General features: G+C 40.5%; 1 protein-coding gene across 1 annotated transcript; it reads left to right on the forward strand.

The window, feature by feature from the left end:
- The first annotated feature begins 7,267 nt into the window (after positions 1-7,267).
- Positions 7,268-18,709, forward strand: LOC135479863 (uncharacterized). The gene is made up of 6 exons (XM_064759768.1): positions 7,268-7,925; positions 13,186-13,455; positions 14,649-14,774; positions 15,686-15,748; positions 17,921-18,058; positions 18,468-18,709. The coding sequence occupies exons 1-6, from the start codon at positions 7,268-7,270 to the stop codon at positions 18,707-18,709; spliced, it is 1,497 nt and encodes a 498-aa protein (XP_064615838.1).
- The last annotated feature ends 53,380 nt before the right edge of the window (positions 18,710-72,089 follow it).

Here is a 72,089-nt window from a genome sequence, read left to right on the forward strand (position 1 = left end):
CCAGAACACAGTGTCCTAACCTATTTATACCCCTCCATTCCTCCAACCTATCTCTCCACTCAGATCGAAATATGATCTCCCTGGAACGGAACAGGCTACCGATTTCTCTCAAATCTGTCGACTCATTTTCTCTGTTTAAGTCCAAAATAAAAAATTACTTGACGAAACAATTCTAACTTGTTTTCAAACATATAAATGTCTCATAGCCATGCACCACAGTATTTCGTTTGGCACGTTACGCCGCTTTGTTTTTCTTAAATATATAAAATATTTTATCTGCTATTATTTACCTATAATTCACCTAAAACCAGCGCCATCTTCTATACTTCCTCGGTATGGATCAAACCCTTTGTGACTTTACTCACGCCATGCTTTATTTTCTGTAAACATGTTTACTGTAAATATACTGAAGGTGAATAAATACAATACAATACCATACAATAACATTCCTGACGGTGGAGGAGAATAACAGATGTGGTCTGTGGCGCAACATTCCAGTTTGTGTCGGTTGTGCGACGATCAAATTGTAGTATATTTGGCAGCATTCCAGTTCGGATTTGTCACGCAATGTTCCAGTTGTGGTGTATTGAGCAGCATTCCAGTTCGGATTTGTCACGCAATGTTCCAGTTGTGGTATATTGAGCAGCATTCCAGTTCGGATTTGTCGCGCAATGTCCCAGTTGTGGCATATTGAGCAGCATTTCAGTCCGAATCTCTACCGCAATGTTCCAGTTCAGATATTCGACACAACCTTCCAGTACGCACCTGTGGCGCAATGTTCCAGTTGTAGTCTGTGGCGCAATGTTCCAGTTGTCGCCTGTGGCGCAACATTCCAGTTGTAGTCTGTGGTGCAACGTCCCAGTTGTAGTCTCTGGCACAACGTCCCAGTTGTAGTCTGTGGTGCAACATTCCAGTTGTGGTCTGTGGTGCAACATTTCAGTCGTGGTGTGTGGTGCAACATTCCAGTTGTGGTCTGTGGTGCAAGATTCCAGTTGTGGTCTGTGGTGCGACATTCCAGTTGTGGTCTGTGGTGTATCATTCCAGTTGTGGTCTGTGGTGCGACATTCGAGCCACACTAAACCGATGACTTAGTTAACCTGCAATTCTGAGTTTTCCAGGTAGAGTATTTGAAAGAAAAGTGTGAAGGACATTCTCTATTTTTCTATGTATGTTCACGTAAGTCGTGTAATTATGTATATATATTAATGGATAGCACTACTGACCCGATGGGTTTTTGCAGGATCTGCCAGCGCATGAGAACAAACTGACTTAGTTCAAACACAACATTGCTCTTAAAGATGGTCGACTCCATGCATCTTTCCTAAGAGCTATTGGTTCAATCCACGCCTTGGAGAGTTCTGACTTAAGTCAAATTTGCAATATCTTCACAATGCTTACTTTTTGGTAGTGGAAGTTGAAATTTTGACACGTTTGCCTTGGGATAACGTTAAAAAAATTTAATTATTAAAGTCGCAAAATATTCTTCAGTACGACGTAAAACACCAATCAAATAAATCAATCAAGAAATAGAACAGGTGCATGTAGTAAATAGATAATACATGCCAGCGTATGCATTATGTCCAAGAGACGCTTCAACTATGTCGCCGATAAATAATATGGTACATATATGCAAGGCAGTTTTCAGCCTGAAGAACCTGTTTTTATGGTTAAACTTCGTTTCTGCAGACCTCTTCTAACTTGAACAGATTGTTGTAATGAAAGTTGTGCGTGACACACGGAGCGACATGTACAGGCTGCTCATGCCATTTACACGTAAATAAAGTGGCTCTTAAACCTATTCGCAGGAAAAAAACGCGGACAAAATAACTTTTGGGCTATGCAATTTAATATAAGCGAGTTAAAAGTACTTAAAAGCAGTAGAGGTTTAATTGCGGGTGACAGAAATCTCTTTAAAGCTTACGAACACCTGCATGGAGAAAGCATTGAAGCGATTACAATCTGTGATTGGCACCATTTGCTGCCGAAACAGGTCAGATGGTTTGCTATGACAGCCATCTTTGAGGTAGCCAGTGGAAAAACACGTCAATCTCTTCTGTGACGCTGCAGTATAGAGCTCAAATCTTCCACATCACGCACCTTTATAACGACTAACTCTAACTCACCTGACCTCGAACAACTAATTAAAGCGTTTCAGTTGCGCCGTTAGGATTCCAGCATGTTGAAGTTTTGATAAATTTGGGGGGGCATAAACTACATGGATATAGAAACGTTTTAGAGCAAATATAATTAAAGATGTCCAGCACAGAGTGTAAAACCAGAACAACGACCACAGTGTGGTAGCTGGCGAATGGTCACACTTAAACGGTGAAATTCAGCCCCTTGTCAATTTGCCTCAGTCAGGGTTTTATTTTAACCGTTCATGTAAATGCGTAAATACTAGCAATTTGGCACACCCTCTTGCACCATGGTTTAAGCAGAATTAGATTAAAAATGTGGTGATATTAAATGCAGTTTTCTAGGCGTCAATGGTGTAGAATTACTCATCACATTTAACATACAGACCAAGTCTCAATGCACCATATTCCTGTCAGTATGATTGCTACATGTTATAGGCTTCCTTATCACCCTTGCTTTTACTGCGGATATAAAACTCTTCAGAAACCTACTCTTTCGACCCCCAATGGCATTGCGGCTGGCATACTTCCGCTAGGGCATTTTCATCCTCTCGTCCCTCATAAGTGTGTATTTCTTTATTTCCCAGCAAATGCACTCGCCTTTGGATCCGATTTACTTCTTGACACAACATTATACAACAGCAATAAGCGGTGCTGGGAACGGTCATCGATGCGCTCTTGTTTAAACGAACAGGCAGCGGAAAATACCGTGCTATCAGCGAAAGAGGCCAAATAGCCGATCGATGTAGCCCATGTTGTATCACCACTAATGTGTGTCAACCCTGTTTTATCTCAAAATGATCGCCTCCCCGATAATCCTCAACATTTCGAAATGCAGGCAGTTATTCGTTATTCTGTTTTTTTCGCTAGCACTTCTACGTCTAGTGTGAAGTAATTTATTCCATACACCGCTCACTTCTTACCACATCCATATATAGGTATATGTGGACCTCCATGCTACATCCCATTGTTCTGAACTAATGTCTTTGTAAATAAGGTCAAATCTGCGTGAATAATGGGGCATGCATATCTGTGAGGTAGGTTCAGGTTTGTGAAGATTGTGAAGAGTACACTGGCTGGAGCGAACACTTTCATGCAGTCGTGTGATGTGTGATGTACCCTCTTGAGCAGATCTTCCATTTGTGCAGTAGGTATATTGACCGATTATTATTTTTCTTCAAATTAAACAGTTTTCAACGTTGCCTATGACGATTATGAAGGATTCGGAGAATGTACACGAAGCGGAAACCACGGCTGATTATGTCGTCTGCTTTTCCTCATTTTTCATACTCTTCCTTTGTGAGGCCGTTTCGACATGTTACGGACTATTTATACTGGAGCTTCAAGACTACTTTGACAGCGACAGCGCCAGTTTGGCCATGGTGGGGTCCGCTTTGGTGGGTTGCTCGATGTTTGCAGGTGAATGCAGAACATTAATATATATATATCGGTTTTCAATGAACGTCATCATTTATTACTGTAAAAGTTAGTATGTAAAGGACATTCCATCAAAGCACTTCACTCTAAATTTCTTCAATTTTACAATGAGTTCTCTTATGGCCGGAGTGTGAGGCACACTTAACCCGGAGCTAGGGGCTGTAGTTTCATAGTAAGTTGATCGTGGTCACTGGGATCGCCACGTTCGGTATATGAACAGCTGTAATCAAAGGCCCACTCAGACACATATTTCGATTAACGACAACTTAAATACTGGCATGGCACACGATTTGAATACTGATATGATTTATTCGCCTAGAACATACCTTGCACCGTTTCATCATCACTAAATCCGTTCACTGTTCCTCTTTGCATACATCTGTTTTATTTCTTACCTTTTATGTGCGTTCTTAGTTATGTGGTGTTTTGCACTGAATTCTTTTTTTTTAGGTGAGGAGAGGGGGAGGGAATTGATTTTCCTATTATTGAGCTGAAACGTCAATTTTTGGACTTGAAATTCAACAGAGCACATTCATATACCAGCCGTCAACTAAGATCTATGCATCGAAACACATTCTTATACCAGTCGCCAACCAATAAGGACGTTCCGGGTCCATTATTGAAGGCCAATTTCCAAAAAGACGTTTAACACAAGCTACCAAGGAACTACGAAAGTATATAAAGTACAAAAATAGGACGGGATTTTGCGAAGAGAAGCAGTTAACACTTTTCAATGATGTAGGAAAGACGCAAGGTATATTCTAGGCGACTGAGTGAAATCAGTATTTCAAACCGTGCACCATGCTAGAATATCAGTTGTCTATAATAAAACATTTATCTCAGTTGCGGTTTCACGTATCTATTCATATATATATATATATATATATATATATATATATATATATATATATATATATATATATATATATATATACATATATATATATATGGGTAGTCTGTGGTTTCCTGGGTCACACATTATCCCGCATCAAAAATACTCCGCTTTTCATTGGATTTGTGGATCTTGTGCACGTTACATGGTTACTCAGAGATAGGATACGGGAACATGTGGTGTCAGTAACCCACATATCGATATTAGGGTTACTGACACCACATGTTCCCATATCGTATTACTGAGTAACCGTGTAACGGATCAAAACGAAATTAGGACGGAATCATGTAAACATGATGTATTAATGATGTTGGATACACGCAAGGTATGTTGCAGGTGAAGGATTGAAATCAGCATTTAAAACATATTTTCAGTGCCTAGTTTTTGTTATAGAAATCCAAGTTATGTAACCGTGTGGATATTGTTTTTTGGTCATAGCAGCTACTTCCCTCTAGCATACAGCATTGATTGAAATGTGCTACATAATAAATAAATAAATAAATAAATAAATAAATAAATAATAAAATAAATAAATAGGTGTGCTACATGTACCTGACCTGGAATTACACACAACTTACATCAGGGTCAACCATGAAGATATGCAGCGTAACTGTTGATATAACGACCGCTTCGGTAACCTAATGGTTAGGCGTCAAACCAAAGAATGTAAAAATGTTGTTTGTTGCTGCCTCGCTTGGCGATCAGCACTGAGAGGCTATGGCAAGGAAAGCGAACTGGTTGGCCCGGTGTCACATTATTTAATAATGTGACTGCATGGGGTGTCAAGTCTGGTGTCTTCGACATGATACTTCAGTGGCGGCAACATTTTAGCAACATGGACTCGCCCTGCCGCAAGAAGACACATTATGTGTACACACACCTAATGAATCCTTGTCATCACATGACTGGAAAACTGTCAAGTAGAACGTTAAACCCCAAACATTCATTCTTTCATTCATTCATTCATTCCGCAGATGTAATGGGAATACTACAGCACAGCGAAAAACCAGCACACTTAAAAGCCAAAAATACGGATGATTAGAATCAGCTCTTTTGCATAATTCCACCACTTTTGTCACGTGCGTGCACAGATATTGATGAAAATGATTGATGAGATGAGATATATTTAGTTTTCACGTCATAATTTAAGTAAAATCAATTAATACATAACAGTTCGAGTATTTTTCAGGTCCAATTGTTAGTCTGCTGCTGGAGCGTTGGTGTGTCAGAACTGTGCTGATTGGAGGGTCTGTGATAACAGCGTTGGGTTTTGCCGTCTCGTCTTTGTCCACAAGCGTGCTGATGTTAACTTTAACGTTTGGAGTTGTATCTGGTACATGCTGAATCTTCTTGTTTAAATATAAAAGTCACAACGTTTCCAAGGTTAAAAATGCTTTTCAGATGAATGATCCCTTAAAACTATAACTGAAGCTTATCTTCCTGTCCTTATTTTTGTAAAATGATGATTTCTCTGAATTATACAGTTGCGGTGAAATGCTCGTTTTAGGTTACCCATTCGAAAGACTTTATTTATTCACGAATTCGTTTGATTGGTGTTTTCGCTGTTCCTAAGAATATTTCACTCATACGACAGCGGAGAGCATTATGGTGGGAGGAAACCGGGGGAAACCCACCACCAACCGCAGGTCTCTGCCTATCTTCCCGTGTTCGACCGGAAAGGAAGCCAATATGAGCTGGACTAATTTAGAGCGACCGCATTGATGAAAGGCACCTGGGTCATCACTAACATATTGGCCCAGGGGCACCCTCAACAGTCGAGTGGATCAAAACATTTTGGGTTGTTTTTGAAAAATTCGTACTATCTAAGGGACCCATATATTTGGGATGTCCTGTGTACTGATCCCAGGAAATAGAATGACCCAGGTTTTCTAACCTGTGATTTTGGGGTAGTATACCCTATTCCCCGAAAACTTTGGAGTCAGTCCAATCGAATCCTGCCAGTGTACATTGGATATTCCATATTTCTCGGTCAGATTTGAAAATACATACGTGACCATGGAGGGCGGATTCGAAGGCTCGGATCAAGCTCTTATTGGACTGGAATGGACTTTTGGTTGTCGGACTGTTGGCATCAGCCAACTGGTAGTGGTTTACTCCGGGTGCACGAGTTTTCTTCACTCATAAACGCTAACATCATCAAAGGTGAAAAACATCAAGTATATACGGCGTTAAATACCAATCAGTTTTTTTAAAAAATTCGTAATATATCTGCGTCTGTACTTATTTTCTTCAGTCCCAGTTCTTTGATTGACATGTATAGAGTTTTATGTGGTCTATCATTGAGCTCATACCTGTTGACCATTTTTAAATAAGTCAAAAAAAATCTGTGAAAGTGAATACACATATGATTGTACAATACCACTACGTTTACTTTAGAAGTTCCTCACAAGAAGGGGTGTCATTTGTACCTCCACAATACGGTGAAAAAAGTAATCGGTAAATTAATGTCAACAAAAGTCCCAAAGCATTTTCGTCAAGTCACATGATACAGTGGGACTATTTTGTCCTTTAACAACAAATTAGATCGAATTAGATATTTCTCTATCACGTTATTGACGTACAAGCATGCACACCATACTGGTGGAAGACAAGGAACGTTAGATGGCGTAGCTTGAACATGGCAGTGAAAACTGTGAACTGAAGCTGTGGTGGACAGAACATACCTATTTAGAAAATTAAACTATAATATGCAATGCGTTCAAAGTCGAAATTCCCTCACTGACATGATATTTTCACCTTTCCAGGCCTATCCTTCGGCGTTGTGTACGTCACTGCCATTGTAATGGTAGGATTGCGTTTCGATCGTCGCCGAGCTCTCGCTACGGGAATCGCATTAAGTGGAGCAGGGGTGGGGGTCCTTGTTTTGAGCTACCCAATCGAGAGGCTTCTGACAGAGTACGGCTGGCGAGGCACAGCGCTAATAATCTCCGGCATCTTCCTGAATTGCTGCGTTTTCGCAGCCATGATCTTTCCCAAGAAAACTTCTGGGAAGCAAGAGGACCCTTCCGTTATCGCCAAAGACAACTTCGATAGAAAAGACGAACACCTGGTGTTTCCATACCGCACAAGGCACGGTGATAACAAACGGGATCAGTGTGCTGGGAATCCTTTATTACACGGTTCATTTCCAATAATATATATACACACAACACCGACAAGAGCAGAAGATGACACTAAGGGCATTGAGTTTCGTCAACAAACCAAATCAGCTGTGATTGTCTCCAGCCAGAATCCGAAGATCTGGTGCTCCGAACCTCTGCTTTCTTTCAATCCCACTGAAAAGTTGAGGTCGGTGGATACACAGCTGGATGAACAGCGGGACGCAAAGAGGATTCCACAGGGGACGGAAGGCAAACTGACCTTGTGGTTGAGGAGACACTTGTATCTGTCAACAAATGTGTCCTTTCATATGCTCCTCTTTGTGATGTGTCTGTACACTGGTAAGTAAGTACATTACTTAAAATGAGACACAACAGGTGTATCTATGCTTGGAGATGCGTTGAAAACATCGCTTGCATACTTTTAAAAGAAAAAAACTTCCTCATGAATAAATGATTATAGCTTAACGCTGCATTGACAATATTGCAGCCATACTAGAACTGGAAATGGAATTCCATTGTCTATGATCCCTGTAGCAGCAAAACTTTGTTGCTATTTTAGGTGAATCTTACGGATCAAGATAAACGTGTGAAACGGTTCATAAAGTACAGTAAAAAGACATTTGTGTCTCAAATGAAAGGCAATAGAAGAGTACTGGTATGTCCCGAAATACTTTTCCAGCATTTGTCTTACTCAGAAATGGCATAAGGGCATTTTTTTTAAAGTTGCCGTTTGAGGCCAAATTTTTCGAAAATGTTTTACGTTATTTTTGAAGCCTGAAAATCCATTAAAACTTAATAGAATGACCTTGATGTAGTTTATCACACGTCGTTTTGCGGCAATAAATTATTTTCAACAGTTTCCGTCGACTATTTTACGTGCTTTTCATAAGGCAGTAAAAGTGTATAGAATCTAGATAAAAATGGTTTTGGCGACAGTCTTGACTTTCAATTCCAGTGACATTGACGTCGTCTTAATGTTTATGGTGACCAAATGTTTCAAAGATAAAGTGAACAAAGATCCGTTTTCACGTCAGTGGTATGGTTGCACACCAAGAAACTTCCCTCGCGCTCCCTGTTAGCTGATACATTGGAGTACACACGCAACCATGAACCCCCTCGCAGAGGAGAGCCAAGTGCTCAGCTATTGGCATCAGTCAAAAAGTTAAACGGAGACGACGAGCATCTGGCTTACAGATCGCCATGAAGCAGGTCATGTGACCAGTCATATGTCCCCCCTCACATGGCTTATCGCAGAAAAAATGGGTCATTCGAGTGAAGCGGTAGAATGGAGTACTCATAATTTTATTGTTAAAACAGCGACGTCGTTGTTTGCGAGCTTCTTATCGACGAAAATGGGTGAATCGGCGAAAAGATCAGTCATTTTGAACGAACAGGCTGGGAAAAGTCACATGGTTTATTACCGCATTTCTCATGGGCTGTTTATGTATCTGGCTGCGTTGTATACATCGCAATATCAATGTATCTCTTGAAGAGCTCTTCGGCTTATTATTTATCTTTGCTTGAAAAGGCTACTTGGTTTCGAAGACAGACAAAAACAAAGATTCATTTTTGTTTCTTACATTTTTGGACCATTAAAGCTTAAGGTGACGGTGTTATCACCGGAATCGAGGCGTGTGAATACTTTTCTATCATGCAATATGGTTGCTTTCAGTTTTTATCTCGATAAACATGCTTTTTTCATCTTGGCTAGGGAGATAAAAAAACATTGGCCATCAAAACAGTACAGTGTTATTCTTAGACACTGAAGGGCTCCGAATGATCGCCGAGTAGAGTTGCCTTACATGAACAGTTAGAATAAAACCCTGACTGAGGTAAACACGTAGACACTGAGGGGCTCCGAATGATCGTCGAGTATAGTTGCCTTACATGAACAGGTAGAATAAAACCCTGACTGAGGTAAACACGTAGACACTGAAGGGCTCCGAATGATCGCCGAGTATAGTTGCCTTACATGAACAGTTGGAATAAAACTCTGACTGAGGTAAACACGTAGACACAGAAGGGCTCCGAATGATCACCGAGTATAGTTGCCTTACATGAACAGTTAGAATAAAACCCTGACTGAGGTAAACACGTAGACACTGAGGGGCTCCGAATGATCGTCGAGTATAGTTGCCTTACATGAACAGGTAGAATAAAACCCTGACTGAGGTAAACACGTAGACACTGAAGGGCTCCGAATGATCGCCGAGTATAGTTGCCTTACATGAACAGTTGGAATAAAACTCTGACTGAGGTAAACACGTAGACACTGAGGGGCTCCGAATGATCACCGAGTATAGTTGCCTTACATGAACAGTTAGAATAAAACCCTGACTGAGGTAAACACGTAGACACTGAGGGGCTCCGAATGATCGCCGAGTATAGTTGCCTTACATGAACAGTTAGAATAAAACCCTGACTGAGGTAAACACGTAGACACTGAGGGGCTCCGAATGATCGTCGAGTATAGTTGCCTTACATGAACAGTTAGAATAAAACTCTGACTGAGGTAAAAACGTAGACACAGAAGGGCTCCGAATGATCACCGAGTATAGTTGCCTTACATGAACAGTTAGAATAAAACCCTGACTAAGGCAAACAATTAGACACTGAGGGGCTCCGAATGATCACCGAGTATAGTTGCCTTACATGAACAGTTAGAATAAAACTCTGAGGTTAGCTGACAAGAGACCGTATTTCACCGGCTATGTGTGACCATTTGCCAGCTATCACACTGTCGTCGCTGCTCTGGTATTTCCCTATATGCTGTACGTCTTAATTATACTCATTTGTTGTATTTACACTGTATAACGCTTGTAAGGTGACAAAAAATTGACGTAAACTCACGTATATAGCAGAAACTTTAAAACGTGGTTTTTTTGAAAGCCACCATCGTTTGGGAGTTCTCTCCCCTTTTAACATGAGGATACTTACATGGGGTTACTTACGCACATTATTGTAACTGACCTCATCAGTCACATGTAAAGTGACGCTTTGGCTGAAAAATTGCCGATGTGGCGTTAAGCCATAATCATTCATTCATATGTAAAGGGGAGCAAATATTGCTTCTCTTGGAACAGAGCACTCTCGATTACCTAGATGTCGATCGTCTCAAGATAGAGAATATGTGACCGGTTTGATATTGCACATTTTAATGTAAACATAACTGATATAATTAAAGACGCACAGCACAGAGAATAAGACTAGAGCAGCGACGACAATGTGCTAGACGGCAAATGATCACACGTAGCCGGTGAAATATGGCCTCTTGTTAATTTTATTTATCCGATTTATTCTAAAGGAGGTTGCATGTCCGTTACACGAACCCATGGCATTTCTGGTAGTATATATTCTGGAAATGCGGTCACTGCTTCTCTTTGCATGCACCCGTCCTAGTTTCGTGCATGTGAGTTCGTAGTTCTTTGATAGTTTGTTTTGTACGTTGGTATGGCATTTAGCTGAAAATGATCTGAAACCCTCAATTTTGGTTGACGGCTGGTGTACGAATGTCTGCTTTGGTTCAGTAACATGCCACTAAATCCAGACTTATTGCATTCACCCATACATATTTACCCAGTTGTCCCCAGCTTGAAGGTTAATGCGCCTTCTCATGGAGTGTTGCCGCATGTCATTAGGTCACTGCTAGCGCACTTAAACCTGGGCTGAATGCATTCCTCTACAATTATTTACGTAGACTTACGTGCACTTCTCATATACAGTGTAATGTGATGGATAGTATGAGTTCCAAAATGGTACAGGTTACCTACCGCCAGCTCTTTCATCCAAGCAAATTACATTCTTCTATGAAGATTTATGCACTCAACACCGGCTTAATGATTGTGTCTAAATCCGCTTAAACCGGGGATAGGGGCTGTAAATTCATCGTGTTGAATTACATTACCGCTTTGGACATATGAACCGCGGTATTCGAATGTCCGTTTCTGCGCTTAGATTAAGGGGTAATTCCATGGGGGTTTCGAACGCACACTGGTATTAATTTTCATCAACTTGCTGCTGTGCGGTGCCTGCAAGAACAAAACACTGATAAAGAGTTGCTAGATTTCTAGTATTTGCAAGGCAGGAATGAAATAAAACCAGTGAACACATAGGAATTTGTTGCAGGCTATGTAAAAATAACCACCTCCTATAGATCTATCTGGCCTTATACCCAAAACTAATGTGCTTCGTGTCTCGGGGGTTATCATTTCCACCTCTCACTCGAGGTATTAAACCTTCACTGTGCAATATACTATATTTACAATAACAGATCTATGTGCGATATCTCTACATTGTTTCTGTTAAAGCACAATTGCCTCATATCGTGCCCTGAAGTCAAGTGGCCATGAGATAATAGAGCTACTGCTAAATTTTATTTATGTACTTCATTTTTAAAGTCTATCACGGTTTACGTTTCTGATGTCACGTTCCATCAAGCACTGGACTCTCCCTGTTATCCAGCATGGTGGATGTTTTGGAATAACGATGACGTCTCCCGAGACAATGTAGCCTTCGCGTCAAAAACAAGTTAACGGAGTTTGACATTTCTATAAATTGTCAAAATAAAATTAAAGTACAAAGCCCGATCGACTAGTCCTTAAAAGTAATATGGCCATTGACAGTTTCACGTGTGTATTTTTACGTGCTGTCAGTTTTCCGTTTTGAATAACGTTTGTCTTCATATGTAAAACATAAAATTTATGATGTGATCAATTATGTCATAGTTTGGCAAGTTTAAAATCCGTAATTCTGCATTAGTCCATAGTACAGTGAATTAACGAAGTTAGTATGGAAAACATGTTTTACTTCCAGGAAGAGTTCTAATCTTTGGGAGGTTTTATTTTTTTCTTTGGCAACATTTTTTTGTACGAGTAAAGATACAGCGTGTCTTGCATTAAAAAAGTATGATCATAAATTAGGGTGACTAATTCTTAAATCATGGTATTACGCAACATGGTATTACGTAACGCGTGGCCATTATAGCGAAATTATACGTGAATCCTGGTTGAGAGCACATGTGGTCGTCTGGTTGTCATTGACATGATCTACGCAGCGGAAGTACGTGTATAAGGCTGAACATTTGGTATGTATGTATTTAACTGCTTGGTGCATAAACTCGCGCTCAAGAATTTTTTAGAAAGTTACATTTGTGGTGCAGTGATTTTCACGCACTACACAGTATCTAATGCAGAAAAGATAGTTCAGCGTGACTGGAGCAGGCTATGAATTTTTCGATTTTATAGGCTATACATTAGTTAAATGCATTCTTGAAATATATCAGGAAAAGAAAAGTTAAACAAAACTGAAAAAATAGCCTTACGAGCGTGTCAATCACAGCTATAATCAGTTTCGCGTCTTGAGGTGCGCGGTTTCTTGCATTGGGGCCGCTTCCCCGACTTTCCATACCAGATCTTGGCAGTGAGTATGGATCGTTTTACAGAGAGCTGAATATTGGCGACAAGTGAAAAGAAACAGACTATAGTTTGACTTCACATGATTTCTAGTGAATATCTTGAGTACGGCGTTGAACAACGATAAAAAACGAAACAAATAAATAAATCTGAGTCACAGCTGAACTACATAAACCTTTGTAATGCAGGTATGTTCCAGGTGATCATGTACCTGCCGGACTTGGCCGTATCTCGTGGTCTCAGCCGACCAGAAGCCGCTTTGCTGCTCTCCGCGTTTGGCGTCACGAATGTGATTGGACGGATCTTGGTTGGCGCCCTCTCGAACCTCCGGCGCGTGGACAGTACTGTTTTGTACGCCGCAGGGCTTCTCCTGCTGGCTTTGAATACAACCGTTCTCCCGCACTGCTCATCTTTGCCTCACTTCGTGACAGCGTCCATTGTCTTCGGCCTGTGTTGTGGTAAGTCAGTGATGAGTGAGTGCTTGGGGTTTAACGTCGTACTTAACCATTTTTCAGTCACATGACGATGACAGAATCATTGGAGTGCATGTCATGTGCCTCCTTGTTGCAAGACCACCGCTCTTTAATCGAGCGCTGCCTCACTGAGACGCCTAACGGAAGGCAAGTAAGGTGCCCCGCCCGAGCCATTATACTGACACAGGTCAACCAGTCTTTGCACTATCCCCTTCATGGTGAACGCCAAGCGAGGAAGTTACAGCTTCGTCTTTTAAAGTCTTAAGTGTGACTCGACCAAGGATTGACCCTGGATCTACCGCTCCCGAGTCAGTGATGATGTTTACAGTACAAACGCTAGTCCCTAACGCCTTGTACAGTCTCGTGTTACCTGTAATATATTTCGCCTCTCTATTCTGACTGGCTCTCGGCCGCTTGACTTGCGCTGGGACATCTCCCTGTTTTCCGTTTTGTAACAAGGTAGAATGTACAAGGTACATGTATTTAGGAAATCTGCCTTTGTTTGGCTATAATGTGGGAAGTACGGGATCATCTTAAACCATACGTATCATCATAACATTTTCGTTTCATTCTAATCTATTGTTCTCTGTTTGCTTCTTCTCTAACCTCGAACAATCACAACATTTATGTTTTATTTCACTCAAGCGTTCTTTGCTTTTTCCCCCTTGGCTTGGTTTATTTAACTCGTTTCGTACCATTATTTGGTTTCTATATAGTTATACTTAGCTAATGACTCAGGAGCCTTTCACCAATGCGGTCGTTGTGAGGTCAAGTTCATCCCTTGTTGACGTCCATTCAGGTGCACCGTGGGAAGGTCTGGAGCAACCTGCGTCTGGCCGGGTATTCCCATCGCAAAAGTGAAATATTCTTGAGTACCGCGTAAAACACCTAGCAAAATCAAATGAAGGAAGTCAACCTTTTCTTTTTATTCCTTTTTTTAGCCTCGTGTTGGGCATTATGTACCATCCTTACTTTTTGTTTCATTTTACTGATGGTTCTTTGTTTCGTCTTTAGTTTTGTGTATTTCATTACGCACGCTTACTAGGTTTCTGTTTCGTTTTTCTGAGCGTTTTTTTGTTTCGTTTTCCATCATTCTCGTGTATTTCGTTAAGTACTATTACTTGCCTTTCCGTTTCATTTTACTGAATTATTATTTGTTTCGTCTTCCTTTCTTCTAGCCTCGTGTATTTCGTTACGTACCGTCGTTATTGCTGATGTCATGAGCAGTGATCTACTGGTTGACGCCTTCGGTGTCATATGTGTGGCTCAGGGCGTTTGTTATATGGTTCTGCCATCTCTGTGTGGTATGTATATACAACTGTCACCGGAGTCCTCGCTGTCACAGATGGTTAAAGCTTTTAAACCGACGTTAAATACGTTGGGACTATCATGCCAGTGAGGCAGCATGTTCAGCCCCATCTCTGGCTGTTTATGTTAGAGCTTTAAATCAGGATGTTTGTCGGATACCTGGCAGTGGAAACAACACTCATTTATGGCCAATAACCATTTGGATGTTGCGGAGGGAAAACTCGGTAATATACATGTAGCCCATTACTCAGAGATATAATCCATTACTCAGTGATACAGCCCATTGCTCTGTAATATAGCCCATTACTCAATAATATAGCCCACTACTCAGTGATATAACCCATTACTCAGTGATATTGCGTAGTGATATAGCCCATTACGCAGTGATATAGCCCGTTGAATGATACCTCTGAGTTATCCTTCCTGGGACAACCTCGCCAGGATAGCGCCACGCCCACCTTTGTCAAGGGCCATAGCTAAATATTGTTTCCCAGTGTCTGTGGTTTACTCACCATCCTGCGATATTCTTCACACATAAACGTGACAGCCTTCTAGTAAGTGAAAAATTTTTGACGACAGCGTTAAATGAATTTGTCGATTGACTTGTGAGAGTAGGGATGTGGCCTTATTGGTCAAGGCCCTGTCAGTCGCAGTGAGCAAGCGCTTTGGTTGTCTCAGCCAGCTTGTATATTAGTGAGAATTTCAGTTTTGGACGCTTTCGCCTTTGGAACACGAAAACATCATATATCTTACATGCAAATCGGTTAAGATAATTCAGTCGTCACCTTCAACCCACCCCGCTATGATGCTGGCTGCCGTCGTATAAGTGAAACATTCTTGAGTACGGCGTAAAACACCAATCAAATAAATAAATAAATAACATTTAACATTACCTTTATTTTTCCAGGTCGCCTCTATCAGTCATCTGGAGGGTTCGTCGGTCCGCTCTACCTAATTGCGGCCATGTGCGGTACGTCTGCTATCATGTGTGGACTACTTAAACCGCTAAAAAGATGGCAAAATGCTCATGGAACGAGCCGATGATCTGCTGCGCATGTTCAACTCTCACATGCCTGACCAGACCTCTTATAGGTTCTCTATGCGGATTGTTAAATAAGGGTTTTCACAGTGGGTATATGCATGGCAGTTAGACAAGTTATTGGACGTACATGTATACGACCAAAGGTTAAGAAGGGTTATTTGAGAGAAAACAAAAACAGTAATATGAAGATGTTGGTTTACACGTGTTTTACCTTGGGTGCTATGCTTCTGTATTCATACAGTCCTTTAACCGAAAATAAAAGCATATCTTTAAGATTTATGTAGGAACACGTCTCTTTGAAGTTCTCGATTTAAGTTATTTAAAAACTTTACTTATCACATGCGTTAGAATACATTATATACAATATGCGTCCTTTGATTTATTTATTTATTTATTTGATTGGTGTATTTGATTGGTGATATTTCATTTTTACGACGGTAGACAGCAATATGGTGGGAGGAAACCCGACAGAACCCGAAAATAAGTAACTAGTCGGCTGCTGCATCTGACTGTTACCATTTAACAGTCTTAGTCGTGCATGTATGAGATTTAACATTTCTGTGTCGATGCCGTTATCTTCAAGTGCATTTGCAGATTCCACCACCGAAGAGCAGGATGTAGCTGACTAAAGCTATGCATATACGGGAGCTTAAATGGATACAGAATTGATTCTAATTGGCTGGTGTGAGAGATAGGCAAGTTCTGGCTATGCATACGCATACGGTATGACGGATTAATCCAACCATGAACAAGGCTGCCCGGTTCACCCCAGAAACCCTGTCTGCACTATCAACCAATCAGTGTCGACTCTCCACCCTCCTTAAGACCCATTTCAGTTCAAGCCGACAGTCGCATCGGTTTCCAAGCGCTCATGTATGCAAAATAAGAACCCGACTCAACTGTAGTTGTTTTCCAGCCGTAACGTGTATGCCGATTGTCGTTATCCACCAGCGACTGTGATCAATTGTGTAAGACCAGTTGAGTTGAGTTGAGTTCAGTAGCGTCTTAAGCTTTAGTGTGTGCACAATTGTGGCCTTGGACATGGAATTTGTTGATTTTCCTCGATCTCAATATCCATGGTGACCATGATGGTAAATGGTCTAAGACCATCGTGTGGCCCATATGGGTGTCTTAAACTAAAACCCCAAGGCCTTCTAAACTGCATAGAGATAGTTTAACGTCTCCTAAATCCACTGCAATCGTTTAAAACATCGAAAATGGAAAAAAACCGGTAAAATTTGGTGATGAAACATCAGAAAATCTACCCCACTACGATCGAGTCACCCTTGACGTCACGGCGGTACATTCGCTGGCAAGCGTACAGGCTTCTCCATGTGTACACCACAGACCACAGAAGACAATCGCTATACTTTTTCAAATAATTTCTAGATTATGCCATGCCAAAGTGCGACTTGCGACTGCAGTAACACAACGCTGGATACTTACACGTTACATACATGGCCTAAAAATGTCACACACTGAGAAAATATGTACCAGATATCTCATCGTAAACACCATCTGATTACTGAGGATTTGATCAATCGAAGGAGGAGGCTCATATCCGCCCCCCCCCCCCCCCCCCCCACACACACCTAACAAAAGCCAAATGAAAAAGAAAAGAAATCGGGATTTTCACTCCCGAAATGCAGAAGTTGTTTAGGTACTCACTTGTTTTAAACATCATACTGTGAAACGCACTGTAGGAGCCGCTAGCCTTTGCTCTACATCGTTCAAATTGTCGAGAGCATTTCTCGGAGAGCAATTATGTTACAGAGAAAAGAGAGAGTAAGTACTAGCAAAACTGAACTATTTAAAATGTTTTCTTTTGTGGTGAATGTAGGCAAATGAAAACTGGAGATAATTTAATTTTAATAACCACTTTGGCCACACTATCATTGCTCAATATGACACATGTAACTACAACGTTATTTACACCCGACACGATAACACTGACATTAAAAGTATGTAACTTAAATTTTGTCACAATATGTCGCGGAAATCAGAACTAATGTGGTCTTAACTTTTTTTACTCACTGAAGAACTGCTAAACGTCGTGAACTACAGCCAAACACTGTTCCCCATATATTTTCATGGAAATAGACGCCACCCTCGCTAAGACAATTGAGGACAGAAAAAGAGTTGTAAAGAAGAGATCCAAAACTTTGAATGTTATGGACATAGGGCAGGAGACAGAGGTTGAGACGAATGGGATGAATTGTGTGGCATCAGAAAAAGAATGTAAGCCTGACCGACAGTTTGTTTCCAAGGATTTTTTGGTGTTTATGGATGTATGGATCCAATTTGCTTTGAAGTATGCATGTATTGTCAATTTGAAGTAACTTGTATTTAGTGATTTCTTGGATGTCACGTCTGTAGCCTCTTACTATCCACTGGGTCGGATTCCGCCCATGCAGGCTTTGCCAGAAGTGGCAAACCCTGCGGGTAGAAGCTTTAAAAAGAATGTAGGATTCAGTTTCAAAGCATTCGATTTCCTCTAGAACCACACATCGTCATTTAAAATAATAATTTTAAACACAGACCAATCAATCCATCGATATCCACCTGTCTTCAGAATAATATATACCATTTTTTGAAAAAGCCGGCAAATCTGCTTACAACTTGCCATGTCTGCCTTGTTCTTCATCAGCAGTTTCCATGGAGCTACGGGTCCAGAAAGTTCCTTCACAGACTGTAAGCAGTGGATTGTCCTCATCCAGGGATTTCATGTTTGACCACGGAAGGTTTCACTTCTACATTGATCTTGAGAATTATGATCCCTTGAAAACAATTGTTTACTGTGTAGGGGAGGCTCCTTTAGATTTAGGTTATTTCTGCCATGTCCCCACAAGACCAATTTTATCTGACCCTAATGAAGTTACGCTGAGTTAGAACGAATTATGAGTTTAGTGACTTGTTTAATGTTAGTGAGAAAGAAGTGTCAAATATTTGCATAACCTGGTTCTTTATTTTCAATTTAAAGACATTTATCGGTGGCCTTCGAGAGATTTGGCCAGAAGACACCAGACATGACACCTGCTAGTCTCATTATACTGACACCAGGCCAACTAGTCCTGTTTCGTTGCTCTAACCTCTCAGTGCTGAACACCAAGCGAGGCAGCAGTAAGTAGCATTAATAAAGTCTTTGGTATGACCCGACCCGGGTTTGATCCTGGGTCTCCTGACTTTGACACTGTGTTGAGCAATACATCATAATTGTAGCATGTTAGGTTTGGTGATGAAACTTTCCTTTGGGAAAATATTATCAGAATGTTCATAAGTCATGGCTGAAAAATTGAAAATAACCCCATTTGTGTACAGATTGCTTTTTATTGATACAACATTAACTGAGATGAAAAAAGCTGTAGATTTAGTCTGCATGTGTTAACTGTGCCAAGCTTTCAGTTTCAGAAAATTGTCCTCAACAGGCTTCTATGATTGTACCAGATAGTGGATGTTTTTAATATACAAAAATCTTGTACAATTTAATATTGTGTGGAAAATGTGCATGGCTTAGTCTCTGTTTTTCGAGCGTTCCCATATAATGGGAGAGTTTCAAGTTCAAACTCCTTTATCGATAGAGGTAGAAAAATATTGAACTATATTGTGTGACCTCTCGGAATATTAGGTATTTGTTTTGGATCGCATTTACAATAACATGGGTATCTGAACAAGCTTCGTAAAAAAGTATCTTAGACTAGACATGTTTGTAAACTCAAGTTCCTAAAGAAAAGAGGTGTTATTTGTGCTTCTGGAACTTCTGATTGATACATTAATGTCAACAGTGATTTTTACAGAGGTGATGTTGCACAGTAGGACTATTTTTACCTTTTTTTCTTACAAGAAAGTTCAAAGGCGAAACTCTTCTATTATTGGCATGCGTCATGTCATTAAAAGTGAAACAGTTCTTGTGATGTCCTTGACATTGATAGAAATAAATCAGAGCCACTTTGACGTCAAGATATTGCAAAATTCTAGGGTATGAAACCAGGTCTGTTTGAGCAAGTCACAGATTTGCGCGATCTATGTTTGGCCAAAGATCAGCTGCAAAGCACAATCGTGTACAAAAATCATAGAAAAATAAAATAAAACCAGCACCGTGTATTTATTCTGATGACATCCGATTTGTATCAAAACCCTGTGCAGAATGCCTTGAAATGACTACTATATACATAAGTGTTATTATTTTTTTGTTGAAATGATCATTGTAGAATGTGTCCAATTTAGGCAACATGTCGTCTGCAAAACTGCGATTATAATGAACAGCAATTACTTCAATGTATAAACAATGAATTTACAATGTGTCCTGCACAATAAATCTGCTCTTAAATGGGATAGTAATAGTCATGATTTTCTTTCAGTTTCAGTTTAGCATTATTTAAATAAGGCACACTTTGAGGGGGCATGATTTCACCTCAAAGAGAAGGACATTTTACATCCAGAATGAATTCGTGATTGATGATTCTGTCTGGTGTGGCTGCTAACACAGGCGTATCCTTAAATGCAAGGAGTCCACACTCTTGTGTCTTGGTACCAGAATTGTTCTTATGGTTTTGAACAGCAATGTTTTCATACTTGCGACCATGTGACAATGATCTTGAGCATACTTGGTATGTAGATGTCAGTATTACATAAACTTATAACAACACGCCCGCTTGTCAGCTTGCAACTGAACCAAACTCTGACGATTTTATTCTTTTAGTTCGCTCTTTTCCTCCATTTCGAACAAGATGCTTGCCTCCTGGTTTTCACTTCAATTTCCTGGATTTGTAAACTACTAATATGTGACACCTGAAGAAGACAAAGAGAGAACAGAGAGTAAAATAAGTTTCTTTCAAATAATGCCTCACACAATTTGTGACAGAAAAGGCCCTGGAATAACAGCGTGGCAATTTATCATAACGGTTAACTTTTTAGATGATTACGTAATCCCCTCCCCCCTCTAAACCAAACAGTAAGTTTGATTTCATTTGATTGGTGTTTTACGCCGTACTCAACAATATTTCACTTATACGACAGCGGCCAGCAGTATGGTGAGAGGAAACCCACGACCATCCGCAGGTTGTTGTCAGACCTTCCTACTTACGGCCGGACAGGAAGCCAGCATGAGCTGGACTTGAACTCACAGCGATCGCAATGGTGAGAGGCTTCTGAGTCATTACGCTGCGCTAACCGACTGAGCCAAGGAACAGTATCTTATGTATATGTCTGAGTCTACAGATAACTGATGCCTCACAATGTATAACTGATCATCATACTTGAGCTTTTATCAGAAAATGATCTTCCATTGTTACCGGGGCCTCCGTGGCTCAGTTGATTAGCGCGCTAGCGCAGCATAATGACCCTTGAGTCTCTCACCAATGCGGTCGCTGTGAGGCAGGTATGTGTGCTGGGGGTGTACTTCTGACTTATGGGCCGTCGGCCTTTTCCTTGCGAGAAAAAAATGAAAATTAACAGCAGATAGAAACCAAACCCGAACAACAGTGCTTATTTACTTTGATTTTTTCTATTCGTGATCTGGTTATTGATATTTTCTCATTTTTTTTGTTTCTTATCGTATATGTGTGTTTAAAATTACATTCCGCAACTTTTCTTTGATGTTTTTGTGGATTCCACATTTTCTCTGATCATGGATTGTACATATATAGTCGAGTTTTGCCCCCTGATTTGTGCCACTAGCTTGTCTACGTGTTACTCCCTTTGTGTGGCTTAGCACGATTGAACTTCTACAGAACCTGCAAAGATATAGAGGATTTTGCACAGTGACGGTTGATTACCATAAATATGGTAGCGTCGCGTGGGTTATCATTTCTACCTTTCACGAGAACAATATTTATGGTATTCAACCTTCACTGTGTAATATTATATTTATTATTTATATCCTGACATTTTCTCTACATGTATATCAATGTGTATTAATTTATCTGTTGCAATCCGCGAAAGAAAGAAAAATTTGCCATCTTCGTCATATTTCTGATTCTATTCATATGTGCTGCAATTTCGTTCACGTCCACCCTAACAAAACCATTTTACAGTTTTAAACGCTATCTGTCAGTAATTATACATTCTACAAAGGTTATTTATGCTAATGCAATATAGGTATTTACGTAATTTAAGAACATGAAGAATTTCTACCTCTTTTTTGGCGAACTGTATATTGCGCGCAAGTGCACGGTCTTGTGATGCGGTCCACGAAGATTTCGCGGCTGTGGGTCACTGGACAAGGTCTCCAGCAGTGTAATAGCAAAATGTGATAACAAAAGTGATATCTAACTAGTGAAGATATCATTTTTATCAGTCAATGAAATACTGGGATTTTACTGATGTATAAATAATAAATGTTAGGATATCATTATAAACTAGTTAAGTATGATAACCTTACTAAATCATTACATCGTTGGGTACAAATGACGTTTTTTATGTCTGTATGTGCAGTGAAAACATAATTTTAATCTACAGCGGTAACTTAGGCTGAATTTGAATGGGCAACCTCTTGAGAGAGGCTTCACAGGTTTTAATCATTTCTTGTGCATTACACCCTTTAGTCATCGAAGAACCTGATGTGTTCAGATGCCTACCTAATTGCATGCGACCTATGTCAAAACTTCACCAGCTGCGTAAAAAGGGTGAAGAGCACACGTCACGTGTCTACAACGGGTAGATGGACTTTGGCCATTTGAACATTCACACATCCCCATCTGAATTCAGGCCTCAGTTCGATTTGGCACGAGGTATTTTTTTTTCACTTCTGTACATCAGATCTGCTTATGTACATCAGATCTGCTGATCTGAAGTACATGGAAAATGTCTCCACCAACGGAAGCAGAAATATAACGATTACTTGGTTTGATACCTTGGATTGGAAAGTAAATCGAAAAAGAATACAAAAAAATACATTTCGTGGCATTAAGATTATTAACTTGTTTTGACCTGTGTAGACCTGTCTTTACTGCACGACAGGTCTACATTATATGCAGATCACAAACATGATCGTTTTTACGATTACCTGTGCAAGTACAGTTGTTTTTTCACAAGTAGACAAACCCCCCTCCATTCGCTGCTGTGTTATTGGAGGGAACCCGGGAGATGGCCATTGTGAATATCCCTATATGATCTTGAGTCTGGCAATACCATGTTGAACTCCGCGTTCTGTTGATCAAACGATAGCCTAGAAAATTAAAATAACATAACTGGATCTAGTTGTAACATCTCATCTATCCATCGAGTAGCGTAGCCACAAGAGTTACAATGCGAAAGCCTTCCTAAAATGTCGACTTTCTGATTGAGGACATTTGTCGGTAAATATCTTCAAAACTAAGCCACGCTACAAAGCAAAAGTCCATAAAGTGAATATATGGTATACATTTGTACTGTATTTCAAAACATGTTGTTGTTGTTGTCTTTGGTCTGAGCTATACGGTAAAAAAAAATCATAGGAAACGAAAAGAAGCGCCTATCACTTGGGATTTTTGGCCTTGGTAAGTCCGTATGTGCAATTTGGACTGTCAGTACAAGTTTTGCTTTGCAGCGTGGCTTGTTTTTGAAGATGTTTACCAATACATGTCCTCAATCATAAAGTCGACATTTTAGGAAGGCTTTCGCATTGTAACTCTCTTGGCTCTGCACTCGATAGATAAATTAGTCCTATATATATATATATATATATGGCAACTAAGCTGGGTCATACAGACTAACTACCCAAAATCATCTCAAGTTTTGTGTATATCTATAAACTATTTTATATTACCGTAAAAGACGAACATGTATACGACGAGGATATTAACTGAGTTGGTTATAACTTTATAAGAAGACGTGGGAGATGATAGTCAGTTACAGTAAACAAAACCATCCAACGCTCCCCCCCCAAATATATATAAAAAAAACAAACAAACTAACAAAAACAAATCAACAACAAAAAACAGACCTACCTATCAATCAAATCCTTTTTCTTCCCGATAACTACAGCCTCCTTCATCGTAAAATTTCTTTCAATTCATGCAGACTTTTATCAACGTACTTTTCGTCACTTTGATCAAACATTCTGTAGCACGTATTGTTAAAACACGTGTAGTCTGAAATAAGGTCGTTGGGCATCTCATTTGAGTTCTTTGAAGATCATGTGCCTTCCAGCCAGTTTAAAATACATTTCTATTAAGTCAGACGTACAAAGTATCAGAAACCTTGTCATACTGTTCACCGGTGTCTTAATTATTAGATAAGGATTTAAGGTTGCATTTATTATTTGTTGGTGACAAAGCTTAAATTTAGTATGTGAAATCATCACTAACCGCCGCGACTGACAAAGAGCTGACGAATCATCCTGACGTAATGCCACGGTAAAATGCACGGGATAAGGATTCCATCTCGTTATCGCATTGATCAATAGCTGCAGCCAGTCCTACGTAGACACGATTTGACGGAAGTAATATATTACGGCAAAAACGTGTCTAATTACGGAGGAGGGGAAACCCCTAGATATACTATACCACACCACACCACACAATACCACACCAACTATTGTATACTATACTGTAAGAGCGCGGACTCTGAACGACACATGGATTAAGGGATGGGTGGAACAAGTCGGCTTGTAGATTGTAAGGTGACTGGCCCATCCCCCCCAAAACGGACCAGAGGTGGAGGTGTATGTTTTCGCGCGATTTTGGCCGAGGTTCGCGTTGGTGGGAAGACCAAAGCGATCGGTTTGTAGAGTTGAGTGTTGAGCTGTGTCGAAGGAAAAAGACGAATCAATGGGAGAGTTGGATTTTCACGCTTGGATTTCGTTGACGACGCCATCGCTCCCTCCAGTGAGCGACGAGATGGACGGACCAATCATCGCCGTGTGAGCGAAACGTTGGCTTGTAAACTTGGGTTGAGCTGCATCGTCACGCCAAAACTGACCAATGGGTAACGAGCAGACCAAGAAATACAAGTCTTAGGGAAAAACCATCCTGGACGCGGTGGTGGCGCTCAAATTTCGTACATCCGCGCGGATGGGATAAATAAAGGTGTGGGGAGCCGTAAAGTGGGAAGCTACTATAGCTGTAATGCCTGCCTGCACAACGCCAGCCCACGCTCACCAAGACGCTTTTTCTAGATTGACACTGTCATTATGAAACATCCGCTTCTGCCAAACCTCTGCTGCCATTGCAAAGCGAGACCGTGACCAAACTTTTTCAGCTTGCTTCGTAGCTGTGAGTGGTGGTGCGTGATGACAACATGACTGAGATTTTACAATGTTCGACTGGCCCCGATTACCCACTAATCCATGCCATTCTCGAAGATCAGGGCTGGGCGAGATTGAAGGAATCTCTCCGAGGTCGGCTTGCTCTACTCGGTCTGCTCTACCCGATCAAAGACGCTGTCACCATCCACAACCTAACCAACTGTAAGGCTGTAGCCATTTAGATGCTGCTGCTGGCAACCGAGGGAAGCGTCCGGCACTGACAACGACACAACGTGATCACGTGACATTCAGCCTGGAGCAGCCGAAACCGGCCTCACTTGAGTTAGAGCGTGAGGTGGCCCTGACTAACTTGCTGTGGAATGCAAGTTCGACGTGGCTCTCTAGCCCCACATCCTACAGTTGCAGCGCTAAACGTACGCTCCACGCCTCAACAAACAACGCCCAAGCACGACCGACCAGAGCTGCCAGAGTTGGAAAAAACCGCCTTACGTACATGTTAAGTACGGATATGTTAAGTTAATGCCATGGCTCTCCCCTACTCCCAGTGTTGTTCGATGGTGACCAGTGACTTTGATTTGTGAACGTTACCTCCTGCGTTCGACAAGGTCGCCTCGAGACCGAGAATTTCGTCAGAACTTACATGAACCTCTTCACCAAGAAAGTGTTCCACGACGAGGTAACGATGCTCGTTTTTTTCAGGTAGTCGTGCATGTCTTTGTCTTTCTCACCGATGAACGTGGGCACGGAGCGCAAATCGTGAAACAAGTAGCGGATGCTGGTATAGTTTTTGAGCACGTCGACGTTCATGGTTTGATAGAACGCCACCATTGTCTCCGCCATGGCTCTCCCCTACTCCCAGTGTTGTTCTATGGTGACCAGTGACTTTGATTTGTGAACGTTACCTCCTGCGTTCGACAAGGTCGCCTCGAGACCGAGAATTTCGTCAGAACTTACATGAACCTCTTCACCAAGAAAGTGTTCCACGACGAGGTAACAATGCTCGTTTTTTTTCAGGTAGTCGTGCATGTCTTTGTCTTTCTCACCGATGAGCGTGGGCACGGAGCGCAGATCGTGAAACAAGTAGCGGATGCTGGTGTAGTCTTTGAGCACGTCGGCGTTCATGGTTTGATAGAACGCCACCATCGTGTCCGCCAGCTCCGTGAAGGGTATCACGTCCGGGTTGTTGTTCCGCTGCAGCAAGTCGTTTACGGTGCACATGCCGTGTTGCGTTCATGTCTCCTGCTGGGTCTTGTACTCGGCGTCATTGTATGGTTCGTGGGTAAGTTCGTTATCGAAAGCGTGTTCGGGTGGAGGGAGCCGGGCGAGGGAATCTATTTAGCTAGAACAAAACTTGTCTTTGGTGAGGCGGCTTTAACTCATTTGTCGTAACTGTACTTAGGGGCCAAGTGATTTCGAATGTCTAGAACTTTCAACTGCGGCGTGCTGAGGGACATGTGATTGTTGTTGCGCTTGATAACACTCCAAATCACCGGACTCGTCCAAGTGGGGGTAAAGCTGTTGCTTGATCAAGTTCTGGTTGATTTAGGCGATGAATTTGTCCCGAACTCACCGAGTGAAAGGCTATTTGGTGTCGATGCGCTCTTCTAACTGGTCCAGGATGTAGACGTTTTATAGATGTGATGACTTGAGTTATAGCACTCGTGCTATATATAAACTACCGGGCAAAAGAAACGTATAACCTTGTTCAGCACCACAAGAAAGAGAAAGAAAGACAGACAGTATTAACATGATAAGCATTATATTGCAATAAACCATTTTCCAAGTTCTGTTCAAAAATTCACAGCCATATGTATATTACACTTGCTGTCAGGCCGAGTAAAGAAGGCATGGGGTAAATCTGAAAAATTACACAAGTGCAAGTAAAGGGACTCCTTTAAAAAGGTGTACCTAATGTCCTATCATGTCATAAGACAGATCGTTAGTAGCGTGTGTGAGCACCCATTGCATCAATTAAAGCCAAAATACGTCTCTCATGGAAGTCGTCAGCCGCCGGATGACGTCATCAGGAATTCTGTCCCACTCCTCAAATAAAGCCTGTTCGAGCTGTTGCCTGTTTTGTGGGGGAGGGACGCGTTGTCTCAGACGTCGATCAAGATGATCCCACAGATGCTCTAAGGGATTCATGTCTGGCGATCGTGCTGACCAAGGCAGTACGTTGACATCAACGGTGTCCAGATAATTTAGTACAACTCTGGCGGTATTGTCCTGCTGCAAAAGGATACCTTTGCTGTTGATGCACGAATGGCACCACAACAGGTTCCAATATTTCATCTCGGTATCTTTGGCCAGTCAGATTTCCCTGGATGATGATGACCAATCTCGTTCTCACCTGTCCACAAATTCCGCCCCATACAAGCACCCCACCAGCACCAAAAGGGTGGACATTCTGAATGCAGTTTTGTGCCAATCGCTCTCCCCTGCGCCGATACACACGAATTCGACCATCATTTCTGAAGAGGTTATATCGGCTTTCATCAGTGAACAGCACCCTTTCCAGTCTCGTCGCTGCCATCGACGTACAACTCTTGCCCAACGCAGCCTGTTTTGACGGTGTAGAGGAGTCAATGCCATTCCACGGAAGGGGCGATAGGCTCTGATACCACTCACGAGGAGTCGTCGTAAGACTGTGCGTCTGCTGATGGGGTGTCCCAGTGCCGTTTCCGCCGTTGACGTCCGCTGTCACAAACCGGTTACGCAGGTGGATTGTGCAGATGTACCGGTTTTCGCCAGGCGTTGTAACACTTGGCCTGCCCGATCTTGGACGATCTTGTGTCCTGCCTGTTAGGTGGTAATGACCCAACAGTCTGCTGATGGTGGCTTGACTGCAATTGAATGTTCTGGCAACGTGGTGTTGGCTGGCCCCATGTCGGCCATACCAGTGGCTCTATCACGTTCTGCTTGTGTGAGTCTCGGCATCTCTTAAATGTTTTTTTTATGGTATTGCACCCTTACCATGTGCTACATCGGTATTTATACGGCGTTCATTATCGAGAATTTTCAACAGGGTCCGAAACTCTGTTTTTCCGATTTTTCATGATGTCTTACACCAATTTCAATGAATCTTGTTAAAAAGTGACGTGTACACAGAGTGCTTATGTGCAAAACGTATTCGCACAACGTTAAAACTTATTCAATTTTTTTTTCTTAGAAAAAACTGCATTTAAAAGTGATACGTTCCTTTTGCCCGGTAGTTTATATATATATATATATATATATATATATATATATATATATATATATATATATGTGTAGTCTTTCTTATATTTTATTCTTACTCGCACATGAAGCCAACTCAACCTCCACGAGCACTCTTCATATACTCCACGCTGGTGCCGTAGTAATTCCTGCGAGCTTACTACTACAAGTTTGTATGTATTAAACATAAGATTTTTTTCTCTGTATTTTAGTGTTGCAGTCCTTACCCTATGGGAGAATAAAGCGTGGAAGTTTGGGTAATGTCGTTACGATACGACCGGTATTCCTTTCCTATATAAACAACGCTCTTTCCTTAAATTTTCTCTGTATTTAGTGGTTGAAAAAAAGTCATGACTTGTCGGCGGTCAAGACGAAGTTATTGTCATAGACAAAGTATGGTCAGTTGGAGGTCAGTTGTGTGGGTGTGTGAAGGGATGACGCCCCCACGATCAGTGCGAGCCACGAACTTAGCGTCCGTGGGCTGGCCGATGAAGTTATTTTTTTTTTGTCTAACGGGCCAGGCGGCCACTTTGACAGATCTGTCTATAGCTGTTGGTGTGGTGTGGCAAAAAGCATGGAGCTGAGAATGCCAGGCTTAGGACCTTGCGTGAAGGGTGATGCCCTGGGACGTCTTGAAAATACGGCAGAATCGCCATGGAGCTCACCAATGAAGTTTGTGATAGTGTGTTACGAACGAGGTGGCCACTTTGCCGGGTCTGTCTATAGATGGGAGAATATGTTTGTGTGGCGTGGCAAGAAACATGGGGCGGAGAAGGTCAGACCCGGGGCCGTGCGTAAAGGGTAATGCCCCAGGCTGTGTTGAAAACATGGCGGCAGTGACCGTGCAACTGTGTCGATGGAGAATTTGTTTGGTCTGAGATCCCCCGTAAAAGGTCCCTGGTCTGGCATAAAAAATAATACATCAGACCTCAAGGCAGCTTGCCGTAAAATGAGACTAAGCTAGAAAAACCCCTTTGTTAGACTAGTTAGTTAACTTGTTTGTTTGTTAAAGTTTCCGACATTCCCCTGTCGGATGTCGAGGTCAGACAAGGCGAGCACCTCAACCTTCCAGGTAGCTTGTCGTAAGAGGCGACTACCATAGAAAACCCGTCCGACTAGTTTGTCTAGGTCAGCCTTAGAGACTGGCAAGGTAGTGCCCTAACGCTGGAGGAGGTTCCATGAAATTCCCCACAACATGGGAGTGCCGAGTTAGACTGGTGTGTCTGTGAGCTTTGAGCAGGCTGTTGTATGCAATACAAAAATGCAGCGATGCCCGAGACAAGACGGCTCTCGTCGACACAAAAAGAAAACTGAAGAGAGGGTAGAGAGGTAAAGCACAAAGAACAGGCGAAATATTGTACGGCACGATATGGACGTACTGTGGGCGTATCCTACGTATGACAACGGGTGGGAGTCATACTGTCACGTGGTTAAGGTTAGTAAATATAAGCGTCAAGTCCGACATTCATATACCATTCGTAGTCCATAAAAGGCGTTCCAAGTCGATAATCGCAGGATCCATTTCCAAAAGAACGTTTAACACTAACTCCCAAAGACAAAGGTATGTAAGAAATTATACAAATAAGAAATAAAGCCGGTAACAAACAAGAGAGAAGCGGTCATCAGTTTTCCATGATGCCGGGCAGACAATGAATATTCCAGGCATGAATTCCGTATCAAAGTTCAAATTCGTAGTCCGTGAATGAGTTCAGTGTCACATAACAATTAAACAAGTGTCTCAGTCTCGCTTTAATTGCAACTGTTCATAAAGGCATCATGCTGATGTGATGAGCATGGCTACCTTTACGGCCCCTAGCCCCAGGTTAAGCGGTATTAGATACAGTTTGAAAATGACGAGCGTTACAGACCCTAACCGATCAGACTGTGATTCAAAAGTAATGGACGATTACGTCTTTCCCGTTAATGTGTAAAGATCTTATGCTACAAGAGGCGCCATCTGTGATGTTACATATGACATACAAGATAGACGGTTACACTGGGCAACCAGCGCCATCTATGTTGTTAAATACCAAGTACGTGATAGATATGTACATAGGGATAACAGCGCCATCTATGTGGTTGATCACAATGCAGATCTCCAGAGATTCTGAACGCTCTGTCCATACATGCCAACGAGAGTGTTATACTCATTGTAAAATTTGAGAAACTTAGAATGAAGGCGTTTGATGGAGTATCCTTGACAAACTGCTTTTTGAACTAGCAACTTGTGACGCAGATTAAAGTCATCACAATGAATTTCACCCAGATGTTATTAATGAGAAATTCAAGTAATTCAATAAATAATGTAACATCCCATGAGTGGTAACCTTTATAAAGAGTAGAACTAAAGAATGCCTTATTGGTTCTGACGCCTATTTCAGTAAATACCGAGACAATTAACGACGATATTCTTTCAATAAGATCTTCGTGAGGAAACGTAGTACAGAGTAGAGAAATCCCATGTGGATACGTCTTTCTACGGAGGGGCCTCCGTGGCTCAGTCGGTTAGCGCGCTAGCGCAGCGTAATGACCTAGGAGTCTCTCACCAATGCGGTCGCTGTGAGTTCAAGTCCAGTTCATGCTGGCTTCCTCTCCGGCTATACATGGGAGGGTCTTGCAGCAACCTGCGGATGGTCGTGGGTTTCCCCCGGGCTGTGCCCGTTTTCCACCCACCATAATGCTGGCTGCCGTCGTATAAGTACGGCGTAAACACCAATCAAATAAATAAATAAATAAATAAATAAATCTTTGTACGGTATATGCATATGAGCATCAAGTTCTTCTATGAAAGGTTTGGAGTTGTTAAGAATCCACATGCAGTTGACACCTGAATTTTTTGTTATGGCACAACAATACTTATTCCAAAAAGACTTTTGTAACTCTCTCGTAAGTAGGGTTGACAAGAGTGTGGTGGTACAGCTTCTCGAACCTGCAAATAAATCGAGCCTTGCATGGGGAGTTATGCATTTTAGGAATCCAGTAAAGTTGTGGTATTTCTGTATGACGGGTAGGTATATTTATGCGCCTTTCTTTAAGAAAGGTTTTGTGTTTGTTAAATAGTTCCTCCAGAGTACATACAGTAGCAGAATACGTGGATGTTGTTGTAGCTGCACATAGCTCTTGAACAAGAATTTGATAATAATAATTTTTGCAAATACAGATGACATTATTAGGAGCCTTGTCTGCTACAGTGATGACAAATTTACTGTGAAGGTCAGCGAGTGTTTCTTGCACAGTGTGATCCTTCAGAACTTGTTTAACTTTAGGTAGAGCATCAATGTCTAGACGGTGTATAGCTAAACTAACTTTCTTTTTGACAATCTCAAGCCTATGGTTAAGTACCGAAGAATCCACTTTCTCCCGTTTTGACCATTTTTAACATACTCCTCAAGTGCCGAGATGATATTTTTTTTGTTTGATCGAATGTTGACATTTTTCTTTTCCCTATACTTAGAGAATCGTCAGGCACACGGAGCTTACGCGATGACTTTCCACTGATAAAGACCTGCGCGATCGGCATACGTTTTCTTGCGCCTGTTTTGCAGTTGTCTCATGTTACGGTTATCAGCCGTAGGCGCCGAAGAACTCGATCTTGCCTGGCAGAAGTCTGGGTTATTTTCAAGGTAGGTGTGGTACCCTACGCAAGTCCGGTATACGCTTGAGTGGTAGCTCGGGGGAGCACGAGGGTGAACTTGTTACGGGAATGTTGTCGACCGTTGTGTTGTGTGTGTGGCATAGTGAGGAGCCGTGCCAGCACGGAGTGGTGATATATACATGCACACACGTTTTGCCCGGCGGGAGAAGTACGGGCTGCTGTCCTGCTGCAGGAAGTGTATACCAACCTAAGTGGTAGAAGTATACCACAGCGTAAGTCCAGGCGTTTTATGCCCGGCAGAAGGTGGTTGGTTTCACCTACTGCGCGGGACGAGCCCGACATAAAATGTAGCATGCCACGAGTGTGGGATTCACTCACAGCGCGCGCCCGCGGGCGGATCTCGGGTATACCAACCTTATCGGCATGGGTATCGGGTATACCAACTTTATCGGCGGCCAAAAAACCGCCAACTTAAAAAAATATACAAAGCTCGAATGATCAGTCCTTTGGCGATGTGTCCGCACAAGACGGGGCATTGCCGCGTAGCCGACTGGTAAAGCCCTGCGGCGTCTAGTCTAGTGCTGAACCCTTCGGATTTTGCCAGAAAGACCAGTGCGAAGAACTCGTCCTCTCGTAAGCTCCGTCTGCTTGACGTTAATGTCGCACTAAATTATCTCGGCAATCAAACTCTCACTGACATTATTTTTTTTTACGAGAGATGCCGTCTGCTAACACTTTTCAAGCCGTTTTGTACGGGCTGGTTAACCGAAACGCGCTTGGACGGATCCACTACTGTGATGGAGGTGCTCCCTTCCACGGGTTTAGCTGAAGCGACACGATACACTCTATCTCCCAACCCTCTATTTAGCCCGTCAACGCGGACGTCAACTAAAGTCGCACGCCAACACCGAGCGTGGGATGATTTTTCGCAGCATCTGTGTTTCTTGATCTTCTCGTCGCCCATTTCTCAGTTTTGGAGCAATGGAGCTGCTTTCCAACCCAACTTTTCAAGCCCACATTTCGCTCATCTATCGTTCATTAGTCCGTCTGCCCACCTCCCATTTGAGGACGCAGTGTGGACGTCAACGATATCCGAGGGCGACAATCCAACCCACCCATTGGTCCGTTTTTGCGCGCCACAGCTCAACACTCAACTCTACAAGCCGACCAGACAGTATACTGTACTCCACTCTACTCTACTATATACTGCATGCAGAGCACGGACTCAACGACTCATTGTATACCCCTGGAGGATTCCCCTTCTGCCGCCTCCGCAATTAGACATGTTTTTGACGTAATATACTACTGATGGACCTTACACGTGGATATCACAGGCAACTGAATTTATTGTTTCAAAATCGATTAATTCCCATTGGATCTGTTTGCGAGAGACAGTAATCGAAGAACACGAAGTAAACAAACCCATGTACAACTGAGTTAATGATCCCCCTTTTTTCCGCTCCTGTCTTCTATAAATCGTTAGAAGGCTTCCGAGATATAATGTCTCTGATCATTTAACTGAGAACTGGTCGAGCTGGAGTATTGTGAAACAAGGTAAACGAGAACTCAGGACTGTTTAACCCAGGAAGAATAACCAAATAATCACGCACAACTGGTGAGCTCTGGTCTCTGGTCAGTTTACCTCAGCTAAGGTTTTATTGTAACCTTAGCATAATGGCTGTACTAGTTTTATGTAAAGAAAGAAGTAATGTTCAATGCAATTTATTAAATGTCACTTTAATAAAATATCTACAGAATACACACACACACACACACACACACACACACATATATATATATAAGAACACACAAGGACCAAGTCTCTGGGGATAAATAGTTCACTAGCACCAATACTGTAAACCTACGTCAGGTACATGTACAACACATGTTTATTTGTAGATCTACGCAATTTGTCGTCGTTAAATACTTATAAGAACTTAACTGTTGCAAAATACAGCAGAGCCACATTTTAGACGGTCCGGGGCATCTATTTCATTGATATATAAGCTTGATCAAGTTCCTATTATGAAACCATTGTTTGTGTCGGCAATCCATGTATAATCAACTAAGGTCAAGATCAAGTAAGATCCTTAAGGTTAGTTCACGAGATCAACAAGTCCAGGGACCCTTGTGTTTTAAATTAGTCAAACTGCAGGACGTTATCTGTATCAGAAAAACTCCCTAAATGATTAAACTGATAACAGCTGCCTACAATAAAGACAGAACGGACTAGTCTTTTTTTCTGGTACTCTGAATTATAAGAGATATTTTTATGCATATTGACTGAAATGATTAAATGCTAGATGACGTTAAATCAATCATGTAGTATTTTGGACCTTTACATTTTTCTTACTTTATATATTTTTAAATTGTATTGGTGTTCATGTGGAAAGGTCTGTCAGCGGCCTGCGGATGGTCGTGGGTTTTCACCGGGCTGTGCCCGGATTCCTCCGATCATAATGCTGGTCGCCGTCGTATAAGTGAAATATTCTTGAGTACGGCGTAAAATACCAATCAAATAAATAAATAAACAAATAAATATTGGTGTTCATTGATTTACCCCAGGATTTTTTTTCGTCATTTCAGTGGCCAATATTATGTGTAAATGGAACCTGAGTACACTGAATAAACCACAAACTTTTGGTAAACGACCACTAAACTTTTTAACTGTCCTAAACAGTAGAACTTTCAGTCCTTGACACTTGACTGAGCTAGTAAAAGAAAAAAGTGGTGTATCCAATCCACCATATTAATACTATTAATGATGCGACAGCCAAACAAGTTCTGAATGATCCTACCGTGTGAAAGGTACTTGATGACCTTCAGAGAAAATACCTTATTATTCCTGCGAAAAAATCCCCTAATAATACATATGCCTGTAAGAGCTATAGCTGCTAAGTTCTTGTAGAAGATCTTAACGGCAATACAACAGCCGTCTCAACATTAACATATAAAACCAATACATGTACTCTGTAGAAACTATTTGAAAACACCAGTCCTCTCTCAAACAGGTGAGTATATCCGTACCTTCTCGTCACACCGATATATCACCACTCTAGCGGATTCCACAGATGCATAAATCCCCTTACAAAGCTCGCTTTTTTGCGGGATCAAAAAGGTTCCCAAACCAAACTTGTGTCTACTCACTTCACGAAGGCACTACAAGAAGCATATTTTTGAAAAATACCGTTGTACAATTGAAAAAGATACTGTCCTTAACTGTGTGTGTACCTTTAAAAACTTAAAACGTCTCACTGAAGAACTATACGCTCAAATACAGATACAGTACAACAACATCTATGCTGGGAATTTGTTTGATCGCTATACTAATCTGTCACTAATTATATCGGTGTTTAATAAAACAGTTCACTGCCACATTAACGTCAAAGGTGACAAAGTCTTTTTCAGTTCGACAGACCTTCCCATTGTTAACATCTATGTAAAATTCGTTGAAACCGTACATCAACATTTTGTACGTATTCCAATGGGTACCCAGTTTGTCCTCCTTTAGGCTAACCTGTACCAGTTCTCGTATGAATACTATTACAGGTGGGATAGTTTCAGTTTTTAGATTGTAAATTATTTTTACTTGGACAGCAGTATACCAAATGGTCTTGCATATGGCGTGTACATATCTCGCTTTGTATCATTTGATAAATCCTGCGTGTTGTGTGACGAGTTCACTCAACGTCACAAGTTATTGCTGCAAAAACTTGTGTGTGTCCATCAAACGCTTCACTCTGAGTTTTTTAATTTTTTACAGTGAGTATAATATAAGTAAATATGGACAGAGGGTCAAGAGTCTCTGACACTCTGCTTGATGATTGTATGTATTTCCGCTTAACCTGCGGTTAGGGGCTGTACATTCATCGTGTTAAATTCGATCGCCACTTTGGATAAATGAACAGCTGCAATGAAAGCGCAACTTGGAAATATATTTTATTATCGCCATATTATATCCTAGCATGGCACACGATTTGAATACTGATTTCACTCAGTCGCCTAGAACATACCTTGCGACTTTTCAACATCACTGAAAACTGTTGGCTCCTTCTCTTTGTATAATTCTGTCTTATTTTCGTACTTTATATTCTTTCTTAGTTTGTGGTTTGTATGATTCTGTCTTATTTTCGTACTTTATATTCTTTCTTAGTTTGAAGTTTGTGTTATACGTCGTATTTGGAACTGGCCTTACGATTACTGACGTGGAACGTCCATATTGCTTGACGGCTGGTAGACGTATGTCTGTTTCGACGCATAGGTACACGATCGATGTCGACTGCTTATTACCACTACAGACCATGGAATGGTGAAATCTCCATGATTTCGTATTTTTGGGGTTGAACCGTGCCCTTGTTGACAGCCAACTTAACCATTTCAAAACGGTCGTCTTCCAAGCTGAAGTTACAGACAAAATAGAATTTCAGTGAAAGTCTTATTCTATTTCATTTCACCGTCGGTACATGTACGTGAAATATGCAGAAACCTGGGTATACTTTCATGTGGAAAACCATGCAAAAAGGAAAACTATGACACTCGAACTAAGAAGAATCCAGGACCTTCACTCAAGTTTGCCATATTGCAGCATACATGTAGGCATGAGGGACCACGTGACTTGGTCTATCTGCAGTTTGACGGATTATTCGCATGGGCAATTATGCGCACGGTAATTGAAACTCCGAAAAGATTATACGGCGAGAGCTGTGCACCGTTTACATCAGACAGCTGGGAGATCGAGCCTGGCAATATTCTATGCTAAACAAAACCGGAAACTGCCATGTAAATATAATATGAGAGTATTTTATTCCAGAAGGATAAACAGTTCAGCTCTACCACGGGACCTGTCAGAAATGTTAGGTAATTTTATTCATGATATGTATAATAACATAAGCGTCCGAGAAATGTTTCACGGTAAGTTATTTTGATTAACGGTGGAGAAAACTGAGGTGAGTGTTAGTGACGTTAAAGCCAAACAAAATATTAATGTTGAATATATGTAAGATGAATAATTATTATACACTCTCTATAAAAATAGTTCGATTTATTTTTTTTTTAGAATTTTTGCAACCTAGTAAAATCGGAAACACCGTGTCTGAAAAACTGCTTCCAGTGACGCCGCATTACGTTTTTGTCACTTACATGTGACAGAAAGAGATTATTAGATTTTGGCATTCAAAGTGCATCTATCTATGGACGTACGGATGTATTCGACGAATGGTCCGTGGAAAGAACTATATCAAACTATAACGACAAAGGAATTGCTGGACGTCATTGACACTCTCTGCAAATTCTAAAAAAAGAAATCGAACTATTTCTTGAACAGGTTTTAATGGTCTGTCTTCTGATATAAACTTAATTTTAGCGTTTTATTTGCCTCAGAAGTATCTGAAAGAAAGATGGCCTGTGCCTCCTGAGCACGGTGAGACAGGTGATCGGTAAGTTGATGTCAATTCAAGTTGATTGACAGTTTTGACAAGTAGTTCTTTTACGATGATCGCCGTCAAAACTCCAATATTGTGGATGACCAAACATTTCAATATGGCGGCGCATTGAGCGTGGCTACATCAGATTCATTTTCCAACGCGGTAACAGTAAGTTTTAGAACAATCCAGCATTATGGTTGATCCGCTGGTCCTGCCAGATCGAGTGAGACGATAACAAGTTCCATTGGCTCGGGAATATCCTACCTCACAGCAGGTGTCATCAAGGAAACAGTACTTCGCACAGGTCAGGAGTGTTCTGGATCTAGAAATGAACTCAGACTCGAGGAAACCTCTTCGCAACCGAACAAGAGTAGACATCCGGTATAACGACTGGTGTGCTCTAGTACTGCGTGCAGTCTCGCACGAGTCTATAACAGAAACTGTTGACGTCATCGTTTCTGATGTGGGCGTATAAAGTGGTTGAAAACCTGTTGAAAATTACAAAGAACATTGTTTGAAAACTAGGATATTTTAAAAATTGAGGAGGGTTTCTTTCTTTACTTGGCTGGTAGGAGACGCCGTATTGAAAATTTGTTCACTGATGGAAGGGCAGTCAGGTTTATGTTTGAAAGAAAACGGAATTCCTGCTCTAAACCATCGTCCTGCACGAGGTATCTGACACACCTCCAAGCTTAAAGCCGTAACAGAGACGGAGAGATCTGTAATCCCACAAGTGACCTCATAGGTCACTGGCCTGATATTCAGGGCAAACCAGACATTTAATCATTTGAAGCAACGAGGTTCCGCATATTGTTGGGCTTACCTGAAGGTTGAAGCGCAATGCATTGAACTAATGCTCAGTAATAAAAATAATAATCTGACCTGTAACAGATATAAAAAATGTTCATTAATCCCATTCAACAATAAAAAAGTAGACATAACACTTGTCATTATATATTTACCTGCCAACATGGCAGCCCAATCATCGTCTTCTTCACACATGACGTAATGCTGCTCACTCGGATTAACCGCTCTCCACACAGAGTTGAAGTCTGCGACCAGCTGAGTTCCGGTCTCCGGCGGAGTGCCCCAGAAGATAAATGTCGTTTGTAACCCCATCATGGCGTTATAATATGTCCAGTACCAATTTCCGGCAAATCTGCTCAGGCCGAGCCAAACTTTACCTGCCAATAATGAATGTGAGTAAATGAGGAAAGTGTGTGACCAAAGTAGTAAATTACGTTATGTGGCAGTTAGTAATACTTAGATATAAATAATAATACATAAATGACGATATGACGATAAGAGTCTTCAAGTGACTGAAAGAGGCTCTGCGAAGTTCCTTCTCACCATAATACTGACTACCGGCCCTTGTATAAGTGAAATATTCTTGAGTATGGCGAACTCTCTGTGATGTTTTTGTTTTTTCTTATCCCTCGGTATGCTTGCATATTTGAAACTTGTATACGTCATAACTTGTGGTTGCATTTAGCCTTTCTCTTTAACCCTTTATTAAAAGTTTCGTTCTACGTGGCAAAGCTTTGCTTTCTGTTTTTTTTATATATATACTGTAGGTTGAAATACGTGCAACGAGAAAATAAATACCACAAAAGGTTCAATAAAATACCACTTTGAAACGGGTACCTGGTACTCGCAAGACATCGTTGTTATATGAGGGGTTGTTATACAGACATTAAGGTCGTCTTGCCACAACCGGGGTACTGCAAAACACCACAACAACAAAACAAACAATTGGTACATGTTAACGTACGTGTTGGGCACCTCGTGCTTATCTCTGCATGTTCCCCAGCTGTTTCGAAGAAGACAACGTGCATGTTCAGTTGGTTTTCACAAAAGTCCTTGGCAGCATTAAAGTCCATCTTGTCAATGCTCGTGGTATAACATGATCCTCGTCCAAATTCGGATCGATAGTGCAGCCAGTTTGTACTAGACTCGTCTGTTAAACAGTCACCTAGAATCAAAGAACGTGGACGACAAACTGAGTCTATCTATATAGTTTGTACTAGACTCGTCTGCTAAACAGTCACCTAGAATCAAAGAACGTGGACGACAAATTGAGTCTATCCATATAGTTTGTACTACACTCGTCTGCTAAACAGTCACCTAGAATCAAAGAACGTGGACGACAAATTGAGTGTATCTATATAGTTTGCACTACACTCGTCTGCTAAACAGTCACCTAGAATCAAAGAACGTGGACGACAAAATGAGTCTGTCCATATAGTTTGTACTAGACTCGTCTGTTAAACAGTCACCTAGAATCAAAGAACATTAACGACAAATTGAGTCCATCCATATAGTTTGTACTAGACTCGCCTGCTAAACAGTCACCTAGAATCAAAGAACGTGGACGACAAATTGAGTGTATCTATATAGTTTGTACTACACTCGTCTGCTAAACAGTCACCTAGAATCAAAGAACGTGGACGACAAAATGAGTCTGTCCATATAGTTTGTACTAGACTCGTCTGTTAAACAGTCACCTAGAATCAAAGAACATTAACGACAAATTGAGTCCATCCATATAGTTTGTACTAGACTCGCCTGCTAAACAGTCACCTAGAATCAAAGAACGTGGACGACAAATTGAGTGTATCTATATAGTTTGCACTACACTCGTCTGCTAAACAGTCACCTAGAATCAAAGAACGTGGACGACAAATTGAGTGTATCTTTATAGTTTGTACTACACTCGTCTGCTAAACAGTCACCTAGAATCAAAGAAAGTGGACGACAAATTGAGTCTATCCATATAGTTTGTACTAGACTCGTATGCTAAACAGTCACCTAGAATCAAGAACATTAACGACAAATTGAGTCTATATATATATACCCTAAATGCTCTGGTGTACTAAGAACATAGATTCGTTCTATGTTTGTCTGTCAATATGTATCTAGACACAGTTGATCTTGAGTCTAATTTACATTCTTTTAAGAGGCATTTAAAAGCTGTAACAAAATCAAAACTATTAAATTTACCAAGGAATACATTTTGTAGTCATCATATAAGGATTCACTCTGAAAAATCGAAACAGGCATGTTTTTCTTCTCTGGTTTTCTGATGTTAAAACCATCCCTGCTACAAGTATTTGGATCTAACCATTTTCTTTAGACGTGTTAGGCTGTAGTATGTAAATTGTATTTTCGGGATAGGAACAATTGACATATATATTTAAGATCTGTACTCTTAGAGTGGGAAAAAGATTGAGCGCGTAAGAAGGGAGAATGTTTCAATCTTTCTCAAACAACAAACAACTTATCTCATTATCCATATACACTTTATACTGATCGAAGGGCGTATGTCGGCCGGGGTTTTTGTCCGTGGGGCTTATGTCCGTCGGGCTTTTTGTCCGAGCGTCTTGTGTCTGCCGAGAGTTTTGTCCGCGGGACCTTTTTCCCCGGGACTTATGTCGTCCGGGTTTTTTTTTATCCGCGAGGCTTATGTCGGCCGGGATTTTTGTCCGCGGGGCTTATGTCGGCCGGGGTGTTTTGTCTTTTGTTTTGGGGCTTTTGTTTTTTTATTATACTATTTTAGTGTAAGTAGAAAATGAATTTCACAAAATGTCGTTTACTTATTTGGTTTCAATTTCCGTAATGCACATTTATTATTATAACCAAGAATTATCATGGAAAGGGCGGCGCTAGTTTCCTTAACTGAAGCTATGTCACCAGGGGTCGGACCTTACCAGTTACATCCGCCCACTTGCTAAATATTACAATGTCCCCCCTGCTCTAATTATACTCTCTGTGCTCTTGTCGTTTGCATTTAAATTTCTGAAGCTCTGTTCTGCAGACTGGAATATTGTAGTGTGACGTATATAGTGTTTTATGTCGGAAACGAGTTAGGTATAGTACCAAAAATTACTACAATATGCAGAGCAGATAATTTATAGCTGCAAGAAACCATCGAATATTTCATTAAATGCAAAAATGAACTGTTCTCAAAAGTATATTTTAGCAATTTTGGTGATAAAAGACTTATGCAAACGTATTTTAGAAATTAAAATTAGAGTTGACAAAACTTCTAAAACAGTGGGGGGCAGTAAAATGGATACGTCTGATATACTTACAGCGAATTGGTTGCATCTTGACGGACATCAGAACCATGGCATGTTTTAAAGCCAATAGTAAACCTGTGTTAACTTTGGGAGACTTCATCACAAAACCAAACACCAACCTGATACTACAAACGATTGCGATTTTTGCGAATTGTCAAAGACAGTTCACTGGCAAAGAGGCGTTGTTTCGTGAAACCAGATACAGTTTGAATCAGAAGACTGATGGGGCACCACTTTACGGAAAATGACGGCTTTCGCTTCATAATTAAACAAGGTGAAACCGTTACATATCGCTCTAGCCGTTGCCAGGGTGATGCAGGTATGTCAGGTGCCACGAAGAGTATACTACTTGCATGAGATTTGTACTGCATTGTGGATTTTTTCTCAGACACAGAAGCTGTATTATGAGGACAGATTAATTGATTTGTTTAAAGAGACAGGAGAATTCTGAAAATCATTGTTGGCAGTGTCATTTTTTCATTTGTCATTTGGTCATTTGTCAAATCTTGTAGATATTATTAGACATAATTGATCAAACGTCCTGGTGACATTTGTAGATGTGCTATATTGGATAGAAAATAAAAAAAAATCATTGCTTCTTCAGAACAGGAAAACATAGCTATGTCAACATATCAATTTGCAGTGGTCTAATCATAGTACAATATTGAACGCAAAGCCACTGGCAGGTACACACTTTTAAGACGTAATGACATTTAGTATTTATTATATTGCCGGGTTCTTTTTATTGATCTTACATCTATTTGCCCTCTCCACAAATAATTGCCACGAAAAACACGGATATTAGAGACATTTGACATTTATATATATGCCTCTTTAGTCTTGAATGTCGGGGCCTCCGTGGCTCAGTCGGTTAGCGCGCTAGCGCAGCGTAGTGACCCAGAAGCCTCTCACCAATGCGGTCGCTGTGAGTTCAAGACCAGCTCATGCTGGCTTCCTCTCCGGCCGTACGTGGGAAGGTCTGCCAGCAACCTGCGGATGGTCGTGGGTTTCCCCCGGGCTCTGCCCGGTTTCCACCCACCATAATGCTGGCCGCCGTCGTATAAGTGAAATATTCTTGAGTACGGCGTAAAACACCAATCAAAAAAAAAAAAAAAAAGTCTTGAATGTCATTGGGGGTGGGGGGAAGAAAGCCTCTTTAATTGAACAGACTCTGGCCTTCACAAACTAAACAACTGTGTCGGTAAATTTACGTGATGTATTTGGGTAGTGTATGGGGTAATTATAGACAGCATTGCTACATCTGTCTTTACTAATAACTTTCTGAGAAATTGTAAGAAATTTCTGACAGACCGGTGATCGATGGCGCCAGAACATATTGGCATTGTTATGACATAGGCGCTAAAATATGGCAGTGGACTTATGCGTCGAAACAGACATTCATATAATAGGTTAATAATCACAAGGCGCATTCCCGAAACGATTTTTAATACAAACTACCACCCAACTAAGAATGTATGTAAAGTGCGAAAATGGGACGGAATCATGCAGTGAAAAGCGAAGAACAGTTTCCAGTGCTGTTGGAAAGAAGCTAGGTATGTTCTATTCGACTGAGTGAAACCAGTATTCAAATCATGTACCGTGTTTGAATATCAGTTTTCTATAATAAAATATGTTGCGCTTTGATTGCAAAGGTTCATAAATGCAAAGTGGCGATCTACGTGTAACTCAGCACGATGAATATAGAGACCTTAACCCGGGTTAAGCGGAATAAGACAGTCATGGAGCAGAGCACAGGAGATTCTGGACTCCCTGTCCATATTTACTTACCAGAGAATTATACAGACCCGTTGTTGGCATTCTATCGGGAAGTCCGCCATGCCTCTGTGAAGTCACAGTGCAGTGCGCATGCCTCTAAAAACACTGTATTCCATTTCTCCTCGTTTTTTGAAAAACATACTTTCATCGACTTGTCGTATCGCATACAGCCAAAGTTATGGACATTGTGTGCTATTCTGTCAAAAAGCAGCAACCTGCAGATGGTCGTGGGTTTCCTCCAGGCTCTGCCCGGTTTTCACCCACCATAATGCTGGCCGCCGTCGTGTAAGTGAAATATTCTTGAGTACGGCGTAAAACACCAATCAAATAAAAAAATAAATATTATCAAAAACAACTTACCATTGGACAAGTTTGATTCATTGGTTGATCTGTATACGAAAACTGGTTCTTTTTAAGTGTCATCTGCTGGCAAAACTACAGTGCTTCATACACGAGCCCTGAAGCTGTTCATGAGTTGCTGTAAGAAGTTTCGAACTGTACTCAAAGTACATTTTGTCACAGTGGAAATCAAGCAGAACTATTTCATTAATGTTGGGTGAGGTGTGATTCGGCTGTGCACAAAAACAATCGGTGTTGTTGGAAAGAACACTGACCCTCCTGGAGAGCTGGCACAATCGATGTTGTTGTAAAGAATACTGACCCTCCTGGAGAGCTGGCACAATCGATGTTGTTGTAAAGAATACTGACCCTCCTGGAGAGCTGGCACAATCGATGTTGTTGTAAAGAACACTGACCCTCCTGGAGAGCTGGCACAATCGGTGTTGTTGTAAAGAACACTGACCCCTACTGAAGAGCTGGCACAATCGGTGTTGTTGTAAAGAACACTGACCCTCCTAGAGAGCTGGCAATGAACTTTCTTGGTTTAGGTGAGATAACCAGATCAACTGGAGAGGGCTTTAAGGTGGCAACGTTGAAACTACTTCAGGACAAACAACTGGACCTAAAACTGTACAAACCTGACCAGTGATGGTGCCTCTTCATTCTCTGCTATAACTATTTATTTATTTGGTGTTTTACGCCGTGCACAAGAATATTTTACTTATACGACGGTGTCCAGCATTAAGGCGGGAGAAAACCGAGCAGAGCCTAACGGAAACCCATGACCATCCACAGGTTGTTGACAGACCTTCCCACGTACGGCCGGAGAGGAAGGGTAAAACAGTGTTGAGAGGATTAATTAAACTGGTTCTAATAAAAGGTCAATATAAATAGTAAACTTTTAAATAAGTGTTGTTAAGTTAATACATTATAAATGTTACACAGGGCGTATAAAACAAGATAAGTTAACATACGTATATCAGTTGCCAGAAAAATAAACGTGAATTTTTTTTATTATTAGGTTTAAAAATATCAGTTTAACAATTTTTTCTTGTAACTATATTTATTGCTAACATCTGGTGGTGTCCCCTTTTTGGAAATTTATGAATAGATGAAAAGTTGATTGGAAAGTTAGGGGGTTTCATAAGCGAATTTAAAGCCAAAATTTTAAACATGATACAAAATAGCAAGGCAATGCCGAAGACATATTATATATAAGTAAGAGTTGGTTAAATGCAAGTAGCATATACATGTACTCAGTCCACTATGTATTATGTACTGTAAAATTTTGTACTATAAAATAAAATATTAACAGTACACACAATGAATGCGTTGGTTTAATTTCTTTATTATGCGCAAAATCTGACGGAGTGTTTTAGGTAAGCACAAGGGTGTTGCGACATTGTTGAAAGAGTCCATGCCTTTCGCCGTCACCATGCATAGCCACGATCACAGCCTGGCCTTGGCTTGCCGTGACGCCTTCAACTGCATGGGCGATCTGGATGTGGTCTATGATAGAATTAACTCCCTCTACAAGTTCTACAAATATAGCTCAGTTAGCTCAGCCACCCTCAGACACTTGCAGGACATTCATGAACAGGCTCACTGGCGTATTCAGAAGACCAAACACCACAGGTGACCCTCATACGACAAGGCAGTAACCTGTGAGTTTCGTTGACATGACGCGGTCAGAGAGCACCTTGAAGATACATCAAATTATCAAAACAAGGAACTATTCACAGCAAACCATAAGTATGTATGTAGTCCTCACGTGACCGCTTCTTATCTTGAATGCATTGTTCCACTCGTGCCCTTGTATTGTTTGTGGCGCACATAATTCAACTGAATGGAGGCTGAAACTAGTCAAGAAAATGGATTTTATCTTTTTGGAATTTTTGAGAATTAACATTTGATTCTAATGGCATGAATTTTACATTTGACTTAAATGATTGACTTTTAAAAGTGACGTCAGTTTTGTTTCAAATGGCGTACCCAATACTACTATATAGTAATAATTTCCTAACAAATAACATTCATGCCCATCATTCTAATTTACTTGCACACTGACAACGCTCTTAAGCAAAGCAAAGTGACGCTCACAAAGTGCATGTAATATCCCGTGTTCACAAGGCAACGTGTAATATTCCGCGGACACAAGGAAACAGTCAAGGATGTTACGTTAATATCCAGCGATTTCGAACGATTATTTCACAGCAAAGCCTTCTGGCGTCTGAACATTTGTCAAGGATGTTGCGTTAATATCCAGCGATTTCAAACGATTATTTCACTGCAAAGCCTTCTGGCGTCTGCACATTTGTCAAGGATGTTACCTTAATATCCAGCGATTTCGAACGATTATTTCACTGCAGAGCCTTCTGGCGTCTGCACATTTGTCAAGGATGTTACGTTAATATCCAGCGATTTCGAACGATTATTTCACAGCAAAGCCTTTTGGCGTCTGCACATTTGTCAAGGATGTTACGTTAATATCCGCGATTTCGAACGATTATTTCACTGCAAAGCCTTCTGGCGTCTGCACATTTGTCAAGGATGTTGCGTTAATATCCAGCGATTTCGAACGATTATTTCACTGCAAAGCCTTCTGGCGTCTGCACATTTGTCAAGGATGTTACGTTAATATCCAGCGATTTCGAACGATTATTTCACAGCAAAGCCTTCTGGCGTCTGCACATTTGTAAATGACCAAACGATTCACTTACAAATTCAGTGATTTAAATAAGCACGTGGTGTATGATGTCAGAAGAGATATCAGGGGTTCTACAAACGTAGAATTCAGTCACGTCAATAAGCAGAGGTCAGTCACTTCAACAAACAGAGCTGAGCCACGTCAACAAACACAGGTCAGTAACGTAAACTAACAGAGAAATCGGTCACGTCAAAAAGTAGAGATCTGTCACGTCAACAAAAAAAATGAGTCACGTCAACAGAGGTCAGCCTTGTCAACAAACAGGGATCACTCACGTCAACAAACAGAGGTCAGTCACGTCAACAAGCAGAGGTCAGTCACGTCAACAAACAGAGGTCAATCACGTCAACAAGCAGAAGTCGGTCACGTCAACAGGCAAAGGTCAGCCATGTCAACAAGCAGAAGGCAGTTACGTCAGCAAACACAGGTCAGTCACGTCAACAAACACAATCCAGTCACGCAAACAAACAGAGAAATCAGTCACATCAACAAACAGAGGTCAGTGACGTCAACAAGCAGAGGTCAGTGACGTCAGCAAGCAGAGGTCAGTGACGTCAACAGAGGCAGTCTCACCAACAAACAGAGGTCAGTCAGGTCAACAAGCAGAGATCAGTCATGTCAACAAGCAGAGGTCAGTCACGTCAACAAGCAGAGGTCAGTCATGTCAACAAACAGCGGTCAGTGAGGTAAGCAAGAAGAGGTCAGCCGCGTGAACAAGAGGAAAATGCCGGCAATTTTACTTTCCTCGTATACTTTTACTCAAGTTTTCAAATGACGTAATTAGTGATAATTTGCAGCACATTTTAAAGACGCTACACACAAATGATACATTTTCTGAGGATCAGTTTTAAACAGCAGCTTTTCAGGAGGACATTTTCATGGTACCTTCCTTGGTGTGGTTTATTTTACCTACTTGCCTAACCAATATCGAGTAAATAAAGACGTCGTACATATGTACAGTGTGTCCAGCATCTCCGCCATGCTGCTTCATAGCTGTGTCTAATTTTGTGCAACTCTGGGCAAGGGCAGCACATTCGTCGCGTTGAATTACGTGGCCATGTTGGACCTGAACAGTTGCAATCAACCTATTATTGATTATTGATAACTTAGCATGATTTACGATTTTGATACTGATTTATTTCATTCGCCTAAAACAGCGTCTTTCCAAGATTAATGAAAATTATTGACAACTTCTCTTTGCATGAATTCGTCTTAACTGCTTACTTTATATACATTCGTAGTTATAAAAATATCCTTAATTTTCTATTTGGGAATTCATTTTTATGACCAATATGAACATTTCCCAATTCCAGATGGCATGGAAGTAGTGTCATTTGAAAGATAGTGATATCCCCCACCTGTATGGACTGTGCATGTTACACCGGCTGGATCACTTTCTGTCCTTAACTGTCGTATTCCTACCTATCATTACACATGTTTACCGTGTATTTAAATACTTAAAATATTGAAGATTGAAAGATATCTCGGTTTTCCCGGATCAATAGTGAACGCTGATATTTTGTAACCGCCGTAAGCATCCCTACAAATAAGCCAGACGACAGTTCAACAGCGGGGTCATGGTGGCTCAGATGCACTGAAGACCTACTTCAGTGTCAACACCTGAGAGTCCAGTGCTTGAGTTGAGCTAATACAGCCTCCAAGCCTGACAATAACTTTCGTCTGGACTCAAGTGCCATTGGCTTTGTGTTAAACCTAAACTCGTATTAAGATCTGAACCTGGCCTAACTTTTACTACACTTTTTAACAATCGTCCCCCGTGTCTTAGAAGCGAGGATCAATTTCATAGTTTCCTTCACTTTAATATTTGCACTTAGTTTGCAATGGCTCACTGCACTTAGTTAAATCGCATGTTTGAATCAAGATCTCGATGTAGTCAGTTAATTCGCATGTTTGAATCAAGATCTCGATGTAGTCAGTTAAATCGCATGTTTGAATCAACATTTCGATGTAGTCAGTTAAATCGCATGTTTGAATCAAGATTTCGATGTAGTCAGTTAAATCGCATGTTTGAATCAAGATCTCGATGCTTCGACTGCGCATTTAAGTTTAGAAGTTAGCTAAGTCCTTGGCGAAGATAGATGGGTTACCCCTGGCACCACAGTTTCAAACACCGTTGTCACATGATTTGAAAAGTAAACAACTACGCTATAAAACACATATTAGCCTACCAAATAAATAAGTCATACGTGGAGAAGAAGCATCAGGGTCTTGGAATAAAAATAAGCAAAGACGTATCTCCCGTTGTGAGTTTTGTGCAATGTAAGTGGACTCTTCTGATACTCAAAACTTTACCTGTACGAAGGCACAGTTTCAGTCGCAGACTTAGAAACATATGAGCAAAGGACAAGAAATGAGATGAATTACGTGTTGTTGACAAAGTCTGAAAATGAATCGCCACGTGCTGCTGTTCATCTATTGTTGCCTGCATCCTGATTCGCGCTCGATACTCGTATCTGTCTTATTCGTTACATGTCAGATCTGTTTAGTAGTTAGCATTATGAGATCAATAAGCAGTTACCCGCACGTTTAATCTTATAATTCACTGTGTATTTTTAAAATACGTGCATGGTGTGCAGTTAAGTCTTTTTATATTGCATTCCGTCTTAAGCCAGGATTTTGCTGGCGGGCTAAGCATCGACGAGCCTCAGGACCCTTACATTGTGTTATGTGATTGTGTATTAAATGTGATGACGACACACCATTTTGAATAAATAATATATTGCAACCAACATCAATGTAATTGTTTTTTTTTATACCTAATTCTGCTTAAGACACGGTGCTGTGGAAGCGGGGGGGGGGGGGGAGCGTGTAAGTTGTTACTATTCAACCTTTTACATGAAATCCTAAGTGAGGTAAATTGACAAGCGGCCGTATTTAACGTGTCATGTGTGGTCATTCTGAAATTACTCTCTATGCTCTAAGTAGTTTCGAGCACGTCAGATCAAATATCAGAGATACATGTACTCAGCTAATTTCTGATCAATCGGGTAAGATTCACTGGTATTTTCTAAGAGGCAAGTAGTTTGTATGTAAAACCGCGAAGTAAATCATACATAAGTATGAACAAATATTAGCACCCGAATCACAGTTCCGGCGGTCACAGCGTAGTAACCCCAGCGTAGTAAAAGCTGATTCGAGAGTGTTCCACTGACAGGTTCGATTTCTTCCCGAAGATGAGTAGATAATCCAAAATGAAGACTCTGGTAACATGTGTATCACAACCGCATACTGTCTTAATCCTTCACACGATAACAAATGACTTTGGAACAGTCCAAGATGGCGGTTGAACTAGTGGGTATGCCAAATAGAATGAGACGATAACACATTTCATTGGTTCGGGAATATCCTACGTCACAACACGTGTCGTCAAGGAGACAATCCTTTATACAAGTTAGTAAAGTTCTTGAACTGGCAATGAGTTCAGACTCGACGAGACCGGTTCCCAGTCGCACGAGAAAGTACTTCCGACGAAACGACGTGAGCTCAGAACTTCGTTTTGCTTTGCAGATCTTTGTCTTAGAAACTGCTGTCGTCATCGTCTGTGTTCTTGTTATTGTCGTCGTTGTTGTCATTGTCAGTACGGCTAGCGGTTGAAAGCCTGCAATTAAGCATTGAAGATTGTATGGAATATGATCTCGCTTATACGTAAAATCTGAAAATGTGGGAAAATATACATGGTCACATAACCAATGCAATATAAATGAAATATTCTTGATTAAAACACTATTCAAATGACACCTCCATGTCACCAACAAAGAACGCTTTCTCTTCCCGGCCTTTAAATTCACGTTCGTTCGTATTAGAGGTGCGTGATATTCTTCAGTCAGGCTCAATGGCGTTCAATTACTTTTTTTAAAAATGTTTTATAGTAATATTCTATTCATTTAAATTTCTTAGAGCGTTTCCTGGTGGGTATTTCTTTTGTTTTCTTTGGAAAATTCAAATATGAATTTCAGATCAATTTAAGGATTGGTTCTTTATTCGGACCACCATAGATTTACCTGTTAACGTTGCGGTCCAGGAGCTTTCCGTCTCGCACATGACGTAGAGCCGTTCACTAGGGCTGACCCCTTCCCAAACATAATTAACCTTGGACATAGCTTGAGTTCCTGTCTTCGGTTGAGATCCCCAGTTTGTAAAGCTTGCCTGCACACCAGTCATCGTCTGAAAATACGTCCAGTACCAGTTTCCAGCGATGGAAGAAAGGCCTATCCACATATTGTCTGCGAATAAAGGACTTGTAATCGAGAAGTTTGTCAAAGCTAATGCGCGTGCGAATACGATAACGGGTAGCGCTTACCTCTCTGCTCTTGATGACTTCCGCTCCGACCGTACGTGGGAAGGTCTGGGAGCAACCTGCGGATGGTCACACGTTTCCCCCGGGGTTTGTCTGGTTTGCTACCACCATAATACCATCGTGTAAGTGATTTGCTCTTGAGTAAGGGGTAAAGCACCAGTTAAATACATGAATACATAGTGAAATACTCGCTTTTTACAGTCAGAAAGGGAGCAATTCCAAGTTTGTTCATTTCGCCTTTTAAAGTAATAAATTAGATCACATAAGGCATATTCATTGTTGAAAACTGTTTGAAAAAGTACATGTAGTCATTCCAGGCAGAGAAAACAAACCTGAGGTAAGCGTCAGAGGAAAGACCGCTGAAAACTCTACTTGAAACTAATTTGATTTCACTTTCCTAGAACCGTTTCTCTGATATACAATATCTCATCTTTAACAATCAGAGAAATTGCAAACGGTTTACACTTCAAATCGTGCAACTAATGTTGAAATGCCTCCTTGCTTATGCAAGCAACAAATGGCGCATTGGTAAAAATACTTTGTATGACATTGCTGGCAACCTGCAATATCAACATCGTAAATAGTCCACCTTCTAGCGGAGACATTTAATTTAGTAACAAGAATTTTAAAGACAGTAAAAGCAGTTTTTTATATTTTAATTTCTACTAATGATTCCATTAGTTTTAATAAAAAGTACCTTGCAAATTGTATAATCTAAATATCTTACGTCCAGAGACCGAGGTGATCATGTAGTTTAGTTCATCCTCAGTCTCGAAGAAGACAAGGTGCATGTTGAACTGTGTTTCACAGAAGTCCTTGGCCGCGTCGAAGTCCATCATGTCACTACTTCTGATATAGCAATAACTGTTTCCGTTCGATGAACCGCTCTGCCTAAAACTTATTCCTGGGCCAATTGGTGGGCAGGAACCTTGAGGAAAATTGGCATTCATGTAATGAAGTTCATAACTTTGATTAATTGATTGTTTTACTAAGAAATATTAATCCTCCTGTGAGTGTCTAATGACAGTTTTATCGTCAATAAGCCACACGAGAAGGTGGCTTTAAATATGCTAAATATTTCTGTGACGTCATGACAGACGTTTCACGGAGGTTGGAATGGAAGTTAAGGCAGTCTCGCGATGTTCATATACATGAAGCCCGTTTCCACTGACTTTTGTGAACAAAAGCAATACACCATTTTATATAAATAATACAAAACACTTCGGCATAGAGAGTTAAACTCATAGCGGCGTCTGTTCTGTGATGGTTGGAAAATGGTCACACGCATCCGATGATATCTGACCTTTCTGAGTAAATTTACTACAAAAAAGAAATACATTTATTTCTGTCGTACTCAAACGTTTTTATTACGGCGTTGAGCATTGTGGGTTGAGGAAACTTCAGCCCTCGGAGTGAAACACCTACGTTTGCGGTGTATTATATAAGATCCTGAAATAAAGCCGCAACCGAATCATCGACAACTAGTTTCGGACAATACACTACATCGGTCAAGGTCCTACATTTTGCGTGGAGCGATCCGTCGTTGGAAACATTTGAGCCAGCCAGCCAGGCACTGTATATAATGAGGGTCAGCACATGCACGGTAAAAGTAAAGGCAATCTGCTGCCAAAGAGTTGTTGTTTCTGGACACTTTTTGCAACATTACTGAACAAAATACGGTATGTTTCGCGCTCTTTGAAGGCCGTGGAAGATGTCTTAGACTTAATAATAAAAGTTCAGCCAACACTACATGAGCGAGTTCGTTCAACATTTCAAAGTGTTGAACGTATTCGCCCAGTTAGTGTTGGGTGAACTGTAATATTGAAATGCTGTACTCACATCATTTTTGCATCCCAAAACCTACAGACTTTCTGCAAGAGCTGACGTTTAATATCTCGAGAGTTGAATTTAAGACAAGTCAGCCGTGCACGTGAAACTGTATAAGTGCAGATTTCCATCATATCTTTAATTGCCGCTGTAACGCTAAACCATAGTCTTTCATTCTTCAAACTGTAGTTAGTGTATTCTGAGCTCTGTTTGTCACTGATTTGCGTCGTTTTGATATATGATGGACTTGGATTTACAGGAAAATCATGAAAACGAGATGGGGCCTTTGTGGCCTTCTGGTTAGCGTGCCAGTTCAGCAAAATGACCCCGGAGCCTAACACCAATGTTGTCTCTGTGAGTTCGTCCATCTCACTCTGGCTTCCTCTGCGGTCGTCTGGGAACGTCTGCCAGCAACCCACGAATGAACGTGGGTAGGAATCGTGGGTTCTGCCGCCCGCTTTCGTTCCACCATCATACTGACCGTCGTCGTATAAGTGAAATATTCTTGAGGAAGACGTTAAGCATCAAGCAGAAATATAAATACATGTAAAAGAAAACGGAAAATTTTCACAACTAATCACAGTCCAACCGAATACAAACCATCATCAAATCTATCTCACCCTAAACGACGCTCAATATACTTATAGTCTATTTCTTTTAGCCAGTTGCCTATATTCAGCTGTCTGTAAAATCAGTCATATTCGGTACCAAATTTGCCTTTAGTCACTGACACCTAACGACACAAGTTCTTCACGTAGAAATATTGGAAGTTCATATTTTTGCAAGAAATTAGAGCACTTTTTCTAATTCATAATATTAAAGCCCATAAGCTCGGTTTCAACATCAAGAACCCATTGCCTCGGGTGTCGTCATAATTATTAATAAAAAACAGTGGCCTGCTGGATATTGGGCGGAGTTCAACATGTTTCGACGGAGGGGGACACTAGTCACCTAAAGTGCTATGGACTTAACTGTAAACTCTATTAAAATGAATAAATGAAAGATTATGGCTTAACTCCACATGGGCAATATCTCAGCCATATCGTGGCGAGAACAAGGTGAAAGCACGAGGCGGCTAAGGTTTTTGATATCATAGTGAGAACATTTAAAACGAAACAGAAATGTTCGAACATGTTTAAAATCAGATCAGAAAAAAACAGTTAAACTCGAAAACCTGAATATTTTAAAAATAGTATATCAAGAAATCTATATGTATATAACTTTTAATCTATAAAGATTTATGGCAATGCTGTCAAACAAATCATACAGAGATTTGACTGTGAAAAATCTCTGCCGAACATGGGCAAAAATCCACACAGTCAACCAGGATATGTTTAATGCCGTATTGAACATTAAGCTCTGTTAGTGACACTGTCACTGTCACTGTTAATAAATGAATTTGTTTTAATTTTATTTCTTGTACTATATGATCTCACGACGGTACAGATTTAGGGATGAATGTTAGGCAATTAAAGCTATGCAGTCTATTCACAGTGTCGGCTGTGTCACTCCATGGAGTTGTAAAACAAATGACTCTCCACGTCAATTGTCCAGAACGCAATCATATACAATTTAAATCATATACATAATTTTCTGAAATTGGTAATTGTCATGTTTTGTCACTCCGAATTTATTTATTTATTTATTTGATTGATGTTTTACAAAATACTTAAGAGTATTTCACTTATACGACGGCGGCCAGTATTATCGTGGGAGGAAACCGGGCAAAACCCGGGGGTAACCCACGGACCATTTGTCACTACGAAATCTGTTTAAATGTAATCCTAGTTTTGTCTTCTTCGGAATGTATTCATGCTTAGTATTTTTCATTTGAAGTTTCAAACTAAGATGCAGCTTAAAATGCTCCACAATACAAGAATACTTACTCTGAATTGATCTCAGCTCAAAGACCACCACAATTACAAGTAGGATTGAAACCGAAATATTCATGCTGTACTTCATCTCGTCGCATACACCAATTTGCAGAAAGACATCAACGGTTACCAGTGTTTCGTGTTTATTCCAGAGGTAAGTCAAATGTCGTGATATATCCAAATGTTTATTCCAGAGGTAAGTCAAATGTCGTGATATATCCAAATGTTCATTCCAGAGGTAAGTCAAATGTCGTGATATATCCAAAGGAATCATCAGTTGGTGACTGTACTTCGGATATGGTCAGCCAGGCAAGTGATCATTCCATAAATTTCGATTTTCCCACTTTTTTCTTGTGGTTTCGCAAGAAATCATGGGATTATGTTGCTTTCCGAAGTCCTGATATTCCGCTCACTAAAATGTGGCCACCTTTTCGGCTGCTCCAGCAGAGCTGTGCAAGAAACATTACCAAAAGATAACTGTGCTGCATTTAAAAAAAAATTCCATCTTAAAGTGATATCTCCTGTTTTTGTCCGCCCACATTGGCTCTGACGGGTGTATGCGTCAATCGTATTAACAGAGCCAGACAATGTCCATTATCTGAGGGCATTGATCAGAATTGTATGTATTCTGTATAGATTTTCTAACGTTTAAAAAGGCTTTTTGCCATGTGAAAAATAACATTTGTTCTCATCAACCCGTGAGAATAATGTAACAAAGTGTGTTGTTTCTTCAAAGCCATGCAGTCAATATGTAGAACGCGAGCTGCTGCCCAGGTCCAAATTTATGGTTGTAAAGCACGATAAACCAATAAAATATCAATGAACATGCTGGGGAAATGCTTCATATCGGATTGATTAGTCTCCAGCGGTAGCGGTACAAAGGTAACGCCCAAAACAAAAAGAACACCCTTGTTTAATCAACAAACTGTCGCGGAGGAAGATAAAAATTCTGAAGATTTTTCCCTTGTTCGTATTTCCTCTATGCATGCATATTTAACGAGTTTGCAAATATTTAAGGAGGCAATTAAGATTAAAAGAATAAACAGCGATGGAAGGGTCTGGAATGATGCATTGTTTGTTATACAAAAGACTACAGGATGGGGAGCAAATCCAGAGCAGCCATGACAGCGGGATAGTTGGTCACACTTAACTGGTGAAATATGGCTTCTTGTGAATTTCATACTAACTGGTTATTTAAATGCTCAATGCGTACCAAATTAGAAATCCTCTAGCAGCATGCAAAATTACGTAAATAGGCAAGGATGTTATTTGCAATATATTAGACCTCACAGGTCTTGAATTGATCAATTTACATGAAAATATTACAAAATAATACACCCAACAACAGTACTGACTAATAAATTTTGGAACAAGAATATGACTGTTAATAGTAAAACTTGAATTATCACTGTTATCAGCTGGTAATATCACGTCTGTGTTTGCAACTTAGATCAAGATATACTGAACAAAAAAAATGAAATTTCACATTTGGAGATATGCATTAAAATGAAAACAGGTAGTACGAGGCGGTTAATATAGTTACCATAGTTACCAGGTCTAACCTGAGTCTACACGTCGACCTTCGTATACCAGCCGCCAACCAAGATGACCGGTTAATAATAGCATCTACATCCGGCCATTGCAATTGTGGTGAACCACACGGGGTGCATGCAGCACCCTATTTTCTGAAAACTCATTTCATGTGGCTCACCACCAACACGTGTGCAAAATTTAATGATGATGAGAAAAAGAAAAAAACACGTTAATAATCCTTGAGAGATAAACAACTCTCATGCCACGCCTTACAAATATCGAACGCGAACTTTGGCATTCTCTAGACTGGACAGTCTTCTGTGGCCGTTGCACGTGTCATGAGATGCGGTAGATGCAACAAACGGGTACGACATCTGACTGTTCCAGGTCAGGACGGCCATGTGTCGAGGACAATGAAATTCGGTTTCGTCATTTGCGTAATCTGGGTATAATTTCACCTGCGCTGGAACCATGGCTGCTCATGATCCAGATCACCTGACCTCAGTCCCATCGAATGCGTGTGGGATGCTCTTGGAAAAGCCTTCGTGCCCTGAGACGTCAACTCAAGAATGTTCAAGAGCAGGGTGTCACGTTGGTACAGGTTACCTAATGCAGTGTTTCCGGGTGTTGTGCTGTCAATGAAACAATTTTGCCATGCTGTTGTTAATGTGAAGGGGGGGGGCGTGCTCTAGTCCCTGTGAAATCAAAATGCGACCCCATCATACTACTGTGGACTGTATAGGGTGCACCAAGCGCAGCCTAATCGGGGTTTAGTGTACGCTCATTACGTTCATAAACCAAGTTTACCCACAAGCAACACATTTCGTTCTATATGGGTATGTAACACACGCAAATAACACAACTGCAGCAGAGGGCATAGACAGTGACATTTGTCAAATGGTCACACGTGACACGTATTTATCGTCCGGGTTAGTGTCTTCGGGGTCAATGTGAGTGGGTTCGATGTCCTATCTGGTGGTTTCGGAGTCACAGTGAGTGGGTTCGATGTCCTGTCTGGTGGTTTCGGAGTAACTGTGAGTGGGTTTGATGTCCTGTCTAGTGGTTTCGGATTCACAGTGAGTGGGTTCGGTGTTCTGTCTGGTGGTTTCGGAGTCACAGTGAGTGGGATCGGTCTTCTGTCTGGTGGCTTTGGAGTCACTGTGAGTGGGTTTGATGTCCTGTCTAGTGGTTCGGAGTCACAGTGAGTGGGTTCGGTGTTCTGTCTGGTGGTTTCGGAGTCACAGTGAGTGGGATCGGTCTTCTGTCTGGTGCTTTGGAGTCACTGTGAGTGGGTTTGATGTCCTGTCTAGTGGTTTCGGAGTCACAGTTAGTGGGTTCGGTGTTCTGTCTGGTGGCTTCGGAGTCACTGTGAGTGGGTTTGGTGTGCTGTTGACCCCTTTGTTTTTATTTTAGATTTTATCTAAGAAATTCGCCTAATTGCATGCATTCTTAACTCGTCTGGATGACAAGGCGTTCTGCCCACGTCATCACAGTTGTCCATCGCGAGTGACTCAACATTTTAATGTTGGGATAAATATGACTCGTTTCTGTGCGTAAGTAAATGTTACCGTAGCAAATTTCACAATAAAAATCTCCCAAAAAGTGAAAATAAATCTTAAGCAATCTCTCTCCCCGATGAGAAGCTTATCGAGATGACTGCATTTAATTTAGGAAGACATAACGTTGATAATGGTGATATTATATGCAGCTATTAGGTTGTTTAGGATATAAGTTTGGATTTCCAAGAATTTCGAAACTTGCCTCATCGCTCTCACACAAGCGCATTAACTTCTTTCTGTTTTCAAACGGGCGCAATGTGAAAAAGAAATTTGGCACATTGCAGAGGCTCTCCGTTTTCAAACGGGGACACTTCAGATGGAACACTGTATAAATTCTCCAGTCTCTTTTTACCGAATTGAACATAATCTATAATCGCCCCCCCCCCCCCCCTTCCATACTGTACGTCTTTATGTTTATTTTATTTCGTAGTTGCCTGACATTATTATTTATACACTAAAGGATTAGTGCCAGCAAAATCTATTGCCATAAACCTAATAATGAAACCGAAGAAATAATATTGAAAATGATAAGCTAATATACATATATTCAACCCGTGACGACTCAAGGGAAAGTAAACTGTGAATTAAGAAGTCTAATGAAACGACTTCAGTGGAGATTTGAATAAGGGATTATGCGAGTTTTGTGCTGAAATTGAGTTTTATAGCTGACAAAAGCCGCACTGCCAGCATGGCAAGCCGAACGATTTTAAACTCGAATGAATGAGTAATTCTAGACCTGTTACGTCCAATAGATTGCAATTAACACCACTGCATTGTTTATTACATAATTCTGCTTAAGTCATGGCGCTAGAGGGCGTGTAAATTGGTCCTGTTTATGCACTTACATGAACAGTTAAAGTAACAGCTTGACTGAGGTACAATGACAAGAGACCGTATTTCAACGGGTTAAGTATGCCCACATGCCAACTATCACATTGTCGTCGCTGCTCTCGACTTTCTGTCTATTCTTTACGTCTATGGCACTGCCATCGCTGCCCTGGTTTTACTGTCTATGCTGTACCGCCTATCACACTGTGGTCACTGGTGTGGTTTTACTCTCTATGCTCAACGTCAATCACACTGTCGTCGCTGCTCTGGTTTTACTTTTTATGCTGTACCGTCTATCACACTGTCGCCGCTTCTCTGGTTTTACCTCTATGCTCAACGTCTATCACACTGTCGTCGCTTCTCTGGTTTTACTCTCTATGCCCTACAGCATAGAGAGTAAAACAGTCTATCACACTGTCGTGGCTGCCGTGGTCTTACTCTCTACTCTGTACGCCTATTACACTGACGTCGCAGCTCTCGTCTCACTGTCTATTTTGTACGTCTTTAAATATGTTACAAACAACTAAACAACTAGTACATTCACTATATAGAAGTAGATCAGACGGACACAACACGCACTCAACGGCGCTTAATCTTGCGTGTCTGATGTTCAATATAAGTCACGGCACACAACACGTGCTCGATTGGATTTAAAGTACTACTGAAAACTGCTCCATCTGGATGAATGAAATATTTCCAAACGATATGTAAGTCGTCAATTAAACAATCCAAACGTTATTATTTTGTCGCGAGAGAGTAAATGAGGAATCATGCACGAATTTATAACTTTTAGGATGGCGCCCACTTTTATACGTCTTGGATCTGTAGATGTTAGATCAGACATCCATATACCAACCGTCAACCAAAAACGGACCTTTTAGGTTAATATTAGCAAAACCAATTTCCAAAAAAGCGTTCAATACAAAGTACCAGATAACTACGAGCTTATATAAAAAAGTAGGACTGAAGTTAGAACGGATTCTTGTAAAGAGAAACAGTCAACACACTGAGTGATGACTGAATGAGTGCCCACTGTAAAGGTTGCTGAATGTTCATCAGAAATGACTTAAATAAGCATCTTCCTTCTTTTAATAATCGGTCGTTTAGCTAGCCAGCAGACAGCAACAAAATTCAGTGTTGATTTTCTTTTTTCAGTGTAGACCGAGATCTGTGCTATGCTATTGTGAATCTGCTATCAAGATTATACGTCGTTGGCCTGAAGCTTGATATTGGACTTGACATCAAAGCAAATATTGTACTTAGCAATCTTTGTCTCACAAAACAAGTATAGAAATTGATCCACGTTATTTATAAACCATTTAAGTTTCTACAAGAAAAAATTTATTTATCTTCGGCTTTCTCGTTGTTTTATTTCTTACAAATCTTTACTTACTATCAAGTTGCAGAGAAAGACAACTAATCGTTCTTCTTATTCTGTATTGCCCCGTTTCATATTAGTGCATGCTAACGGCTGTTTGCTAAACCATTAACAATACTGTCATAACGGAACGAGAGTAATTCGCACAAAAAATTACTTTCAGATTGCACTTAGGTCAATTGTTAAGAGAATATTCGATGTCAATAGATGTCAAACATTTGATAAATTGACCCACCGTTCGACTGACGGAAAGAAAGCTGCAAGGTTTACTCTTTATAGTCTGTTTTTTTTATGTATGCTCTCTCATAAAAACTCTCTATTTTTTCTGGCGTTGATGATCAGGATGTTTTTGTTCTGATAGCCTGTGAAAAGAACGCCACATCTGCCGGCTATTGGCGATTGTTCGATGGTTTCGTGGTAAACACAAACAAACTGAGTAAATATTGTCAAGTCGGCTTATGCTGGTTATCCACAGTCTTTAACAAACGATGTTCATACCAAAGCTCTTTGAAGGGACAATAAAAGTTATTTAAAATGATTTGCCGGCATCACATCACACAATGGTGTTTAAGGCCAAGAATTGTTAGCTCTAGTTAAACATGTATTTCACAAGGTCAGTCGATCAATTTCTTGATTCTGTCATTTAACATCAACAACCCATCCTTTACCATTGGACATGTATTTAACTTGGTATTTGCGTGTAAGACCACACCAAACGTTAAACAAAATGTCACAGATATTGTAATCTTATACATACGAATATGGGGCCCGGGGTAACCCATCGACATTTGGTCATCTACAAACAAACGTGTTCTGTGCAGATTTTCAACCCTTGAAAGAGCTCTCTACGTGCTTGTAGGCGTTACCAACTGAAGGCAAGTGATGGCCACTGAATTCCATGCTCATCCACCACGTAAAAACATTTGTAGAGGGAGGTAGGGGCGAGGGAATCTCCAGAATTGCGTCTCCAGGTCTCTTGACTCACCTTTTGTGTATCTTACATGTATCTGCTTGGGGCTTCAAGGTCTTTATCTCAGTGGTCAACTGTGCCAATTATTAAGTCAACTTTTGACCATTTACGATCTACAGTAACCTTCAAACACACGCCTCCACCGCAGTCTTACGTCACCTAGAGGATACGTGAAATGACTAGAGATGTTCGGCCACCAGGCATAATTGTATAACTTAAAATAAAACCAACGCCCTCAAGTATAGTAAAAGAAAAAAGCGCTAATTCTGAGCAAGGTTTGAGGTTTGAATGAGGTGAGAAGTTCACGTCCTTTTCTTAACTAAAGTAGGAAACATACATAAAGGCGGAAAGAACCACCCACTATATCTGATACTGTTGGTTTTTATGTTAGATTTTTTCTCTCTGCGTGAAATTCATCTAATTGTATACCTTGTTAGCTTGACATGATGGCCAAGCGTTTTGCCAATATTATCCAAGTTTTCCTTTGCTCGTGACTCAATATTTTATGAAAGGACACATACAACTCCTTTCGTTGCGCGAGTAGACAGTGCCTTCGTAAATTTCACAGCAAAATTTACCACATCAGAAAATAAAACTCGAGCAAGCTCGTTGTCATCTCACTGGTACACAATTTTGTCATTGAGGTCAGTCAAGCCTTGCTTTAAAATTAACTAAGATTATCTAATTTGATTCAGTGAAATATTTCTTTGTAAAAGGAAAAGTTGACTTTATATGTACATGTGAGGGTGACTTTATCTGTACATGTGAGGATGACTTTACATGTACATGTCATCGTGATTTTACATGTACATGTTAGGGTGATTTTACATGTACATGTGAGGGTGAGTTTATATTTACATGTGAGGGTGACTTTACATGTACATGTCATCGTGATTTTACATGTACATGTGAGGGTGATTTTACATGTACATGTGAGGATGACTTTACATGTACATGTGAGGGTGACTTTACATGTACATGTGAGGGTGACTTTACATGTACATGTGAGACGACTTTAAATGTACATGTCATCGTGATTTTACATGTACATGTTAGGGTGATTTTACATGTACATGTGAAGGTAACTTTACATGTACATGTGAGGGTGACTTTACATGTACATGTAAGACGACTTTAAATGTACATGTCATCGTGATTTTACATGTACATGTTAGGGTGATTTTACATGTACATGTGAAGGTAACTTTACATGTACATGTGAGGGTGACTTTACATGTACATGTGAGACGACTTTAAATGTATATGTCATCGTGATTTTACATGTACATGTTAGGGTGATTTTACATGTACATGTGAAGGTAACTTTACATGTACATGTGAGGGTGACTTTACATGTACATGTGAGGATGACTTTATATGTACATGTGAGGGTGACATTACATGTACATGTGAGGGTGATTTTACATGTACATGTGAGGGGGACTTTACATGTACATGTGAGGGTGATTTCACATGTACATGTGAGGGGGACTTTACATGTACATGTCATTAGGATTTTACATATACATGTGAGGGTGACTTTACATGTTAATGTGATTTTCCATGTACATGTGGCATTAAATTGCCACTCCGTTGACATTCAAATGTCAGTTTACAACTATCCGCTTAGCTTTCTGTTGTAAGGTCTTCAACAGCATTATTAACTCAAGCTAGTTATCAGCAAAGTTAATTTGTCTGGTTTACCTTCCATGACACCCACACAGGCACTGTCAGGTGACCTCACCTGAAGGAGAGAACAAGTTTGGTCGGATTGACGAACGCAGAAGAGCGGAAATATTACAGAAGTAGGGGAAGAAGCGTAGTTAACTGAAGTTCATACTGAGTCCGGGAGATGTGAAAATCATTGCAATCTATATGATACAAGCGTTGTTTTATGGTAGATTAACTTTTCACTGACTGAAAAAGCGGGGCTAACTGTGTATGTTCACAACTGGGCTTGGTGTCTTACAGCTTCTTTCCCTTTACCCTTATAAACCCAAGGCTTAATGCAGGTAAAACTCGTTTAGTATTTGGATAGATTTGGGTAAATTTTACAAACATTCCTCCCAAAAGAGAATGGAAAGTCAAAAAAAATCTATATCCTATATGACAATATTGTCACAAATGGTACACAATTAACTTCACTGAACTTGCCTTGAGATGACTACATTTCATTTACTAAAAGATAACCTTGACAACGGGGATTTTATGCGGCTCTTAGTTCTTTTTGGGATTTCAATTTGGACTTGCCTTTAAATAACTCATTGTAAAAAGACGTCGTTCTTTAAAAGTAGACCTTAAGCTTTGTTTCGTCAAACTATCGGTTGTAAGGAGAGATCAAATTATTGTCATCAGCTAAATGAAACGTCTGATATTCCGAACTAGGAGAGCAGTTTAACGGCATTCCCTTCAACCACAAGGGCCGACGAGGTTCGCGTTTACAGCACGCCTTGCATGGGATTTTGGAGAAGACCACATGTCCGCCAAAATATGTTGCATATATATGCACTCTACGCTTGGGAGAGTTTGTCTATAACTTGGCAAAAGTAGACGATTTACAGTATAAACGTAAGTGTCAGTATATAAAGGACTCTTTTGCACACAGATGACCCCTGTGGCTGAGGTCGATTGCTAACATGCTCAGAAGACAAATCGCCTGCGAAATGACGCAAGAGCTTTCCTGGTATGCGGTTGAAGCTGTTATGAAAAAGGTGTAGCCGACGGAATAGACCAAGCTAAAATGTTGGCTGCTAACCACTAGCCTGCTGTATGTCCTTGAATGCACCATATCCTTTTCTGTCCATTGTTGGTATTTCAGACACGTTTTGTCTTAAAAATAATACCGTGAATATACATATCCTCAATGTAATAGTACAACATACTGTTAGTTGAAGTAAATGGCGTTGAGATTTCGTTGGAAAAATATTGTATGCCATCTGTATAGATTTACTCTGTATTTAAACGTATCTAACATATAACTTGACCACATATGAAGAAATATAAATAAAGACTTTCTTGTGTGGTTCAAATTCACTCCCTTTCCCCCAATACCTCACCATGTTAAACACTATGAAAATGTGCAATGATAGGAATCGAACTCTTTATGGCAGTCGACACAACTGGTGCAAGGCGCACAACGCATTAAAAGGCATGAACTGTTTTTGTAAATGAGCTCCTATGAACTTCCAAATTATTTGATTTTTGTTCGATTTATAAAATTATGATTGCGTGAACCAGCACGATACTTCGTTATAGATTACTACTCCTTAACTACACACCAAATATATGGAAACGATCTTGGTTCAAGTAATCATATTTTAGTATAAATTGAATTCCTTCAGGAAAAACCCCTTAAAACCGCAAAATCTGCTTTTGACCCCACATTTGGCATTGAGTATAACAAAAAGTATACATCGCATCACTCCAATTTTTCACATATATGTTCTTCAGTAATTGTACTTTGTCTTCAAGTAAGTCTTACTTGTTTTTCTGCATGAAGAAAATTACACCTTACTGCTGCGAAGGAGTGGAACGATTTCCTATCTAGTTGCAAGGGGTCCTTTGTTACCGTATCATTACCGTAGTACTGGAAATAACGTGCTAAACAATTAGTATCTTTGAACCATTTTCTTGTGAACTGCATTAACAGAAATCATCTAAATAAACAAATGGATATTATTGAATTATATTTCTTTAACGTAGAATAATCCACTACCAAAAAAAACCACAAATAAAAAAAAAAATAAAAAAAAAACAAACAAAGGAAAATAATCAAGGCTGTATATTTACTGCAGGTGGCCAAAATAAAAAAAAAATGATAATGAAATTGATACGGTAATATGCATGTGTTCAACACGTGACGGCCCAACGGAAAGTAAAGTGTGGAGTAATATCTATAATAAAAACGACTTCAGGCGAGATTTGAAAAGGGAGTATAATAATGGAGTAATTTAATGGCTGAGAAAAGCCGCACTGCAGGCATGATGAACGTAGTGGTTTTAAAGCCGAATGAGTTATTCTAGACTAGTCAAGTCTGATACATTGCAATTAACATCACTGCATTTCTATTACCTAATTCTGTTTAGGCCATGGCACACAACACATGCTTAGTTGGATTTCAAGTGCTTTTATGGATTTCAAATACTTCCATAAAATGTGTAAGTCGTTGATTAAACAATGCCAGTGTTATTATGTTGTGGCGAGAGAATAAGTGAGGAATCATGCACGATGTTCTAACTAATACGATGGCGCCCACTTTTCTACCTCTTGGATCTGTAAATGTCAAATCAGGGATCCATATAGCAACCGTCAACCAAAACGGTCAGTAACAGCAAGACCAGTTTCTACCAAAGCGTTGAATACAAAGGACCAGGTAACTACTGTTTCTCATCTTTCTACTATAAGAAGCTTTGTTTAGAAAAAAATAAAAACTATTGATGAATATCGAAATTGAGCAGAAAATTGGATCTCTGCGTCTTCGCGTGGAAGACGCTATTTAGTAGTAAAACAATAAAGAGCCTATGTAGGAGATACATAAGGCTGCGTTAATGACGCCTACCTTTACAAATACTTTGAAGATAAAGTCTTGGTATATTTAGCCAAAGGCCACAAAGGGTCCGGCTCAAATTAAAATGGCATAACAAGAAAAGCTCAAGGACAGCAAAATAACAGATATATATTGCTATTAATATTGCTGTCCCAGTAGGTATTACTCAAAATATCAAGAGTAAAACTATCCCTCTTGTCGTATAGTCTTTGTACGAACAGAAGTTTAGAGAAGATTTCACACACGGAGAGTTTGTGGTTCCGTTTCAAGCGAGCAAAAAGTGGAAATTTATCTTTGACAGCCCTCGCTTTTTATCGATTGTTTAAAGATGGGATATCATCGATATACCGATACGTGAATGAGCAAGGTGGAGCCTGATGACGATTTCTTTCTAATGATTTCTGCATATCGCCGTAGCATAATTGTGAAATTCTATCTATTAAGTCTTTGTGAGGAATAATAGCATAGAGAGCAAAGAAATCTCAAAAGGATATGCCCTTGTAGGGTATACATATTTGAGCGTTTTGTTCTTCAGTGAGAAGCTTTAAGTCAGTAAGATTCCACCTGTAGCTGAAGGTATAAGTTTTGTAACAAAATGTTATAATGTACATGTAATTACAGATGTACAGTAAGACCAGAGCAGCGGCGACAGTGTGATAGCTGGCAAATGGTCCAGTGAAATATAACTGGTGAAATACAGCCTTTTTCGCCAATTTACCTCAGTCAGGGTTTTATTCTAACTGTTCATGTAAATGCATAAATAGTAGCAATTCACACGCTCCCTAGCCCCGTGGCTTAAACAGAACTAGATAAAAAAAATACGCAGTGATGTTAATTCGAATTATTAGCCGTCACTGGACTAAAATTACTCAAAATGCGGTGTCGTCATTACATTTAACTTACAATCACATTAAAACAATGTAGAGGAACGAGGTCTCGGCTAAGCTTGGCCCACCAGCAGAATCCTGGTTTATGCAAACATACAGTATAATTACAGATGTACAGCATAGAGAGTAAAATCAGAGCAGCGACGACAGTGTGATAGCTAACAAATGTTTACACGTAACTGGTGAAAATCGGCCTCTTGTCAGCTTAATTGAAATTATTAGCCGTCACTGGTCTAGAATTATTCAAAATGCAGTATTGTCATCACATTAACAAACACTCATATTAGAACAGGGCAAAGGAACCAGACCTCCAGTATAGCTACTGCACAACAACTTGATTCGTGGTGAAAAGTCTGATTAGCTCTAATACATATTTTTCTTGGCTTTTCGAATCCGTTTGATAAAACAAGAGAGAGGATCATATTTGTGAGATTCTTTTGCAGCAGTATATTTTTAGTGAAGGTAAATCATATCATGGCTAGTGGAATAGTTGGCTGAAAATCCGAGTTAATACTTGTTTTAAAGGTAAAGTTAGTCAACTGTGTTTAAGTATATTTTGTAATTGTGGATATTTGTTTAGTAATAGTGACACTACTTTTTAAAGATGGAGTTTATAATTTTTTTCTTTTATTGTTATTAAAAGGCGTTACTTATCCATTTCCCACTGAGGAAAGCTGAGGTCACTGCTCTGGATTTTTACCCTCTGTGCTGTAGTCTTTTATGCTGTATTCTTACATACGCCGGTATTCAGCGGGTGGACCAAGCATTCTGTAGGAGTAGTCCCTTTCCATTGTTTTAATGTTATTGTATGTCAAACAGGATGACAATACAGCATTTTGAGGTATTCTAGACCAGTAACGTCTCATATTACTGCACTTAAAAATCACTGCCTATTTCTTTTTTCACCAAATTTTGCTAGGGGGCGTGCGATTGGCTACTATTTAGGCATATATATGAACAGTTAAAATAAAAACCCTGGTTGAGGTAAATAGGCAATTTGTCATATTTTAACGTTTACGTATGACCATGTTGCAATTTACCTACTGTCATATACTGATAATCTCTCTTCAATATTGCTGTTCCAACGGGGAGTCACGTCCGTATCAATATATGTTACAAGCTACAGATCCCAGTTGTTTTCTCGTTTTCGCTTGGAGATGGGTCCTGACCGTGATCGTCTTTCCTCCTTGTGTTCGGGTGGCTTGCATTTATTCTGTCCCTGTCTCTGGTGTGCATGGGTCTCATGATGATAGCAGACAGGAGAGAAAGGGTCATGGTTAGAGGCGGTGGGTATTGCCAATCAATAAATTATTAGTGGAATAAGAATCAAGATTCCAACGCCAGAGAGTTCTCAACGGGAGATAACTGCTGTGGAATAAACGCACGTGATCGTTGGGTATTACTTTGTGAGCACGACCTTGCATTCCTTGGCGCGCGTGATCGTTGTACGTCATGTTTTGCAGAATATCATGTGACCGTCTCTGGAAAACCAATGGAAACCGAGAATTACCCTATGTGGTCTAATAATGTGTGTTGTGTGAGGATTCCAACCAACGTCGAAAGTGATTACTACAAGAACTGGTATGTCAAGCTTGTTCCATCGCATGTCTTCAGTTTTAGTTTCTTAACATTTAAATGGGTACAGTTCTCATGTAAGTAAATACGGATAGAGTCTCCAGAACCTTTAAATCCCTGCTTTCCTCCTACACAGAGGATGTAGGTCTATGTTCTTCGTTTTAAGTTAGATCACCAAGTTGGAAATATGAACAGTTGCAACCATAGCGCAATGATTTATTTTTTTTATCTGATTGGTGTTTTACGCCGTACTCAAAAATGCTTACATTTATACGACGGCGGCCAGCATTATGGTGGCAGGAAAGCCACGACTATCGGCAGGTTGCTGGAAGATCTTCACACGTACGGCAAAGCGAAATGAGACACATAATATGAATATTAACAACGTATATACTGTAGTATATTTCTTTTAGCCAGTTGACTACATTCAGTGTAAAATGAGTCATACTCGCAAAGAAAATTGCCTTTACATTAGTGACACTGAACACCACAATGTCTGCACATTGATATGCTGTACGTCTGTGTTATTGCAAGGAAAACGCACTGCATAGAATGGTCTTCTAATTAATAGTGTTAAACTCCAAAGGCCTGGTTCAACATCAAGAACTCATTACTTTGGGTGACGTTACAATTATTCAAAAGCATGTGGCATTGAGAGTAATTTCGTCTACAAGAACGACCTCCACGCAGTAACACAGCCTACACTACTGTCTCAGCTAATAAATTACATTGTTTTTTATAACAGAATGTCGTCACATCCAGCTCTAAAACCATACTGCGGCTGAGATCATATACCCCAAGAGATAAAACCAAATCCCTTTATGAAGGATATATTATACTAAAACGTGAGAAGAATGACAAATATGTCGATAGGTAACTGGCGTTGTCAATCGTCAATGATAGTAGTAAGTTTGGGTCCTGGGTGAATTTGGGGAGGCGATTTCTCGTCTTTTCAGTATATTTTGCTTTTTCTTTTTGGGAGCAAAGCGCTAGAAAATTTGGCAGAGAATGGTCTAATCGGGGGAAGGTAAAACATTTAGTCCTTGACACTTCTCTTGAGCTAGTTAAGAAAAATCTTGTGTACGCAATCCACCATATCAATACTAATGCAAAGTAAGGTTTAAACCATCCTAACGAAAGTTACTTGATGGCCTTCAGAGAAAACAGAGAAAAAGGTTATTGTTCCTGCGGACAAAGTTTATTATAATATTACGTTTGTCTGGGAGAATGGTTACTATCAGGTTGTTGTGGAGGAGTTTGATATCATCACTGCCGCAACATCGATGTTTTCCATAAAGACCTATACTCTGCAGGAACTGCAAAAACATCCTTTCTCGAACAGAGGAGTATATTCGTACCTTCCCGCCACACTGATATATCACAACTTCACTTCATTCCAAAAATGCATAAATCCCCATACAAAGCTCGCTTTATAGCGGGGTCAAAAAGCTGTACCACCAAAGTTGTATCCACTCTCTTAACGATGGCACTGCAAGAAGTAGTCATTCTGGGATAAGTATTGCTGTGGAACTGCGAAAAATTTAGGCGTCAACTATAAGTGGAAACTTAAAAACTCTATAAACTGCGTCTCACTGAAGAATTAGACGCTCAATTACACGTATCGTATAAGGACATGTATAAATGGGATTTCTCCACTCTACTAATGTTCCTCACAGGGATTTAACAGATACAATTTTATCGATAATTGCTTCGGTGTAAAACTGGTCACGCTATAGGACATAAAATTCAACCAATCCTGTTTCAGCCCCACTACATACAAGGATTAGAATTCATGAGATGTTTCGATCTTCATTGAATTGCTTGATTTTCTCTTTAATAACATCTGTGTGAAATTCGAGGTAACCATTTATCAACGGTTTATTTCGAATGGGTGCAAATTGTGCCCCCCTATTGGCCGACCTACACCAGTTCTCAACTGAATACGACTATATACAGAAACTGTGAAGGACTAACTCTCACCAGGCCATATCTCCCATTCACTAAACCGGTATATTGATGATCTGCTAGGTTTAAACAATCCATATGTAGCAAAGGCTGTGAACGATCACAACCTTTGAAAAGGCTGTGAAAGATCACAGTCACCTTCGCTTCATTTAAAGGAAACCACAAAGTCTCCAGATGGTATATCTTATCTGGACCTATATTTGTACAAAAAGCAAAACGGTTTCCTCTCTCGCAGGCTTTACTATGAGATGGTTTCAGTTTTCCCATTGTAAATTATCCTTACTTGGGCAGCAATATACACAAGGGTCCTGCATATGGCGTGTGCATATCTCGCTTTGTAGCATTTGTGTGATCCTGCGTGTTGTATGACATTTTCAATGAATGTCACAAATGATTACGGTAAAAACTGCAATTGCAACTACTTGCTGCAAAGGCCTTCACTCCAAGTTTCTTACCTTTTACAAATAGAATAATTCTTTTGTAAGTAAATATGCACAGAGCGTCCAGAATAACTGGCGCTCTGCTTCATGACTGTGCCCAATTCCGTTCAACCCGGGGATGAGAACAATATATGCATCGTGTTGAATTGGATGGCCATGTTTGATATATGAACAGTAGCAATCAGTTGTATACGAACGCCTGTTTCGAGACATAGAGTAATAATAGTTAGCAAGGTCAGACCACATCAGCTAAATCAAACGCTGTCGACACTGTCCGCCGTCTTTGTGATTTTATGAAAAAAATTATACAAAATCACATGAAAACAACGCAAAAGGACCAGGAATGGGGGACACACAGCACCTCACAGGAATCTTGGTTTATGGAGGAATAATCCTAGAGAGTAAAACCAGATCAGCGACAGCAGTGTGATAGCTGGCAAATGTTCACATATAACCGGTGAAATCCGGCCTATTTTCAATTTCCCTCAGTTACAGTTTTATTTAAATTTCATGTAAATGTTTAGAGAGTAACAACTTATACCATCTCTAGACTCATGGTCTAAGTAGAATCAGACAAAACATACGGTGATATTTTTTCAGTATTTTAGACGTCACTGATCTGGATATACACAAAATGCTGTGCTGTCATGATATTTGTAGATAATCACAAAATGTAAAATATAATTAAAGACGTGCAGCAAAGGGAGTACAAGCAGTGCAGCGACGACAGTGTCATAGCTGACAAATAGTCACACGTTGTTAAAACAATGCAAAGGAACCAGGCCATGGCAGCATCAAAATACTGTAGAAAGTGACGTCAAACGCAAAGACACAAACAAAAGGGCTCAAAATAAAATTGGGGCCTCCGTGGCTCAGTCGGTTAGCGCGCTAGCGCAGCGTAATGACCCAGGAGCCTCTCACCAATGCTGTCGCTGTGAGTTCAAGTCCAGCTCATGCTGGCTTCCTCTCCGGCCGTACGTGGGAAGGTTTTTCCAGCAACCTGCGGATGGTCGTGGGTTTCCCCCGGGCTGTGCCCGGTTTCCACCCACCATAATGCTGGCTGCCGTCGTATAAGTGAAATATTCTTGAGTACGGCGTAAAACACCAATCAAAAAAAAAAAAAAAAAAAAAATCAAAATAAAATCGATTCAGAGACAGTTTGGATGCTGCAGCTTCGACCTGTTAACATACTGTCAACTGAATTAACTCAATAAATCGTTTCTTTTTACGTTTCTTGGGAAGTTTCGCCTCTCATGCCAGATGAGTGCCACAGGACACCGTCACGGTGACTTTTGGGAGACGATTGGTGAGATTTATGACATTCGTCTGTGCATCATGCTTTGTATAAACCAATATAAAATGTTTTCAGTTGAACTATTTAATTATTATCACATTGACTATAAAAAGCACGTAGTTTACATATATTGGGTATTGTAACACATGGATAAGGCGCACCGAGGTGATGATTCGCCAACAATCACATCACAGACAATAGAAGGCATAATTATGTACCTGTTGTATTTTTGTACATACCATTTTTTGGTCAGTAACCTATTTGTTCTTAGGAAACGGCAGGTGATAACATTTAACAGATAGGCTGTACAACCAGACGACATTATTCGGTCACGCCTGAAACAAAACATTTCCAAACCTTCTCCTAATGTGAGAAGAACATCAAAACGTAAATGATGCTACATAAATTCATCAAAATCCGGTACTTTGGGGAGGGGGGGGGGAGGGAAATTTGTGTCCTATGCTGATCTTAAAATACAGCACACATAATTCTCCAGTGCAAGAAACTGTGCCCCCTCAAGAAGAGAAAATGACTATAGCTGTGAGTGAGAGCTCCCGACACACTCGTGAGGGCACTTCTTTCTCCAGTTTTGTCCCCTTCCATAGGATAAGGACACAGGCTCCCATTACAAGAATGTGATTCTGTGTATTTTAGGGTATAAAGTCTTTTTTTGGCTCCCAGGCAGCCATTTTTGGTGTACAGGTGCATGCTTGGTATTAAAATACTGGAAATTGTCTAAACTTTGAGGGAGTATGAGCTTTATTGATGAAAATTCGAAATTCTGGGCGAGAGGACACAAGGTGTTAGGTAGTGATGAGGCTGCGAGTGACGTCCCCTTGGGGTTGCTAGGCACGCGTCCCAGCTGCCGGCATGGAAAGGTCCAGATTTTGACGGTCAACCTATGTCAAGATTTTTATGGCTTCTTTCTCACAGGCTGGGCCAGGTATGCACCATAG

Source organism: Liolophura sinensis, chromosome 12 (assembly GCF_032854445.1).
Source record: "Liolophura sinensis isolate JHLJ2023 chromosome 12, CUHK_Ljap_v2, whole genome shotgun sequence".
Classification (NCBI taxonomy): Eukaryota; Metazoa; Mollusca; class Polyplacophora; order Chitonida; family Chitonidae; genus Liolophura; species Liolophura sinensis.

Coding starts and splice junctions, on each gene's coding strand:
- LOC135479863 (XM_064759768.1), top strand. CDS start 7,268: ATGGTAGGATTGCGTTTCGATCGTCGCCGAGCTCTCGCTACGGGAATC. Junction 7,926..13,185: donor TGTGATGTGTCTGTACACTG/GTAAGTAAGTAC, acceptor TTTGTAATGCAG/GTATGTTCCAGGTGATCATG. Junction 18,059..18,467: donor TGTGGCATCAGAAAAAGAAT/GTAAGCCTGACC, acceptor GTTCTTCATCAG/CAGTTTCCATGGAGCTACGG.